At 41.9% G+C, this 69,813-nt stretch overlaps 1 protein-coding gene and 1 pseudogene across 8 annotated transcripts; one reads left to right on the top strand and one right to left on the bottom strand.

The window, feature by feature from the left end:
- Nucleotides 1-12,202: 12,202 nt before the first annotated feature.
- Nucleotides 12,203-54,512, bottom strand: OPTN (optineurin). 7 transcript variants are annotated; one of them, XM_082854784.1, is made up of 15 exons: nt 54,292-54,362; nt 49,592-49,720; nt 47,312-47,488; nt 46,505-46,707; nt 41,885-42,046; nt 39,544-39,617; nt 37,255-37,389; nt 28,707-28,809; nt 27,066-27,181; nt 25,549-25,698; nt 25,080-25,173; nt 23,570-23,728; nt 18,647-18,777; nt 17,076-17,158; nt 12,203-12,758 (listed from the first exon to the last, which is right to left on the bottom strand). In XM_082854784.1, the coding sequence occupies exons 3-15, from the start codon at nt 47,475-47,477 to the stop codon at nt 12,631-12,633; spliced, it is 1,704 nt and encodes a 567-aa protein (XP_082710910.1). In that variant the 5' UTR covers nt 47,478-47,488; nt 49,592-49,720; nt 54,292-54,362; the 3' UTR covers nt 12,203-12,630. The 7 variants fall into 7 exon arrangements, with proteins under 7 accessions (XP_082710910.1, XP_082710911.1, XP_082710916.1 ...); XM_082854785.1 differs by lacking the exon at nt 54,292-54,362 and adding an exon at nt 53,794-53,955; XM_082854790.1 differs by lacking the exon at nt 49,592-49,720 and having other exon boundaries at nt 54,292-54,512.
- Nucleotides 54,513-61,033: 6,521 nt separating this feature from the next.
- Nucleotides 61,034-62,415, top strand: LOC309962289 (ras GTPase-activating protein-binding protein 1-like; annotated as a pseudogene). Its single transcript has one exon. The product of its transcript is annotated as a ras GTPase-activating protein-binding protein 1-like (transcript).
- Nucleotides 62,416-69,813: the final 7,398 nt, after the last annotated feature.

Below are 69,813 nucleotides of genomic sequence, written 5' to 3'. Positions count from 1 at the left end.
TTAGCAAATCATCAATTTGAACAAATGAATGAATGAATAAGACACAGTACAGACGGCACCCGTTTAGCAAGCGTCTTAAAAGGTTACCTTTAAAAAGAAGAAACTGGACCCTTAAATAGCCTGGACGGCCGAACACCTGGCACCTCTCGGTGCATTTCGGAACTGCCCGCTATCCCCCAGCCCCGGAACCTCCGCCGCTCAGCACTCAGCGCCCACCCCCGCGCCCGGCCCCGCGCTCGGCCCAGGTCGCCCCCGCGCTCGCCCAATTCCAGTCTCGCCCACCTGAACGCCCCCGGACTCCGCGCCTCCCGCCCTCGGAGCTCGCTAAACTCTCCCACAGACGCGCGCGGGCAGTCCCTCACCCTGCCCCTCAACAGTCGCAGACCCGCACCTTAACCGGCTCCGAACTCCTTCCCTTTCTACAGCCAGACCGCCAAAATTCCAACTCGACTCCGCCCCCACGCCTCTGACGTCAGACGCACGCCGGCTCGGGGCTGCACTGATTGGCTACTTCAGAGGTCTTGGCGGAAACGACCGTGGGGGGGGCGGGAAGAAGGTGACCCTTGCGTAGAGCAATCTGATTGGCTCACGTGACCGGCGCCCTCTTTGTTGGGGGCAAGGGAATTTCCGGTCGGTGCAGCCCTGGCTTCCTCCGGTAGGTGTTCTAGCGTCCCCACAGGCGCCGGGAAGTAGAACTGTCCCTGTACGGTATGTTCATAGGAGGTCAGAAGTTAGTTCCTGACACTTTCCGGCACTGACCGTGTCATCCAGTTCTGAGCCTCGTTTTCTCTTACGCTTGACGCAGAGAAGCCTGCACACTGAGGGTCAAACCGCGGAACCCACTGCAGACCTTCCCCCTGCCCTCACAGATTGCCTCTGGCTGGGTTGACTGTATAGAGGTCTGAACAGGCTTGTTGATAATTTCGCTCGGTTGGTTATTTTACAACCTCGTTTTCAGTTGAGATAATGGGACTGAAAAACAAACCAAAAATCTGGTCCACTTTTACCTCTCTCTGACCGTCGTCACCGTCTGTAAAATGAGAAGGAAAGACTAGATGAGATTCTTAGACCCAGTAGAAACCACTGTTTGCGGAGGAGTTCGTGGTCCGTGGACTTTAATTGCGTCAGAGTTGGGAATAACTGTTTTCTGCTTCTTCCCACCAAAATGTCAGCATCGGGAGACCAGGGGACCGTGTCTTTTTCATCTTCCTAGCTCTTCCTCTGTCTTTTCTCTTGCTGTTGGTGCCTGGCACACAATAAATGTTTACAGAGAGAAAAAGTAGAATAGAGTATTTGCTCCTGAACAAGGCACTTAGCTTTGGCGGGGGCGGGGCGGGGGGTCAATTTCTTCATCCGTAAAGTGCTGATAATAGCGATAACTAGAGGGTTTCAGGAAGGATCAAATGAGAATTTCCAGTACCTTTTCACACACTGGTTATCAGCCATAATCTTAGTGCCTCAGGTGTACATGTTTGGACAAAGACAAGGTCCATATTGTAGGCATTTCGTCTAGTTTGGGAGATGTGATCTATGCATAAAAGACAAATAACATAAGGTGACTACCAGGGAGCACCAGTCTTGCTGATGAGGAGGTAAAAGATAGGGGGAAAGATGAGGTGGAAACATTTTAAAATGTAGGTAAAACAAATAGGGTGGCACATGATGAATATTCTGTAAGCGGTAAAGAGACCCCGTTTGAGCAGGTGGGGGAGGAAGGTAGATGGATAGAGAAAGGTGTGGCTAAGTGCCCAGACTATGCAGTTGAGACTGCATGATTTTTAATTGCCACATGCTAACTGTGCAACCTCGGCTAAGTTACTTAACCTCTCTGAGCCTCAACTTACTCATGTGCAAAACAAGGACAGTCATAGTTATTTCATAGGGTATTGTGAGGATTCATGAGAAAAACTTGAAAATATGCAGAGTGTGCCCAGCACATGTAAGCATTAAAAGTGTAATAACTTTTATTCTTACTACTTTATAAGGCAATGCTTAGGACGATTAAGCTAACAAAGATAGGTGCTCGGGAGAATTCCCTGGCGGCCCAGTGGTTAGGACTTGGTGCTTTCTCTGCCGTAGCCCCAGGTTCAATCCTTGGTCAGGGAACTAAGATCCTGCAAGCTGCACAGTGCGGCCAAAAAGAAAAAAAAATTCAAAAGATAGGTGCTCAGGAACTGGATACACCAGAAATTGAAGACAGAGAAGCTTGATAGATCGTGATAGTCCCAGACTGTGAGAGCTGAAGGGAAGGGACGAATTGGAAGCACTTTACGAGGGAAACTTATCTGCTTTGGTAACTGACCAGAGGAAAGTTACCTTTGGCAGGAAAAGGAGAGGACGATGGCCAGGTTGGCAACAGCTGAGAGACGGCTGACTTACAGAGGAGGAGCTTGCTTTGGACAGGGTAGAGATGTGAGTTCAGCCTGAGGCGATGGTGGGGAGATTTCAGCGCTACCTTTAGATATGTGACCCAAGCCAAGGGGACATATCAGGGCTGCAGGTGTAGGCTTAGTGAGTGCAGTTGAGTTCTCTAAAGTAGAGATTGTAGAAGCAGAATATCTTTGAGTATGTTTCCAGGGTTAATGCACCAGACGATTAAATCGATGCTTCCACCTTTCGGCCCAGCAGGAAACAATGCTATTCAAAATCAGAAAATCAGGGCTTCCCTGGTGGCGCAGTGGTTGAGAGTCCGCCTGCCGATGCAGGGGATACGGGTTCGTGCCCCGGTCCGGGAAGATCCCACATGCCGCGGAGCGGCTGGGCCCGTGAGCCATGGCCGCTGAGCCTGCGCGTCCGGAGCCTGTGCTCCGCAACGGGAGAGGCCACAACAGTGAGAGGCCCGCGTACCGCCAAAAAAAAAAAAAAAAAAAATCAGAAAATCAGATCTTCTGTTGGAATTAACAGCCAGTTTCCAAAGCACCCACACCACCTCCCTGTAGACATCTGTTTACATCTGCCTTCACATCTCATGCTTTATGGCACAGAATTCTCTAGAGTCTTATCCCAAACTTGAATTTGCCCAACTAACTGAACAAAAACGCTTTACTGAGAAAACTGTCATCCTTCCTCAGAGGCAGTTCTCTACTTGAAGATGAATGGCCCTCCTGAGAAAGGAAAACCCAGCCTCCTTAATTTTCCTAACAGAATATTGTCTTTGTTGCCCAAATAAATGTCTATTGCGTTTCAAACAATCTAGAGGTTACTTCAAGCAACAGGGTATGTTCCTCCATCTCAACTGATGCTTTGCAAAGAGAAGCCAATAAAAAAAACTCTAGCCTTGCTGGTTTTAATTAATTCATGAGAATGCTCAACACATTTCTTCCTTGGTTTTGCTGAGTTAATAACTACAATACATACTCTATGCATGCAGAATAAATTCTAAAGGACAAAATTGCTACATAAACCTATCAGCTTACTGAGAGTTCCTAAGCCAATATTTTTTTGTATTATATTTCATATCTTTGCAATTACTTACCTAGAAAAAAGAACACTTGGGATACTCAGTGATGACCAGTATCTTCACAAAGAGAACATAATGTTATTTCAATTTTATTGTTATTGTTATTTCAATATTCAATTTTTATTGTTATTGTTATTTCAATATTCAATTTTTAAAATGACGAACTCTGTAAGTCAAAGGATACCAAAGAAGATGGTAAAATTACTTCTACTTTTTGCTTTCATAGCAAAGCAGTTTTGGTACCTTTCCATTCACTAAAACATTTGAATATTGGTCCATATACTTGATTCCTATTACACTTCAAAGCTGCAACTAGCTGTTCTATCAGCCTTCTTCCATTGAATTAATGATTGCATAATAAATCTGATATTTCATTAAAAGCAATTCCAACTTAGCCCTTTCATTATGGGTCAAATGAAATTGTTGGTCAATTTTCACCATAATCTTGATTTTATGATTTAATGTGAACAATTTTATATGTGTTCATATTAAATAATCTTATATACAGTTAAAAGATTTTTTTTTCATTTTTAAAGAAAATAATAGACTTTATTTTTTTAGAGCAATTTTAGGATTACAGAAAAATTGTGTGGAAAGAACAGAGTTCCCATATAGCCCCTTCCACACACACAATTTTTTTTAGTAGATCTTTATTGGAGTATAATTGCTTCACAGTACTGTGTTAGTTTCTGTTGTACAACAAAGTGAATCAGCCATATGCATACATATATCCCCATATCTCCTCCCTCCCTCCCTATCCCACCCCTCTAGGTGGACACAAAGCACCGAGCTGATCTCCCTGTGCTATGCAGCTGCTTCCCACTAGCTATCTGTTTTACATTCTGTAGTGTATATATGTCCATGCCACTCTCTCACTTCGTCCCAGCTTCCCCCTCCCCGTGTCCTCAAGTTCATTCTCTACATCTGCGTCTTTATTCCTGTCCTGCCCCTAGGTTCATCAGTACCTTTTTTTTTTTTGAGATTCCATATATATGTGTTAGCATATGATATTTGTTTTTCTCTTTCTGACTTACTTCACTCTGTATGACAGACTCTAGGTCCATCCACCTCACTACAGATAACTCAGTTTCGTTTCTTTTTATGGCTGAGTAATATTCCATTGTATATATACACCACATCTTCTTTATCCATTCACCTGTCGATGGACATTTAGGTTGGTTCCATGTCCTGGCTATTGTAAATAGTGCTGCAGTGGACATTGTGGTACGTCCTCTTTTTTAAATTTTATTTATTTTTTGGCTCCGTTGGGTCTTCGTTGCTGTGTGCTGGCTTTCTCTAGTTTCAGCAAGCGGGGGCTTCTCTTGTTGCAGAGCACAGGCTCTAGGAGCACGGGCTTCAGTAGTTGTGGCTTGCAGGCTCTAGAGCACAGGCTCAGTAGTTGCGATGCATGGGCTTAGTTGCTCGGCGGCATGTGGGATCTTCCCAGACCAGGGCTCAATCCCATGTCCCCTGCATTGGCAGGCAGATTCTTAACCACTGTGCCACCAGGGAAGTTGCACATGTCTCTTTATGAATTATGGTTTTCTCAGGGTATATGCCCAGTAGTGGGATTGCTGGGTCATATGGTAGTTCTGTTTTTAGTTTTTTAAGGAACCTTCATACTGTTCTCCATAGTGGCTGTACCAATTTACATTCCCACCAACAGTGTAGGAGGGTTCCCTTTTTCACCACACATTTTCCAGCATTTTTGTTTCTAGATTTTTTGGTAATGGCCATTCTGACTGGTGTGGGGTGATACCTCATTGTAGTTTTGATTTGCATTTCTCTAATAATTAGTGATGTTGAGCATCTTTTCATGTGCCCCTTGGCCATCTGTATGTTTTCTTTGGCACACACACAATTTTATTATTAACATCTTGCATTAGTATGGGACTTTCTGTTACAATTGATGAGCCAATATTGATACATTATTAACTAAAGCCTATAGTTTACATTAGGGTTCACTCTTTGTTACACATTCAATAGGTTTTGACAGAGGTATCCACCATTACAGTATTATGCAGAATAGTTTCACTGCCCTAAAAATCTTCTGTGCTCTTAACCCCTCATCCCTACACCAAACCTCTGGCAACCACTGACCTTCTTTACTGTCTCCGTAGTTTTGCTTTTTCCAGAGCATTATACAGTTCAAGTCATACAGTGTGTAGTCTTTTCGGATTGGTTTCTTTCACTTAGCAATATGCATTTAAGGTCTCTGCATGTGTTTTTTTTGTGTGGTTTGATAGCTTATTTCTTTTTAGCACTGAATAATATTCCATCACATGGATGTACACCACAGTTTGATTATCCATTTATCTGTTGAAGGACATCTTGGTTGCTTCCCAGTTTTGGCAGTTATGAGTAAAGCTATTATGAACATTCATGTGCAGGTTTTGTATGGATGTAAGTTTTCAATACATTTGGGTAAATTCCAAGGATTGTGTGCTTAGTTTTGCAACAAATTGCCAATCTGTCTTCCAAAGTACCATTCTGCATTTCCATCAGCAGTGAATGAGAATTCCTGTTGTTCCACATCCTCCGGAGCACTTGGTGGTGTTATTGTTTTGAATTGCAGCCATTCTAATAAGTGTGAGATGGTATCGTTGAAATTTGCAATCCCCTAAAGACATACGCGGTTTAGCATCTTTTCATATGTTTATTTGCCAACTCTACATCTTTGGTGAGGTATCCATTATCTTTTGACCTTTAAAAAATTGGGTTGTTTTCTTATTGTTGCATTTTAAGAGTTCTTTGGATATTTTGATACCAGTTCTTTCTCAGATCTGTGTTTTGTAAAGATTTATTCCCAGTCTGTGGCTTGAGTTAGTTTTTGTGAAAGGTGTAATAAGGTCTGCAACTAGATTATTATTATTATTTTTCTTTTTGAATGTGGATGTTCAGTTGTGCCGGCACCATTTGTTGAAAATACTATCCTTTCTCCACTGAATTGCTTTTGCCCCTTTGTCAAAGACTCTCTGGGTCTATTTCTGGGCTCTCTGTTCTGTTCCATTCATGTGTTTGTCTATTCTTTCACCAGTACCACACTGTCTTGATTACTGTAGTTTTATAGTAAGTCATGAAGTTGGGTAGTGTCCACCTTCCAACTTTGTTCTTTTCATTCAATAGCGTGTTGGCTATTCTAGGTCTTTTGCTTCTCCATATAAACTTTAGAATCAGTTTGTTGATAGCCACAAAATAACTTGGGATTTTGATTGTAATTGCATTGAATCTGTAGATCAGGTTAGGAAGAACTGATATCTTAACAATATGGAGTCTCCCTATACATAAACATGGAATATCTCTCCATTTATTTCTTTTATTTCTTTCATCAGATCTTATACATATTTTATTGGATTTATAACTAAGCATTTCATTTTGGGGTGTTAATATAGATGTTATCGTGTTTTTTTAATTTCAAGTTCCAATTATTCATGGCACACTGATATTGGTAATCTGTGTCTTCTCTTTTCTTAGTTAACATGGGTAGAGGTTTATCAATTTTATCAATTGTTTCAAAGAACCAGCTTTCGGTTTCATTGATTTTCTCTATTGAGTTCCTGGTTTAAATTTCATCGATTTCTGGCCTCAGTTGTATTATTTTCTTCTGTTTATTTTGCGTTTAACTTGCCATTCTTTTTCTAGTTTTTTTTTTTTAAAGAAGCGTTAACTATTGATTTTAGATCTTCTTTTCTATATATGCAGTCAATGCTACACATTTCCTGCTAAGTCCTGCTTTCATTTCATCCCCAAATTTTGATGTTATATTTTATTTCATTTAGTTTAAAATATATTTAAATTTCTCTTGAGACTCATTTAATCCATGTATAATTTACAAAGTGTATTTAATCTCCAAGTGTTTTGAGGGTTTCCACGTATCTTTGTGTTATTGATTTCTAGTTTAGTTCCACTGTGGTATGAGAACATACTGTGTATGATTTCTGTTGTTTTAAATTTCTTAAATTAAATTTAAATTTCTGTGTTTAATGGCTCAGAATGTGGTCTGTCATGGTAATGTCCACTAAGAGCCTGAGAAGAATGTGTATCCTGTCATATGTACACTATGAAGTATTCTATAAATGTCAGATCTAGTTGATTGATGCCGTTCAGTTCAACTATGTTCTTAATGATTTTTTTGCCTATTGGGTCTGTTAATCACTGATAGAGGGATTTTCAAGTCTCCAGCTATACTAGTGGATTGGTATATTTTTCCCTGTAGTTTTTGCCTTATGTATTTTGATGCTGTGTTTTTAGGTACATATACAGTAGGGATTTTTATGTCTTCTTGGAGAATTGATCCCTATATCACTTTGTAATGCCCCTTTATCCCTGATCATTTTCCTTGCTTTGAAATCTTGTCTGAAATTAACATAGCTACTCTTTCTTTTGATTAGTGTTGGCATGCTGTATCTTTCTCCATCTCTTTACATTTTATCTATATGTGTCTTTAAAGTGGGTAGAGAGCATATAGATGAGTCTTGCTTTTTTATCCATTCTCAAAGTTTCTGTCTTTTAATTGGTATATTGAGACCAATGATGTTTAAAGTGATTACTGATATAACTGGATTAACATCTACCATATTTGTTACTGTTTTCTGTTCACTGCCCTTGTTCTTTGTTTCTTCTATTGTCTTTCATTCTATTTCTGACTTTTCTGGTTTTAATGGAACATTTTATGTTATTCCATTTTCTCACTTCTCTTAGCGTATCAATTATACTTTCTAAAACTTTTTTTGGGGGCGTGGGGTGGTGTTGCCCTAGAGTTTGCAATATACATCGACTACTAATCCAAGTTCACTTTCAAAGAATACTATATCACTTCATGAGTAGGGATAATACCTTGTAACAGAGTATCCCCAATTCTTCCCTCCCATCCCTTATAACATTGTTGTCATTTATTTCATTTATCCATTAGCTATAATCACCAAATACATGTGGCTATTGTTACTTTGAACAAACTGTATTCTATTTGGGAATTCCCTGGCAGTCCAGTGGTTAGGACTCCATGCTTTCACTGCCAGGGCCTGGGTTCGATCCCTGGTCGGGGAACTAAGATCCCACAAGCCATGCAGCACAGCCAAAAAAAACACCAAAAAACAAAAAACGAGAAAACCTATTATCTGTTCATGAAGCATAAGAAAAATAAAAGACTTTATCTTCATGTATCCTTTCTCTAACGCTTTTCTTTTCTTTTTATAGATCTGAGTTTTTGACCTTCTCTGAGGAGCTTACATTTCTGGCAAGGCAGGTCTACTGGCAACAAGTTCCATCAACTTTTGTTTGTCTAAGATAGTCTACTGCTCCTTCACTTTTGAAGAATAATTTCCATGGACACAGAATTATAGGCTGGTGGTTCCTCTCTCTCAACTGTCTTCTTGCTTGCATGGTTTCTGAAGAGAGGTCTGATATATTTCTTATCCTTCCTCTTCTACAGGTAAGTTATTTTTCCCTTTTGGCTTCTTTCAAAAATTTTTTTTTGTTTTTGATTTTCTGCTTTTTGCCCATGATACACTTAGGTGAAGACTTTTTTGGCATTTATCCTGTGTGGTGTTCTCTGAGTTTCCCAGATCTGTGGTTTGTACCTGTCATTAATTTTTGAAAATTCTCAGCCATTATTACTTCAAACATTCCTCTGTCCCCTTCTCTCCTTCTGGTATTCTCATTGTACACTTTCTGTAACTGCCTCACAGTTCTTGAATATTCTGTTCTTCTTCATTCTTTTTTTAAAATTGCTTTTCAGTTTTGGAAGTTTCTCATGCCATTTCTTCAAGCTCACTGATTCTTTTTTTACTTCTTTTTTTTTTTTTTTTGTGGTACGCGGGCCCCTCACTGTTGTGGCCTCTCCCGTTGCGGAGCACAGGCTCCGGACGCGCAGGCTCAGCGGCCATGGCTCACGGGCCCAGCCGCTCTGCAGCATGTGGGATCTTCCCGGACCGGGGCATGAACCCGTGTCCCCTGCATCGGCAGGCGGACTCTCAACCACTGCGCCACCAGGGAAGCCCTCACTGATTCTTTTCTCAGCCATGGTCAGTCTACTCATGATCTCATCATAGGCATTCTTTATTTCTGTTACAGGCTTTTTGATTTGTAGTATTCCCTTTTGAGTTTTTCTTAGAGTTTCCATCTCTCTGCTTACATTACCCCTCTGTTCCTGCATATTGTCACTTTTTCCATTAGAGCTCTTAGGATGTTAATCACAGTTGTTTCAAATTCCATTTTATATCTATCCATTATGTCTGAGTCTGGTTATGATGCTTTCTTTATCTTTAAAAACTGTTTTTTGGTCTTTTAGTATGCCTTATAATTTTTTGTTGAAAACTGAACATGATGTACTAGGTAAAAGGAACTGTGGTAAATAGGCCTTTGGTGTGGGGTTTTTGTTTATCTGGTTAGGAGTTGGACTATTAGTGTTTGCTGCAGCTGTGTCATATGCTGAAATTTCCTCTGGTGTCCTTGTTTTTGTCTCCACTGTTGTCTTTGGGTTTCCCTATAGACTTCTTCTTAGAGAAAGTCTAAGATGTGCAGTTGTTTCCATTGTAATCCCTTGTTATTATACAGAAGCCCTGTTGATGTGGTGGTGAGGGGTAGCGGGGGAGGGGAAGCATTCTATAGGTCTATGGTTAGTCTTTTCGTGAGCTTGTGCCTCTGGGCTGTGACCTTTACAGGTTTTTTCCCTCCTCCTTAGCTGCTAAGAATAAGGGGGCATAAGTTGGGTGTATCTGTTCCCCCAGGTTGGTCAGGCTCTGATAATATCCCAGCAAGTAAGGCTCTGGTAAAAAAGTTTCCCTGAGGGCAGCCTTCTTAAGAAGAACAGAATGCTCTGGTGTATTTCAGAATGTCTACTCCCACCTGCCCCCCAGCCCTGCTGGAATTATGGGGGAGTTTTTTCTAATCTTTACTGTGGGAATCTGGTAGGATCTGTGGAGGTAAAACTCATGAAAGTGCAGGGTTCCCCCTAAGACTGGGCTCCCCCTGGAGTTTTTAACTCTCAAGCTCATCCACACTGAGACTTTAGCAATTCTTCAATTACAGTTTACGTTTTCCTACTCAGGTACTGGCTCCTACTGTGGTTTCTGCTCCTGAGACTGTGGTCTGGTCATCAGCGACTCTCTGTATCTCCCTGTTTGTCTCTCCAGTTTGGGGGCAGAGGTTTACCCTGTGACCTCAGTTCTCTGAAAGATTTAAAAGAGTTGACGATTTTAAGTTTGTTCGGCGTTTTTCTTATTATAAGGATAGGAGTGATGACGTCCAAGCTCCTTACATGCCAGACCAAAATTATTTTTAACATAATATTTAAAGACTTAATTGTGTAAAATTATTAGCTGTCAAAGTTTCTTTTGCTCCCTCATATTTCTTCACATTTGCCATCTTTCTGTTGTTCCCATTAGCCACACAAGAATACAGCATGGCTGGCCCTAGAACAGGGGCCTAAATTCTGATGAGGTGTAGTTAACTGGTAACATGGAACAAGGCCTTGAAGACTAAATTAACTGGATAAGACATGCACAGACTTTACAAGTTGTTTACCAAACTGTTTGATTCCCCCAAAACAATAGCCTCAATTTAAATTGACCATATGAACTTGCCTTCATTTACAATCCATCTAATTAGCAAGGAAACAATTTGATAACAGGGTTAATCAGCACATTCACACTGTTATTTCACATTGGGATCAGGTTAATATTTTTACTTGAACAAAGTAAAAGGATATTCCCAATATCTTAAGTGTAGAACCATTTGGTTTGCTTTTTTATTTAGGATACTGTAGAAATCTATCTTCTCCAATATAAGACAGTAAGGGAAAAGAATTTAAACTAGAAACTATAAACAAGAAATTAAAAGTAAAAATTTCATAGTTATTTTAGAAATGTCTTTAACAAACCCCCTGGGGTGAGGGGGGGATCTAAATTACTGTTGAATTTGTGCAGCGTGTTCTCCTGGCATGAAGCTGTAATTAACTGTTTTGATTCCTGTTTTAAAATATATATATACCTACACACATAGGCACACACAAGTCAAGTTTGTGTAGGAGAGATTCCTATGACAAAGTCAAACAGAGGAGATTTTAAATTTTTCTCTTAAATATTTTAGGATATAGATACATAAGGACATTGGTAACTTTTATGGCTGGTAAACTGTAGGTTTACAAAATATGGCAAATCCCTATCTTTTCACCTCCTTAGAAAGAACAGTTTCTAATTCAAACACCACTTACTGGTATCTAGTAAAGGGATTTGCTCATATTCACGGAATTAACAAAATGGTTCTGAATAAGTATTGAGCTTATATGAAGCTGAATACAGAAAACACATCCTATGAAATGAGCTAGTCATATATGAACAATGTGAAAGATTCATAAGCAAAATTTTATTTTGCAGTAACTATTTTTTTTTGCAATAACTATTTTTGTGATTATGAATATAGAGCCTGATCCAGGAAGAAAATTAATAGATAGCTATTCTTTTTAGAAATTAATACACTATTTACTGTATAGTTGGTAAACATATACCTGCAGCACAACAAAAGAAAAAGAAAACTTTACACTGTGGATGATTACGTGACATCCAGTGAACCTAATATATCCGCTTCACGTAGGTCAGTATTTTTTCACTTGTCCTGAGGATCAAGTAAAAGGTCACAGGGCTCATCTGAAAAGAGCCACATCATAATTTTGGGGCTGTGGCTGAAGTAAAACTGTAAGATATACACACATACACAACCCCAGATAGATCTATCTTAAATGAATAAAGAAAAATAACAACGTAATTTATTTAAAAATACTTCAAAGACACTTTTCTTGATTAAATCTGTGACCACTTCATTTTTCCTGCCTCCTTAGAAAGTTCTTAATCAGTGAGGCTTCTTCCATCTTATTACCACATTTACTCTATCCACGATGTCACACACTCATAACCCGCATGGACAGTTCAGTGCTCACATCAACAATATTAAAAAAAAACAAACCTCTTATCAGAAGAGTGGTACGTTAAGGATTCTATTTTGCGAGTTTGTGGGAATGCACCAAAACATGTCCTTTTTAGAACATAATGGTTTTCTTTCTCCTAAAATAATGAGCCAAAATAGTTGAGTGAAACAAATGACACAAAAGTACAACTCCTGGAGGAAAAAATCTGACATTTACCAACAGTTTGGGGGAGGTGAAAGGTCAACACTTAAATGATGCAGTCTGTAACATGAATCAGTAGTGTATCTATGTCGGGCAGAACTTCTCCACATTTGGGGCAAGAATGAATTGGAATATTCTGTTGTTCCTGCTGCATCCAGTTTCTATCCTCAGCTCCTGGGAATAAGCATTAAATGAAATGTTAATCCATTCCTTCCATGTTGCAAGCAGTTTTTAAAAACAGATGGTGAATTTTAACATCAGTTAAACTTGGTAATCAATACCTCGTGGGAAATGAATACAGGTTTTATTTTGGTCTTTAACTGAAGTAATCGACACACATGGAAAAAAATCTCCAAAAGTAATACCTGCTTCCCTATCATGTTAGGATTTAGGCTCTGTTCCAGGTTCTAGGTATGTGAAAATATGTGGTTTTGGTTTTAGGTACAGGATGATACATGTTCTAGTAAAAACTAGAATATTTGAGAGAAGAAAAGGATAGATGAGGATGTAAGCTAAGGAGAAGGAGAGAATTTGGACAGTGCGCAGAGCATGGAGAGGGACCCTGGAACAGCAGGGACCTTCTCAGAAGCAGAGACAACAATTATGGCCATTCAGTAGATGCTTTTGAGCACTTGGGAGATGGGAGAGAGGGATACAGACGTGGTGGGGACGTCAGGCAAGATAAAGAGACAGTGGCACGACGTGAGGGAAGCACTGAGGCTGTGTCAGACACAAGGTGGTTTTGTTGGGGAGGGCAGGAAAGGGCGCCTGGCTCAGACTGCTCGGTGCAGACAGGCCCCCTGATGAGACCAGCTCCACTTGAGAGGAGTCTTAAGAATGAACAAGAGTTATCCAGATAAAGGAAGTGAGGAGAAGGAATTGAACAATCAGTCCTATTGTTTCCCCCAATTCTGGAGTTGGACTGAGGTTCAAGTCTTAAATCAAAGAATGCTCTGAAGAAGTCATGGCTCTCAGCAGGTCCCCTGTGTGCAGACCGTGCTCAGTACAGGAAATGGTTTCTAGTTCCCAGAGCACCTCATTGATCTGATCTTTCTGCACCAATGCAAAGCAGTTTAGTTTTTCAGCATCTCCACCCAGGTCTCTAGATTTTTATTCAGCCCCCAAAATGTTTGTTTTTGCAGATGATAGTGGAGGTAACTTTTTTTTTTTGATTAATTAATTTATTTTTGGCTATGCTGGGTCTTCGTAGCTGCGCGTGGGCTTTCTCTAGTTGCGGCGAGCGGGGGCTGCTCTTTGTTGCGGTGCGCTGGCTTCTCATTGCGGTGGCTTCTCTTGTTGCGGAGCACGAGCTCTAGGCGCGCGGGCTTCAGTAGTTGTGGCACGTGGGCTCAGGAGTTGTGACTCACGGGCCCTAGAGTTCAGGCTCAGTAGTTGTGGTGCACGGGCTTAGTTGCTCCGCGGCATGTGGGATCTTCCCGGACCAGGGCTTGAACCCATGTCCCCTGCATTGGCAGGCGGACTCTTAACCACTGCGCCACCAGGGAAGCCCGAAGTAACTTTTAGTACGGTTTTTTGCTTCTGAGCATATTATTTGAATTCACTAACATGGGAGACTGTTACGGATAGTTTGTGTTAAGCAAACTTTAGAAGCACCCTTGAATAGAAATACTGATCGCAAAGCATGATTTCTGAAGCAGGGAGCTTTCTAACAGTCTCATTGTTTTAGATCAGGGGTCAGTAACTTTCTGTAAAGGGCCAGACAGTAAATATTTTAGGCTTTACAGGTCATAAATTTTGGTCATAACTACTCAAGTCTGCCACTGTAGCATGAAAGTAGCCAGACAATATGTCAATAAGAGGGCATGACTATGCTGCAATAAAACTTTACTTATGCAAACATGTGACAGGCCAGATTTGGCCCGTGGGCTGCAGTTTACCAAACCCTGCTCTAGATGACAATCTGCCACTTATCAGGGACTGTTAATTCATCCCTTTAAACTTTATTGCATCTGTCTGTGCCTTTATTTTTGTCCTGGTCTAGGTTTCAAGATGCAGACTGGGGCTGTTTGATATCAGTCAGCTAATGGGTTCCCTCTGCCTCCTGGCTCTTCACTATAAAATAAGCTTAGTCAGTTTTCATTATTAACACATCACACTCATTTCTGCCTTTGCCCTTTTATTCTCATACAGAAGTTATCTAAATCCTGGCTTCCAGGTCAAGCTTAAAGTCACATCTTTCCAAGGCCTTTCTCAACCCCCCTGGCCCTTAGGGGTTATCCTTTCCTCTTATCTCCAGCACTGTTATTTCTATTCCTTACTTGTTATCTTGTATTATGAATTCATCTGTTTATGTGCACATCCTGTCTCTCCAACTAAACCATAGGCCTTCACGGATCTGACCATGCCTTATGCCCCTTTGTTCCCTCGTGTTCAGTCAAGCGCCCAGACCAGAGTAGACACTTAGACGGCTGCAGACGGCAGAGGACAACCATGATGAAATATACTGAGGGGAGCTATTGTTTAAGGCAGCTTTGTTAGGAAACAAACAAAAAATCTTAAGACAATCTGTTTGGAATATTGTTTTTTATAAGACAAAAAAGCTTATTAGGATAATTAAGAATACATTTGCACTCTGTGGCAATTTTGTTTGTTTGTTTTTTTTGTGGTACGCGGGCCTCTCACTGCTGTTGCCTCTCCCGTTGCGGAGCACAGGCCCCGCGGCCATGGCTCACGGGCCCAGCCACTCCGCGGCATGTGGGATCTTCCCAGACTGGGGCACGAACCCGTGTCCCCTGCATCGGCAGGCGGACTCTCAACCACTGCACCACCAGGGAAGCCCCTCTGTGGCAATTTTTAGATTATAAGTCAAAGAGTGTTTGACCATTTTTTTTTTTTAAGTGTAAATAGATACTTGCCTTATATCTTCCCCTAAGAAATCCAGGTGCAAGAGATTGTCCTTTTTTTGAACCAAAACAATCTTGGAGGCACTTCTAGGTATGGGGTATATGGATGTTGCTATAGGATATTTAAATTCACGTTAGAGAAAAGGCCTGGTGGTGCTCACGTGGGTAGATGCAGCCTTCAGAGAACACAGCTTTACCTGCTGATGCTAAAAAATGCCTGAGGCTAATATTTATGTCAGTCCCTGTGCTGCTTCTGCATATGCCCCATGAATACCATGTGTATTATTTTTTTTGGAATTTTTTTTCTATGTGTATTTTTAACCTGAATTACTACCTCTAATATCTACTTTAACCTAATTTTTCCTGTAAAAGAACTCTGGCAGGGGCATTGGTGGAGTTAGGAGGTAAAAGGGATACTCAGAAATTTCCCTAGGATTTAATAGTTAACTATACATACTAATATTGCTTCCTTGCTGTTGATAACACTGTGATAGTTCCATTTCAATAGTCTGTTGGTATGTGGAAGGGACTTAGACTCAGCCAGCATTTAAAAAAAGTTAAAGAACCAGTTATGTGAAATGTGGATAACATCTCTCTCTCGCTCTCTCTTTTTTTTTTTGGATAACATCTAACACCCTGATTCTTCTTAGTGGCATTGCTATTAACTTTTCATCTAGCTATGTCAGTCTTTGATCCTGTGAATTTTATGTTTTTTCATATCTAGACTCAAGGAAAATACTTCCCTTTCAGTGATGTAATTTACTGTAAATGACGGAACATTATTACTCGAGTATTAAAAGCACGTAATAAACAAAGCACCGTACTTTGAATGAGTGTCATGATCAATTTCACTCAGGGAATTAAAATCTGGATGTAGTACATAATTAGTGCCAGTCTCTTACATGCAGTACCATGTAGTGGTGAACAGTCAGATAACCTTGGGTCCCATGTCCAGTTCTGTCCCTAAAAGTCCTCGTGATCCTGGGTTATTTAACCTTGTCTTCTGGAAGATGGTGATACTATATACCTCGTGGAATTTTTGAGGATCACATGAAATAATATGTATGAAGGGATCAGCACAGCATCCATGCATAGTCAACTCTCAATAAATGGTAACATTACTATGTGCAAAACAGGAAGCAGGTGAGCATATAAGCTCCAAGGGAGCTTATTTATTAGAGTACTTAAATGCATATTTAGAACACATAAATAATGGGGTAAGAGTTCACTGGAAAGAGACTGTAGGAAGAGAGATATGAATGAGGGAAGGGCATCTATGTGAAGATACCGCATAAGCAAGTATATGTAGCTATATAAGCTTAGGATAAGTTCAAGGAACAGGAAGTGATTCCATTGGCTAATATCTATAGGGGAACAGAGTAAGAGAAGGCTCAAAAGTTTGGCTATGCCAGGCCTTAACTGCTAGTGTGAAGAGTCTGGTCTGGATTCAGTAGAGAGTAGATGGAGTTTGAGGTACTGTGGAAATAAGACAGATAGGTGCTACATTTTTGGTAGCTTGATTTGGAATCCATTGTATAGATGTATAGTGGAATTTTTCTTCAAGCATCTTCTTCATAGGATAGCTAACCCCGGGAGCCCTGACAACCTAGAATCACACGTGACTCACCTCTTTGAACGAGATAAGCCTGCTGGTCAGCGTCACTTGCTCTCGCCCCATGACGGCTCTGCATTTCCATCAGGGACTGCCTGCTGGGATGAAAAGCAGCACTATATGTGAAACCCTGAAATACGACAACGTTGAGCAGGCATTCAACAGAAGTACGAGAAAAAAAGACCTAAACTACAAAGCCAAGGTTCATAGAAACCAGAACTTAAGAGTAATTTGAGCTTTAAATATTACTGGCACTAGGACACAATGTAGTAAAAGTAAATAAGATTTTTAAAAATCAGGAAACAAACAAAATGTCAATTGACAGGGGAAAAGATTAGAAAAAAGGGGCATATTTCTAAAACAAGACACAACAGAGCAATTAAAGAGTGAAGTAAATCTACATATATACACACACACACAGAGTTCAAAATTAGTTATGTAAAGAAAGTTGCAGAATAATACCTATAGTGACCGTTTTATAACCTAGGCACCTTGTTTTAAGAAATTAATATTACCTTGGTTTAAGATATTATATAGATGTGTATATATGCAAAAGTACAAAACAGCTGGGGATGCTGTTGCAGGCAGTGTGGGGAAGGGAGAGAGGACTATAATGGCAGGGGGTGTGGGGAGAAGACTGCAACTTCATCTACAACTCCTTTTTCTTTTAATAAAAATATACTTGGGGCTTCCCTGGTGGCACAGTGGTTGAGAGTCCGCCTGCCGATGCAGGGGACATGGGTTCGTGCCCCAGTCCAGGAAGATCCCACGTGCCGCGGAGCGGCTGGGCCCGTGAGCCATGGCCACTGAGCCTGTGCGTCCGGAGCCTGTGCTCCGCAACAGGAGAGGTCATGGCAGTGAGAGGCCCGCGTACGGCAAAGGGAAAAAAAAATATATATATATATACTTGAAGAAAATAAAACAAATATTAGTAACTGTCGATTCTGGATGGATACATATTGGTGTGTATTATTTTATTCTCTGTATTTTTCTATTTTCTATTCCTCAATATTTCAGTTTTTTATAAAAATGAAAATTTTAAAGATAGAAGTAATTTTAGCAGTATTTTCTTTGAAAACGTTACAGAATTATTTAAAGTGTTAGGAATAATTTCATCCATGACAATGGCAGGATATGACTTCGGAACACATAATGTCACGTTTTTACAATTTATCTAAAAGAACTCGATCAGGTTCCCACGAGATGCTGCCAGGCCTTGCAGGGCAAACTAAGTGTTAGGGACACCGTCAGGCAAAGTGTGCTCAGAGCGATTCTTTTTTTTTTTTTTTGCGGTACGCGGGCCTCTCTCTCACTGTTGTGGCATCTCCCATTGTGGAGCACAGGCTCCTGACGCGCAGGCCCAGCCGCTCCGCGGCCATGGCTCACGGGGCCAGCTGCTCCGCGGCATGTGGGATCTTCCCAGACCGGGGCACGAACGCGTGTCCCCTGCGTCAGCAGGTGGACTCTCAACCACTGCGCCACCTGGGAAGCCCCAGAGCGATTCTTATAGCTCAAATTAGGAAACACTGTGGGTCACCTCTCCCACAGACCGGGTGATATGTGCTCTAAGTCTTCCCCTCATTCACCTGCCTTCATCTTCAAAAGCATTATTCTCTTTCAGCAGAATTGCCAGCTGCAATGCCATTTGCTCCTTTTCTTCATGAATCTTCTCTCTTGCTGCTCTTTCTGCGTGAAAGTCAGAACAATAAACCTCCATCTGTTAGAGGAAAAAAAGAGACAGAAGTTACCACCCAGACAAATGTGGATTCTCTACAGCTCACCTGCTGATAAGGTGAAGAGGTAGAGCTGCATCCTGTGACATTGTCTTGCAAATAACAGGTACTTGTCCCTGCTAGAAACCAGTGTAATCACCATGACTTTCCAACTACCTTCAAATAGAAGACACAAGTTACGTGTGTGTGTGTGTGTGTGTGTGTGTGTGTGCTTTAAACTATCAGAGCCCAGCAATTACATAGATATAGGTAGTTTAAATACTGTGTGTACCATTAGTTCAGTAAAATTCTCTGGTCTCTTTTTTAAAAATAATATTCAGCACTAGCTTAATATGGTAAATGGTTTATTTACCCTGTCAGGTATATTTATGAAGGCTGGCCTTAAGCTAAATTTAAAATAACAACAATAAATAGATGCTATTTATTGAATTCCAAACATCTGCAGGGTCCTATGTTTGGTGCCCTTATTGACCATTTTATTTCCTCCTTATCCAAAGTCCTGGGAAGGCAGAATTGCTATGCTCATCTTACATTTATAAATTTAATAGCTCTTAATCTTGGGGAAATTAGTTAAGTGCTCAAACCAGCATTTGAACCCAGATTGAAGCCCATGTACCATGGACGCTTCCATTTACCATACTGCTTTCCACAGTGGTAGCCAGCCTCCAAGATGGCGCCAGTGATCCTTACCTCTTGGTGATCATACCCTCATGTGGTCCCCTCCCACAATGAATGGGCCAACCTGTGTAACCACTAGGATATTACAGAAGTAATGGTGTGTGGCTTCTGAAACTAGGTCATAAAGGACACCATGGCTTCTGCCTTGTTCTCTCATGGATCACTTGCTCTGGGGGAAGCTAGTTGCCGTGTCATGAGGGTATTCAAGCAGCCCTATGGAGAGGCACACATGGTCAGGAACTGAGGCCTCCCGCCCATAGCCATGAGAATGAGCCATCTTGGAAATAGATCTTTCAGTCCATCCTGAGTGTGGCCTCATGAGAGACCCTGAGTCAGAATCACCCTGCTAAGCTGCTCTTGGATTCCTGATCCATAGCAACTGTGTGAGATAACAAATGCTTGTTGTTTTAGCTGCTACGTTTGGAGACTAATTTGTTACCTATAAAAAAGTAAATATGCCATAATATGTAGTTTCTTCACTGTTACAAAAATTATAAAGTGAAAATGAATGCCTTAATAGTGAATTGAGCATTATTTCAATACCAGTTTTTAACTTCCTATATTTAAAATTGGGTTTTTCATTTCAAATTTAGTGGTTCTCGGATACAAATTTATTTATTTATTTACTTTTTCGGATACAAATTTTTATCCATTACTTTAAAAAGTAAAATTAATAAAAATTTAAATATTCTAATCACACTGTAGTTACCAAAAAAGTATGAAATAGATCATTTTAAGGGACTTCTGCCATTTGTGAGTAATCCAACATTTTATGGTTATCATTGATAGATTATGGGCTTTTTTTTGAGTCAGACCTAAATCTGAGTTAGAGTCTCACCTCCATCAGTTATGAGCTTTGAGCCAGTAAGAACTGGGCCTTTGTTTTGTCCATTCCTATATCCCCGGCAGTGAGAACAGTGTCTGACATAAAGTGCTCAAAAAAGAGTTGTTGAATGAATGAACAAGAGTATCCATCAAAACAAATGTCTCTGTACAGAACATGGCAAAAGTACATGACTACAGTATCATGCACAAACAAAGGAAATGCCTTAAAGAGCTCAGGTTGAAATTCTATTCCTGTCGAAATAAAACTAAAACCATAAGTTCAGTCAACCACTTCCATATTTCACTGGGCCAGCCACTCTGGGCAGCTGGTACTGAGTATGTATATAGGGAATAATAAACTTCTGGCATTGTTACACTACAAATAATCTGTTTATCTTCTTCAGATTGGCAAACATTTAAAAGAGTGATGCAAGGATGTGGGGAAATAGGAGCTCTCATCTACTTCTGGTAAGAGAATAATTTTCATTATGCATTTTTGGAAGACAACTTGGTAATACTTATTTAACTTAAAAACAGGCATATCCAATGACCCAACCATTCCATTTCTGTATCTTACTAGAGATTCCACAAGTGCACAAAGACACAGATACAAGAATGTTCAGTTCAGCATTGTTGATAATAGCAAAAATATTGGTACAACCTACAGGTCCATTAATAGAGGACTGGTTAAACCTGTCATGGCAATGTACACTTTGGACACCATACAACTGTTAAAAAATACTACATATGGCTGTGAGTAATAACATGGAGAGATATCCAAGATATATCATGAATGAAAAAGTAGTGCAAAATGTATGGCATGATCCCACTTTTAATTAAGCAAACAAAATAGAAACAAACAAAAAAAGGTTTCCTCCCACTTTTTTGGTGATTTTACATCTCAGGCAGGATGTATGTTCACTAATAAAACTCTTCTCTAAGGACTCCACCCACCAGTATGAAAAGTGGGCCAAAACAGTCACAACCAGCCAATTGTACACAAATTCTTCCAGAGAACAGTGAGAGAAGAAATGTGCCCCAACTTGTTTTATGAGGCCAGTAAAACCCTGAAATCCAAACCCAACAAGGACATGAGCAGAAAGAAAATTCTAGGCCAATCTTACTCAAGAATATAGATACAAAAATCCTAAGCAAAATATAAGCAAACCAAATCCAACAATATATACAGAGGATAATTCAAGAAAGGCAAAGTTTAATATTTTAAAAATCAGTGTGATTTACCACATCAACAAATTAAAGGAAAAAGGCATATAATTATTTAATTATATCATTATACGAAGAAAAACATTTCCTAAATAAAATTCAACATCCACTCAAAATAAACATTTTTGGCAAACAAGGAAGAGAAGGGAATTTTCTTAATCTAGTAAGTGATACCCATGAAAAGCCTATACCAAACACCACACACTCAACAGTGAAATGTTGGAAACACTGCCACTGAGACTGAGAGCAAGGCAAGGCTGCCTGCTCTCTCCACTGTTACACAGCATTGCACTGGGGTCCCAGCCAGTGCAATAAGGCAAGAAAAAGAAAGAAAAAAAATATAATGAACTGGAAAGGAAAAAAAAAAAACTGTCATTATTTAACTGATCTTAGTGTACCAAGTCCAAAGGAATATTTAGAAATATTATTAGAATTAAAATGTGAGTTGAGTAAGTTTACTGCATGGAAAGTCAATATTAGGAATCAACTGTATTTCTATATAGCAGCAACCATTAGAAAATGAAGTTTTAAAAAATGCTATTTATAAAACTATCATAAAAATAGAAAATATCAAAAAAATAGAAAATAGGAATAATCTAATAAAAGATGAGCAAAATCTTTAGTAAGAAGATTAAAAATATGACTGAAAATAATTAAAGAAGATATGTCATGTTTGTGGACTGGAAGAGTCAATGATGTAAAGTTGCCAATCATCTCCAAATTGATTTATATATATTTAATAAAATTCTAGTCAAAATCCCAGGGGTTTTTTTCTGTGTAGAAAATATCAAGCGAATTCTGAAATTTATAAGAAAAGGAAAACCTAAGGTCCTCTTGAAGAATCTCAATGAGGTAGGAAGACTTTCTACCAGATATCAAAGCATTTGATTCTTTATAATAAGACAGTATGGTACCAGAGTAAGGATGTACAAATAGCCCAATGGAACAGTACAGAATCCAGAAATAGACCCGTGGGTACCTGGACACAATATGTGACAAAGAGGGCATCAGAATCCTTAAGATGACCTTTTAAATAAATGGTGCCAAATGAACAGGATATTCATGCAGAAAAAAATATGAATCTTTACCCTTACCTCACTCCATATAGAAAAGCTAATTCCAGATGGTTTTTAGATCTTAATGTAAAAGGCAAAACCATAAAACTTTTAGAAGACAACATAGGAGAATATGTTCATGGCCCTGAGATAGTGAAAGTTTTTAAAACAGGACACAAAAAGTACTATAATCATAAATAAAAAGACTCATAAACTGGATTGCATTAAAATTAAGAATTTTCGTTCAACAGACACCTTCATGAGAGTGGAAAGGCAAATCATAGAGTGAAGAAATCTGCAAAAAGTATAACTGGCAAGGGCTTGTATGTGGAATATATAAAGAACTCCTATAAATTGAAGAAAAAGCCAGAAAACCAGAAGAAAACTGGGCAAAGACCTGATCAGGCTCTTCACAAAAGGGGATGCTTAGAAGGCCGTAAACATCTGAAAAAGTACTCACTCTCATACCATCAGGGAAATGCAGATTTAATGAGACACCATCATAAACCCACTAGAATCGTTAAAAATTCTAATACAAGTATGGATAAGGATATAGAGCAACAGGAACTCTCTGTTGGTGGGAGTGAAAACTGGTCCACTTTGGAAACCTCTTTGGCATTATCTATTAAAGCTGGGTAACATGCATACTCTATGAATAAGCAATTCCACTCCTAGGTGTGTACCCAACAGAAACGAATGCACAGGTGAACAAAGAGACACGCGTAAGAATGACAGAGCAACATTAAACACAAAGCCCCAAACTGGAAACAATCCAGCTGTCTATAAACTGTAGAATGGGTAAATTCAGTGAGTAATACACTTAAAAGTGTGGTGCACTTTCCACCTGTGATATACTTCGGTAAAAAGGTTTTTAAAAATATACTGGTGGAAATAGTATAAAATCAAAACAGATATTTTAAGCACTATCACTTTCCTGTTAGAGAATATAATCGGGGTTGGCCTGCCTCGGCTCACATTTGGGAACGAAGCCTACCTGAGCCCTGAGAACAGCCATGGTTTCCAGGTCCTTCTCCTGCTTGGCGATGGTCTGCTTCATCTCATCCATTTGGAGCTGCTTGGAAGCCAGGGCCTTCTCTGCCAGTTCCAGCTTTCCACTCAGTTCCTGCAGCACCACCTTATCCACTTTTTCCGACTGAAAAAGACAAACTTATTCTAGACATGGTTTTGAAATGATTCAACCTATTTTAGTAAAATATTAGATGAAGGTTTATTTTTTAAAAAATGACTGGCTCTAAACTATTCTGGTAATCAGCAGTGATAACTCATTCAGCAACTTTCATGCACTTAATTTACACCTTGAAGATAATAATTTCCTAATTTAAAATAATGATTTATAAAAAGAAAACACTAAAATAAGGGAGATAATAGTAAACCCTATCTCAGGGCGGGTGTAAGCTGCTCATACTCCTATTCTTTCACCGACATTACTCTTAACTTTATGAAGTCAGTGGAATGTTTGAATTAAAAATTTACTAGGTCCTAGAGAGGAACAATATTCTAGTAAAAGTAAATGAAAAACAGAAAATATATTTCTAAGAATATAAACTCAAAGACCCCTTCTAATTCAAAGCTCCTGCGGTCTTTATTTATTCCAGCTTTATTGAGGTAAAACTGCCAAATAAAATTGTAAAATATTTAAAGTGTACAACGTGATGATTTGATATACATATACATCGTGAAAGGATTCCCACCATCGGGTTAATTAATACATCTATCACCTGACATCTCTATCCATGGTGTTTAAATTATCACACCATTCTGGGGGCATTATTACTATTACTATTACAATAATTTAAGATGCAGCCGGATAAGTCCAGGGCCTCAAGTTCACTGACAGCAGGCAAGCTAGCCCTGTGATAGCTCCAGGCAGCAGTCTCACTATACAGTCATTACTCATATAGGAGCCCAGGCTCAGCTCTCCTACAAACCCATCCACTGTTAGAAATGCTAAAAGCTTAGCCACGGAGCAAGTAAGCCCATGCGCCACAACTACTGAGCCTGTACTCTAGAGCTCATGCTCTAGAGCCCGTGAGCCACAACTACTGAGCCTGTGTGCCACAATTACTGAAGCCTGCGTGCTTAGAGCCCGCGCTCTGCAACAAGAGAAGCCACCGCAATGAGAAGCTCGCGCACAGCAACGAAGAGTAGCCCCCACTCACTGCAACTAGAGAAAGCCCGTGCACAGCAACAAAGACCCAATGCACCCAAAAATAAATAATAAATAAGTAAATAAATTTATTAAAAAAATGCTAAAACTGTACTCCGACCATAGGACATGCACATCACCTCTGTACACAAGACACATTATACATGTGTGGAATATCAGGAGTTATAAAATGTTATAAACACTTAGACACAAGAAATCAATTATAAATGGAAAAACAACCCTTGAAACCAGACCTAGTTAAGGATTAACACAACTACTTTAGATATTTACATAAAATGTTAAATGGCTATGAAAGTAATTTTTTTTCTATGAGTACCTCTCTTCTTTTTAGTTCCTCAGTTGTTTTCAGTGCATTATTGTATTCTTGAAGAAGCCTGTTGTGTGTCAACTGTAGAGTGGCTAATTTGGACCTATTTAGAAAGAAATTTTAAAATGGAATCTTGGGAAAAATATCATAGAAGCTTAGTCTTACCTCGCAACCCTCTTCTGAACACTCAGGTGACAAAATCTTCCCTTCCACCCTTATCATCCCACCACCTACTAGCATGTTCTTACTTGCAAAGAAAACAATTCCCCCCTCCCCAATCAAGATAGATTACAAATAATTTTCATAACTGTTATTATAAAACTTAACATTTATCTCCTCAGAAAAGTCTACTAGTACGCCTTCAAATAAATAAAAGAGAAAAAATTTTAAATTTATTCTTAAATCCTGATTCCAATCTGCATAAAAGAGCTATTCTATCTTCTTTTAGCAAGTAGCCATTCAGTCACAGCATACTCACTTTTCATCTTCTGTTTTTGCTTGCTCCATTTTGATTTCTGATCGCATGCTTTCTACTTGGAGCTCTAACTTTCTGTTATTATAAACAAGCTCTTGCTTTTCATTCAGCTCTGATGGGGTTGGAGAATTTTTCCTTTCAAGGGCCTGACATCTAAGAAAGAGCAAAATTTCATGAGGACAAAACAATACTTCATTTCTCAGTGGCTTTTAAACGAATCCCCAGATTATGTAGCAAATGCAAAGAATTTTAGGATTACATTTTTCAAAAATTTAACAGTACAAAATTAAATATTTTATCCTCCCTGCTTCTTTACTAGAAGTAAGTAATATTTCTGAACCGTTATGCCTGAATATAAAAAAATACAGATTTTTGTAAAAGGAATTTACATATTTCTGAACCCTTATGCCTAGCATAAACAAGTACAGATCTAAGATCACACAAGCTACTGTCTACCTGGAGTAATTGTTTCAACTAGTCATGCAAATATATTTCTGTGATTTAGATACAGACCAAACTAGTAATTGGCTAGAGGTGCTTCTCATATAGTGATCCATGGATATCTTTAGTATTTTTAAAACTATGGGCTCTGTTAAGCATAAAAAGCATGACTTCTGACAAAGATTCAATAGGCGAGAAGGAAATGCTTTCAGTCCTCTTAAAGATCAGAGAGAAAATTTCAATATAACAGCAAATACAAACCATTGATAGCTACATGCAAGGCATTAACGCAAAGCATGTTAAACATTAGCTTACTTAATACAAAGTCAGAATTATGACACACAGTTTACAAATGATAAAACTGAGACTCAGAGAGGTTAAATAAATAACTTGTCCAGGGTAATACCACAAATGAGGCGTAGATCCATATTTCACCCTTAGGTCTGTTTCTCCAAAGTCCTTCGCATCAGCTGCTATGCTGTACTAGATAACCATTAATACTGTACAACCTTGGTCAGTGTAACTCCGTGGAAACATACACTTGTATATTGGGCTGGAAATATGTTTGCTAACTAATCCAAAAGAACAACATCAACTTAGCTTTCCTGAATTTGGGATAACTTCTTACATCAAGAGAAACAAGCAAATGCAAGATTCTCCCGATTTATAAATTAGACTTCATAACTGATTGAAAATCAATTTGTTTTCCTAAGTAAATCTCACTCAAGTTCTTCTTGCCCTTTGTAGCTTTTATGTTTGTTCACATCAATGTTGTCAGCTCACGTAAGTCACAGGAAGTCTGGCTCACTGCTTTTTCCAGGTCTTCATATACGCTTAACAAATGTCCCCAAACAGCAGAATCAGAGTCCCTTGGGCCCATTCCCCCATATTACTACAAGGACTTCTTAATATGTTTCTATATTAACCTGAACATTAGGGTTTTCTGAATTCATATTTTAATTAGGTCTGTTTTTCTTTTACTCAGTAAAACAGTAATAAAACTATATTTTTGTATATTAACATATTTTGTAAAACTGTACACTTTTCGAAGGAGGATAAAATTCATCTCTCATCCTTACTTTTCCTGAAGTCTCTTCTTCATCAGGTCAGCCTCACTGAGTTTCGTGTGAGCCTCCTGAAGCTCCTTAAACAGGGTTGTCACCTGAAGGTTCAACGTTTCCACTTCACTTCCAACCTGTCATCCAGGCAATCACAAACACGCATTTGTCAGAGGCTAAATGAACCTCTTTGTGAGAAAACAGTGTGAACCACTGGTGTCTAAATAAGACTGCTGAATTGATTAAACTTTTGGCAATTAACGCCCCAAATATCTTGTATGGAAAAAAAAAGCTTTGGGTACAACTCTGTTTCATTATAGATCATTAACTGATCAGTTTGGATGCACTTGTGATAATGTCTTTATCTTAATTAAAATGAATCCTGGACTTCCCTGGTGGTGCAGTGGTTAAGAATCTGCCTGCCAACACAGGGGACACAGGTTAGAGCCCTGGTCCAGGAAGATCCCACATGCCATGGAGCAATTAAGCCCGTGCACCACAACTACTGAGCCTGTGCTCTAGAGCCGTGAGCCACAACTACTGAAGCCCACGTGCCTAGAGCCCATGCTCCACAACAAAGAGAAGCCACCACAATGAGAAGCCCGTGCACTGCAATGAAGAGTAGCCCCTGCTCGACGCAACTGGAGAAAGCCCGCACGCAGTAACAAAGACCCAAAGCAGCCAAAAATAAATAAATTAAAACAAAAAAAAGAATCCTGATCATAGTTCAAGGGATCCTAGATCACAGTGATGTCAAAGCACAATCTAATTTATCCAGCTAGCAACTCATGCCCATATTCTCTGGCTGATTTATTTTTCTAGTTTACTCAACTATTTTCACTGTACTGCCTTTTCCCTGGCAGCTCTAGAATTTTTGTCAGTGAGTTTTATGGTGCCATGGAAGTCTCAGTACTTCTCTATTATTAGTTATCGATTAGTTGTAGTCAATAGGGTACTACTACTCACAGGTGTTCTCTTCATCTCAGTTTTTAAAATATTCTCCATTCTCTTGAAAGTAGGAGACTCAGCCCAGAGCATGGCATACAGTAGGCATTTGATATATATTTGCTGAATAAATAAATTAGCTAAAGTATTTTATGTAAATGCCTTTCTCATGGGCTACTATGGGTCTTACAACTTCCTGCCTTCATCACCTTTCCCCAAGCTTCGGACTGTTTGCAGGCTACGAGGCACGTCTCTGAGTTGCCACAGAACAGAAAGGTATATGAGCATGTATATAAAAATGAGCCTTTTTTGTTCATACTCTTTTGTTCAAACCAGTAGTGGGATAGAACCAAGATCTTTCAATGCTCCCTTACGTTTCTGGGTCACATCCTCAAATGATCTTATTATAAATTGGACAAAATTCCTTTCTCAATTAGTGGGCCTGTCCACTTAGGAATTCTGGAGAGAAAATCAGCCAAGAAGAGAGAGAGACGTGATTTCCTAGAATCACTAGGACAGGAATACATCTCAGTACAATTTACAATGAATGAAATTCAGATCAGGACAAGGAAATATGAGAGAAATAGAAAATACTCAACATGGAAATTATTTCTCTACTGCTAAAGCCAATAACACATCACAAGACGCGGCTCCAGCGCCTGCACTACTCTCTGTCCACCGGGGGTGTGGTAACAGTCTTAGACTCTTAGTACCCACAGTTTCCGTGCCTTTCTCCTCTTCTTTCTCTTGTTCTGTGTGCCCCTCTGTCTGGGTCTCAATCTCACAATGATCCTTCGCTTTCTTTTCAAGATCAGAAATTCTGAAAAATTAAAGAATATAGAAAAGTTACTTTCTCTTTGGCTTCCAGAGGAAAAACAATTGTGGAAGCACTGAAAAGAACACTGTTCAAAATCTGGATAAAAGATCAATGTTTTCACAATCTCTTCGCATTCTCTATATTAGCTCTGGTTTTGCTTTCAATCTGATATTGGCTAGAATTGATTTAAGGGATGAATGCACATGGAGGTATAAGATATGTATAATTTATCTTGAACACTGAAAAATACTGCCTCTTTTCACATCATTGTCATGCACAGAAATATTTTTTAAATTTGTGTTTTTATGTTTGTACACATGTGCATGCACACGTGCTACATGAGAGTGGGTGTCCCTTTATAAGGATTCGGCAGAGAGGGAAAGACTTGTTTTTTGGGACCCATATAAGTTTATGAGGTCCTGAAAACAAACAAATATAGCAACATTCTTACACTGAATCATAATCATATGAAAGCCATCCCGATACAAATGAAATAAAGAGACTTGTGGTTAAAGACGGTAGATTTAAATATACGCATGTAATTTTTCTCCCACCTTGAATGCCACTAAAATGACTTTTTAAAACCACATACCTACAAGAACAAAGAGAAAGGGAGAGGAAATAATAGCAAGAAGATTTAGGAAGCATTAGGTATGAGTGGGAACTGACTAGATAGCCCAAGAGGACTGGATCTGAGCCAACAGTAGGGAGAGCCAAGATGGAACCCACTTCATACTGTGGGACCCCCAAAGGCTCAGGAATCAGTGACACTAGGTACCTCTGGACGTGGGGATAAAGTTGGGACCTGTTTAAGAATGACTAGAAGGTCATAAAATAAAGGGTCTCTTGACTCAGAGTCATTAATCAGAGTTGAGGGGTTGGGTTCCCTACTGAAAAGAGGGGAACTTACAGAATACTAAGACCCTCAGCCTTCTGTTCCTACTCATCTCCAGAATGCTGGCATCTAGAAAAGTACCCTTCAGACAGGAGACTGGAAAAGTCTCCTCTGGAGAATTTGATCAGGAAAAGGAAACGATTTAAAGTTTCTGACGTAAGACTTCCCCAAGAAAACCTCCCGGCCAGATCTCCCTACACATGCACACAGCACTTTGTTTGTTTTTAAATAAATTTATTTATTTTAGGCTGTGTTGGGTCTTCGTTGCTGCGTGCGGGCTTTTCTCTAGTTGCGGCGAGCGGGGGCTACTCTTTGTTGGGTGTGCGGGCTTCTCATGGCTGTGGCTTCTCTTGTTGCAGAGCATCGGCTCTAGGTGTGTGGGCTTCAGCAGTCGTGGCTCACAGGTTCTAGAGCACAGACTCAGTAGTTGTGGCCCATGGGCTTAGTTGCTCTGCAGCATGTGGGATCTTCCTGGACCAGGGCTCAAACCCGTGTCCCCTGCATTGGCAGGCGGATTCTCAACCACTGCACCACCAGGGAAGCCCCACACAGCACTTTGATCAGCATCTAACCCCCCAGTCTTAAATCCGATCAAACAGTAAAGATTACCAGACATTTCAGGAAAACCTTAAAATGAAACAGACAAAGTAAACCAGAAAATAAAACAACTTACTGAAATTAGAATATGCTAAGGGGAAAAACTTCAAATAAAACACAAAAAAACCTATCATCAATATCCTTAGGGACAGAAGGAAACGTATTACCACCATAATAAAATGGAAGAGGAACATTCAAAGGAACTGTCCCCCGCCCCACAAAGAAGATGAAAGTTGATCAAATATATCAGAAAGCAGAAAAAGAGAAAGAGCAAGAGTGAAGGGGGGATGGAGAGAAAGAGAGAGATAAGGAGAGAGAGAAAAATGGAAAAGAGGAACACCCAGTTGAGAAAGTCAGAGGACTGGTCCAGGAGGTCCAATTAAAAATAACAGTAGTGCTAGAATGAGAGAACAGAGAAAACTGAGGATAAGAGATTATCCCTGAATTATTTCAAGATCATTTTTTGAGAACCGAAGGACATGAGTTTGCAGAATGAAAGAGGCCAAGAATCTCCAGAACAAATGGATGAAAACAAGGTCACACCAAAGCACATGTGAAATGTCAGAAAACTTGGGACAGAGCAAAGAATCTTTGGGGGAGAGGAAAAACAAAAGAAGTTTTAAACCAAAAGATTAAGAATCAGAATGGCAATGAGTTTTTCAACATTAACACCAAAAGCTAGAATACGATGAAGTAATGCTTTCAAAATTTGGAGGGAAAATTATATCCAATACAGATTTCTATATCTAGCCAAATTATCCATTAAGTATAAAAAGGTAGAAACAGACATTTTCAGATATGCAGTTCTCAGAAAATATCCTTCCCATATATTCTTTCTTAGTAAGTTAGTGGAGATATTTAAAGATATTTAGGGAATGAGAAAGGCATTGGATTCAGGAAACAGGTGATCCAACATAGTAGAGATGAAGGAATTCCACAGGACAATGACAAAGGGAGATTCCAAGATGACTGCAATACAGCAGGACCTAGATAACAACCAGGCTGACTCCAGGAGAAAAGTCTTCAAGAGAAAACTATTAGACTACTAACATGTTTGAATGTAATTGAGATTTCCTCACTGGAGAAAAGTATGGTGAAACTAAACAACTTTTTATAAAGGTAATTCTGCATAGAGATTTTTTTTAAGTATAAAAAAGGAAAAGTGGTCAAAGCATAGAGCACAGCTCAACAGAGAACTGTATGTGTGCGTGGGTATGTACACATAATAATAATAAACACTGAGTAGTGACCTAACAATGTCAATATAATCAGTTTTGGAGTGGGGTGGGAAGAAGGGTCCAGAAGTGTGTGGAGTGAAAATGGTGAGGGTGAAAGGCAGTTAAATCCTCATCCTTCATAGCGGGAGGTCAATAGATTATGTCTAAAATAGGAAACAAAATTTAAGTAGCAATTTAATCTTGATATATGGGAGTATGTATCAAAAGAACCAGCTAAATATGTTGCAAGTGGTTGTCTGAGAAGCAGGAAAAGGAGGTGGGGGGTGGAGGGGGGTTGGTCAAAGAATTACTGTTTTTCCATAAAAAGCTTGTAGAACCAATTCTTTAAACTATGTTAATTCAAACCTGATTTTTAAAAAACTTAGTGATAGGGGCTTCCCTGGTGGTGCAATGGCTGAGAGTCCGCCTGCCGATGCAGGGGACACGGGTTCGTGCCCCGGTCTGGGAGGATCCCACATGCCGTGGAACGGCTGGGCCCGTGAGCCATGGCTGCTAAGCCTGCGCGTCCGTAGCCTCTGCTCCACAGCAGGAGAGGCCACAACAGTGAGAGGCCCGCGTACCGAAAAAAAACAATTAAAAAATTTAAAAAAAATTAAAAACTTAGTGATAATAACAAATAAACAAACAGCATTAGTATCGGTTGCAAACTGCCCAACCTAACTGGTGCACAGGCACTGTTTCTAGCTAAGCAAATCAATGGGCCAAGAGCTGGTTGGTGCAGGGTTGAAGGATGGGCCGTTATCACGCCACTCACATATGACACAGGCTTCTGACCTACATTTGAATTTCAACTTAATTTTGTAGGGCAAATTTTCATCTCGGCTGACTTTTCCCTACTACCTCTTGATTATCCCGGGTCACACTTCATGTATACTTTCCCTCTCCTTCCTGGCTATCAGTTTAAGTTTGTTTAGAAGACACAAATTGCACGAAATATGAATCCTGGCAAACAATAGAAGAAAGGCAAGTCTGTTGTCCGCTGTCCCCACAAATCCCTAAAACTTTTCAGAGTAAATTTTAAACTGTCTGTTACCCCTATTTCTCATGAAAATGGTTGAAGACTGACTTATGTATTTGAGAAGAAGACATGTTAGGTCTTGGAACATCTTTCCATCATATCCCACATAGTAAATCAAGCCAGGTTGTCCAGGAATCAGTGATTTTATTTCTTGGTTTCAGTCCGACCTTAGCCAGGAGGTCATCCTAATACCCACACGGGGAACATTACTCTTGGCAACCAATCACTGACTTGCCAGGTGTTAAATACTGCGAGAAGGCTGATAATTTGGAAATGATAATTTCCATTAAAATGGAAATTTAATGCTATTGAGAAAGGGATCCTTTACAGGGAGCTCAGGGTGAGAGAGGGAAACACCCATCTCAAAGGCAGGCCTGACTTCCTAGCTGCAATCTGAAAAGCTATACCTCCAGACAGAGAGCTAATCATTATTTTGAAAGCAGGAAATATATACTAGATTATATGAAAGATCCGGATGTATAATCAGAAAATTCCTAAGTTTATACTTTTATTATTAAAGCTAATCGTGTTATCTGAGGAAGGATGAATTACTGGCTAAACTTGACTTCTTAGAATGGTGTGCAGAACTCAGGAGGGTAAACGTGCAATGAAACAGAAACACACTGATTACTTATGACTATTAAGGGTCTTTTTCAAAGCAAAACATCTTCCCTTTAAAAATTGGCTGGAATAATTAAGGTGTAAAAAGAATGCTTTTACTTAATTATTTTTCTGTGCATTATTACTAGATTTTGGGACTTGTCAAAAAGGCAGGATGAATATTTTACTCCATTAGAATACATGGTACTAGTTTCCTGGAAGTTAACCTCTGAACTTTTCTAAGGGACAGCGGTAGGATATGGGGTAAAAACCTACGATTCATAGCTATCATACCTTTTTCACCTCTGAAAAGAGCTGACAATCAAATAAGTCATTGGACAAACACTGAATATTCTAGGTTACCCTCATCCTGAATAAATAACTTACGCTTCATATTTTAAAAACAGATCTTATAGTTAAAAATTTCAACTGCTTCAGTTAGAAAGTGCTTCTTATAGTGCTATAATTTTAAGATTAATGAGCCATTTATAATGTCTGAGAGAATTAATTATGTCTCAGACATAATATATTTATGTATATTATAGTATATCCTATTTACAGTATATTTATTATTAAATGTTGCAATCAATGGAACCCTAAAACTGTTGCATTATCTCCCCCGTCTTATGTGATTTCGCACTTTGCCTTCATAAAAAGTTCAGTCACACGTAGAAATTCATTGACTTCACAACTCTGTGAGGTAAATAAATTTTATCCTAAAGTGCGTGTGTATATCACATTCTATGAGGCCAGTATTTCCCTTATACCAAAGCCAGACAAAGACAACATAAGAAAAGAAAACTACAGACCAGTACCCCTTAGGTATACAGATGCAAAGATCCTTAACAAAAGACTAGCAATCCAAACTAGCAACATATAAAAAAGATCATACGTCATGACCAAGTGGGATTTATCCAGGGGTGAAAAGTTAGTTTGACATTGGAAAATCAATCGATGTAATACATTATATTAATAGAGGTTAAAAAAAACCCATACAGGGACTTCCCTGGTGGGCCAGTGGTTAAGACTCTGTGATCCAATGCAGGGGGCTCGGGTTCGATCCATGGTCAGGGAACTAGAGCCCATATGCATGCCACAGCTAAGAGTCTGCATGCCACAACTAAGAGCCCTCATGCCGCAACTAAAAAGATCCCCCATGCTGCAGTGAAGACCTGGCACAGCCAAATAAATAAAGGTAAATATTAAAAAAAAAACCCATACAATCATCTTCATAGACTCAGAAAAAGCATTTAACAAAATCCAAAACCCTTTCATGATAAAAATTGCAACTAGAAACAGAAGGGAGCTTCCAACTTGATAAAAGCATCTATGAAAAACAAAGGTAATACCAGCTTAATGGTGAAAGACTGAAAGTGTTCTCTTCTAAGATCAGGAACAAGACAAGGATGTCTACTTTCTCCTCTTTTATTTAACACTGTACGGGAAGTCTAGCCAGGGCAATTATGCAAAAAAAAGAAATAAAAGGAATCCTGGTTGGTAAGGAAGAAGTAGCACTATTTCTTTGCAAATGACATGATCTTGTTTACAGAAAATCCTAAGGAATCCACTAAAAAAATGATTAGCACTAATAAATGAATTCAGCAAGGTTGCAGGCTACAAGATCAATATACAAAAATCAGTTGTAGGGGCTTCCCTGGTGGTGCAGTGGTTGAGAGTCCGCCTGCCAATGCAGGGGACACGGGTTCGTGCCCCAGTCCGGGAAGATCCCACATGCCGCTGAGTGGCTAGGCCTGTGAGCCATGGCTGCTGAGCCTGCACGTCCGGAGCCTGTGCTCCGCAACGGGAGAGGCCACAACAGTGAGAGGCCCGCATACCGCAAAAAAAAAAAAAAAATCAGTTGTATTTCTCTACACTAGCAATGAATAATCCAAAAATGAAATTAAGAAAACAATTTCATGTATAATAGCACCAAAAAGACTAGAATACAAAGGAATAAATTTTGAAAAAGAAGTGCAAGACCTGTATGCTGAAAACTACAACACATCATTGAAAGAAATTAAGGATGACCTAAGTAAATGGAAAGACACCCATGTTTATGGATCAGAAGGCTTAATATTGTTAAGATGGCAATGCTTCCCAAATCGATCTCCAGATTCAATGCAATCCCTAACAAAATCCCAGCTGGCTTTTCCCCCCAAATTAACAAACTTATCCTAAGAATTACATAAAAAAAAAACAAGGGACCCAGAATAGTCAAAACAATCTTTTAAAAGAAGAACAAAATTGGAGGACTTGCATTTCCCAATTTCAAAATTTACTACAGAACTAAAGTAATCAAGACTGTGTAGTACTGACATAAGGATAGACATATAGATCAACTGAATAAAACTGAGTCTTTAGGAATTAATCTTTACATTTATGGTCAACTGATCTATACCAGGGGTGTCAAGACAATTCAGTGAGGAAAAGAATTATCTTTTCAACAAATGGTGTGGGACAGCAATATATCTACTTATGCAAGAATGTAGTTGGACCCTTGCCTCACACCATGCACAAAAATGTACTCAATATGGATCACAGACTTAAATGTAAGAGCTAAAAGTATAAAACTCTTAGGAAAAAACACAGGGGGTGAATCTTTGTAACCTTGGGTTAGGCAATGGTTTCTTAGATACAACACCAAGAGCAGAAGGGACAAAAAACCAAACAGATAAACAGGACTAGATCAAAATAAAAAAATTTTATATTTTTGGCAAATGATGGCAACAAGGAAGTGAAAAGATAAGTCACAGACTGGGAGAAAATATTTGCAAACCATATACCTCATAAAGGACTTGTATCCAGAATATTAATGAACCCTTACCATTCAATAATTAAAAGACAATCCAATTTTTTTAAATGGGCAAAGAAGAAGATATACAAATGGCCAACATGAAAAGATGCCCAACATTATTAGCCATTGGGGAAACAGAATCAAAATCACAATGAGATACCACTTCACATCCACGAGGATGGTCATAATCAAAAAGATACACAACAGTGGTGTTCATGTGGATGTGGAATAAGTGGAACCCTCATACATTGCTGGTGAGAATGCAAAATGGTGCAGCCACTGTGGAAAACAGTTTGGTAGTTCCTCAAAATATTCAACAGTATACCATTGTAAAGCAATTATACTCCAATAAAGATGTTAAAAAAAAAAAAAAAAAAAAATTCAACAGTAACCATGTGACCCAGCAATTCAACTCCTAGGTATATACCCAGAGAATTAAAAAGATATGTCCACACAAAATATTGTGCATGAATGTTGAAAGCAAATATTATTCATAATGGGAAAAAAGTGGGAACAACCCCAATGTTCACCAAATGATGAAGAGATAAACAAAACGTTGTCTAGTTACGTCACAGAATATTATTTGGCAACAAAGAGGAGAAAAGAACTGACACATGCTACATCATGGATAAACTTTGAAAACATTATGCTAAATAAAATAAGCCAATCACAAAAGACTACATGTTGTATGATTCCATTTGTATGAAGTGTCCAGAAAAGGTAAGTCTATGGAGACAGAAAGTAGAATTACTAGGAGGAATGGGGAGTGAGTGCTAACAGGTATTGAGTTGCTTATTTGGAAGGAAAAATGTTCTAAAACTATAATGTGGTAAAGGCTACATAACTCTGCGAATATTCTAAAAAAAAAAATTGAAACGTACACTTCAAATGGATGAATTGTATGGTATCTTAATTATATCTCAATAAAACTGTTAAAAAAGCAATGTATGGGGCTTCCCTGGTGGCGCAGTGGTTGAGAATCTGCCTGCTAATGCAGGGGACACGGGTTCGAGCCCTGGTTTGGGAGGATCCCACATGCCACGGAGCAACTAGGCCCGTGAGCCACAACTACTGAGGCTGCGTGTCTGGAGCCTGTGCTCCGCAACAAGAGAGGCCGCCATAGTGAGAGGCCTGAGCACCGCGATGAAGAGTGGCCCCTGCTCGCCACAACTAGAGAAAGCCCTTGCACAGAAACGAAGACACAACACGGCAAAAATAAATAAATTAATTAATAAACTCCTACCCCCAACATCTTCTTAAAAAAAAAAAAGCAATGTATGCATATTTCGCATTGCCTATTTCATACCTTTCTTTGGCTTCCTTGAGGGCAAGTTCAAGTCTCTCCACCTTCTGGTTTCCTTCCCTTAGACAAAGCAGGAGCTGGCTCACAGTTAATTCCTCAAATTCCAAATAATTCCTGGCACCTTCTGCAGATTTGCTCCTACATCAGGACAGCATAAAGGTTAAAAGGTTTTCATGAGAAAACAAAAATGTCAGAGTCTACGAATATTACTGGAACTGGTTTAAAGGAACTGCTTTCCAGAATATTCTCTAGTTAATTCTCATTTACAGACCAAGCACAGCTGGCCCAGTGACCACCAGTGCCTCACTCCTCCATGCTTTCCAGGGAAGGAGTGGGGACTGATGGGTAGGCTCGATTTACACTGCACGTGCTTGCTTCCTCCAAATGGTCACCATGTCCACGGCACCAGACCACAGGACCCACCGAAACAGTGGAGCAGAGGTAGCCCTGGTTTTTGGTGTCCGGCTTTCCTAGAGGACTAATCTCCAGGAAGACCACAGTCATACAAAGGGCACAAGCATGTGTGCTGCCCATGGTGACATGCAGACCACCGGCCTTTCTCCAACTCGACTGAAACCACCACGTTCTCTAGTCAGGAGAAGAAAATCATTTTTGTTTCTGGTTTCAAACAATTAGAGAAGAGAAATATAGGCACTGTTGGCATGTCAAATATTTTTCTTGATTTCCAACTCAGATTAAATCAAGAGGCAGTTCAATGATGAAGAAAACCACAACGAGCACTGCAGCAACTAAACATTCTGGACGGCTATGCTGATGCCAACGGCAGCTGCTCTTTCAGTAACCTACTCAAGGTCACACATCTAACAAAAAGCCAGGATTCAATCCCAGTTCCCGTCGCCAAAGCTCAAACTCTGAACCTGGAAATCCATCTCTGACTCCTTAAAATACTTTCAAACAGGGTAAGGAAGCTGTTATTAAAAAATAGCTGTGTGGGGACTTCCCTGGTGGTCCAGTGGTAAAGAATCAGCCTTACAATGCAGGGGACGCGGGTTCCATCCCTGGTCGGGGAACTAAGATCCCACATGGCGCGGGGCAACTAAGCCTGTGCACCACAACTGCTGAGCTGGCGCACCTCAACCAGAGCCCGCCTGCCGCAAACTACAGAGCCCAAGTGCTCTGGACCTGCGCCACAACTACAGAACTCACACGCCCTAGAGCCTGCACGCCACAGCTAGAGAAGAGAAAACCCACACGCCACAACTAGAGAGAAGCCCTTGCACCACAACAAAGAGTAGCCCCCGCTCGCTGCAACTAGAGAAAGCCTGCGCGCAGCAACAAAGACCCAATGCAGACAAAGATAAATAAATATAAATAAATAAATTTTTTTAAAAAAGCAATAGGGGAAAGGGGGAAGCTGAGGAATTTCTAACTAAAAAAGGGAGTAACTTTCATTTCTGCCAACTGCCCTGTTTGATGAAAAAATATTATCTAATCCTGATTTTCTCCCTTATACAAAGGCTTGGGAGCATAACTGAAAAAAATATAACCCACTTATATGTTTTATAAGTACATTCATCAAGTTATAGAAAAAAGATACTAAAAGCCTATGAGGGAAGAGATCCTTAGGGAAATTTTCAGATAACTCTTCTTAAGCAGAGTCATGCAGTAGGAACCTGCTTACAGAGGATGAGCTGACAGCGCATTCTGGGTCAGAGCTGCTTGCAAGAGACTCAGGTGCCCAGTTCCCCTGCCATCTCCTCCTCAAGGTCCCCCTACCTCTTAAGATGTCGGCTTCCTAATATCTACTTGTCACAAGTCTACTTGCAATTCCCCAGGTAAGATATCTGGGCACTTTCAAAAAACAGCCACCGTCACTCAGAGCAACAACAGTCATTGCTATGGAAGATTATCCTGAATTCGTCACCTTGGCTTGTACTCGGGAACGAACAGGGAAGACAAAATGGAAACTTCCCCCTAATCAGCTGGGCAGCCTGGTCCGGATCAGACTGCACCGGTAAACAAACCAGGAAACATGGGTCTCTTAATTGAGAAGAAGCTTGTTTTCACTGCCCATCTGATGGAGATGAAACACCTCTACACAGAGTGGTGAGGGGTCAGTTCACCGACAAAGGCACCAAACATAGTTTTTCTTCTCCACCAGTTTGGGCTGCAACATTAAATAGCAATTCAAATGGAACACTCTTGAAAGGTCCCGGTATAAATTAATAAGTGGCTTTTTCAGCCCACCATGTTTGGCCTCCCAGGGGAGAGCTGAAAGTGACAAGACTGCCCAGCATGTCTGTCTGAAAGCCCTAGTCTGTCTTCACATACGTGTGAATGGAATCAGTTCTTGTGGGCCCAGGACTTGGCTTGATTTCTTTCGTTGCCACATCTGCTTCTCCCTCCTGTAAAAGCAGAAATGAAAGGGATTTAACATAGTATGTCTGCAAGACAAATTCCTTATCAAAAGAGAAAAAGGCAAAAGAGCAGGAATTTGGATGACACACAACCCAAGGAACCTATCAAACGTGGAAATGTGAAATGTTTAAATTCGGTCACTCAAATGTAATGGAAATTTACCCTTCCCTCAACCTGCACTCCCCGTCAGGACTATAAACATCCAGGCGAAGACGAGAAGGTCGAGAAGGTCGGGCTCCTCTCATTCAGCAGTCAACCTGACCGCCAGCACAGGAAAGCTTATCTTCTTCTCTTTCTCCTTGGCAGTTCCCTTCTCCCTGACCAGATTAAGGTCACACAGAGCTAGTGACAGTTCCACATACCTTTCCCACACAGTCCTTTAACATGCAAAATGTTAGAACTTGCTGAAGCCACGTTGAAAAGAAGGCTGTTTTCTGTGGGCAAGGCTCACAAGCATAGGTTAGCTCCTATTAGAAATCTGTATGCATGTCGGGCCACTTAGGGAACAGGAAGACTAAGACACTTAAATGATTTGAAAGACGTTTCTTTTTCTTTTTCTTTTTTTTAATATTTATTTGGCTGCGTCGGGTCTTAGTTGAGGCATGCGGGATCTTTCGTTGCAGCGTACGGGCTTCTCTCTAGTTGTGGCACGTGGGCTTCATTGCCCTGCAGCATGTGGGATCTTAGGTCCCTGACCAGGAAACAAACCGGCATCCCCGGCATCAGAAGGCAGATTCTTAACCACTGGACCACCAGGGAAGTCCCTTGAAAGACATTTCTATTCCAGTGAGCTAGCAGAAAGATCTTCCAAAAATACAGAGATGGTTCTAGACAATTCTGTGTGTGCACACCATTCCTAAATCTTGGGCAGTGTTTTTCTGTTCACAGAAGCAAGGCAAGAAAAACATGTCGACACTAGAAATAACTGTCACTCATCAGTGAGGGAGAATATTATGCTAACCATTCATCCCAAAGAAAGAAGCCTCATTTGGAAACTTCTGATACGCTCCTTGGGCTTCCTGAATTTTATCAGCTATCTGCAGAAGGTTAATGCTCTTTGATCAACGCTGTGTTTTCATAATCTTTGCTCACTTGCAGAAAGAGTCCTCTGACATTAGTGTACTTCCTGATTAGTATTTTACTTCGCTTGACTTCAGCCCCTATTCATCGAAAATTTATGAGGGGCGTGGGTGGTAGGGCTATTAAGAGCCATTCTGCAACTCTGTTCACCTTGTGCACAGCAAATAAATGAGAAGGTAAAGTCGCACTCGACCATTTCAGACACATCCGTTAGTTATTAAGCTTTCGTAAGGTGCCCCTCACCCCGCCCCACTCCCACTTACCTACAAAGTCGAGTTTTCTCTTTCAGAGACCCAGGTAACCTCTCTGCCTGTATCAGACGTGTACTCCGACAAAGCCGGAGTGACTGTGTGTGTGAGGGAGGATTTTCTCCTCCTGGGCTTGTCTCCCTCACCCTGTATGCAGTTTTTTTCTAGTAGCAGAGGAGAGGTCCCTCTGGGCTTCACTTACCTTCTGTGCTCTTTAGCAGGACTGCCTGCACGCCAGCTACCCCGACACATGCTTCCCACCAGGGATGGGCCGGCACATGCTGCCTCGCCCAGCTCGCGTCATTTGGGGTTGCACGTAAATGCCAGTTAGACCACCCTGCCTTCAAACCCTGTTCTCGGGGGTTCCCTAGCAGCTGCCGTTAGAGGGAAGGGACAAGCCAGGGTATTCCCTGAGGGTACAACCAGAACCGCTCTGCTCTTTCTTTTCTCCACTTCTTAGTTTTAATATACCAACGTTCCTCATAAGACTTTGCTTGAAAAGAGGGTTCTGTTATTAGTAAGTGTTTTAAAGCCTTTTGACTTTACCACATCTGATCACAACTCCGCTTACCTAAGTGAAATGCTGAACACAGCTTTGAGTCCTGGGCTGAAAAATTTTATGCCTTTTTTTTCTTTTTAGGTCAGTCACATAAATTTGTCAGGACATACTGGAAGAAAAAGGACTATCTCTTGTCAGGACATACTGGAAGAAAAAGGACTATCTCTTTGGTCATAAAAGGTAATCAGTATTTTCCATTTCAGCTATGATAGCCACAAGCATCATGTTATACATTTACGTTGACTACGCTGAAGTTTCCCCACTATCTGGCTACCTCATGTTGAAAGGAAATGGTGGTATTTGTAGCAGCTGTCCAGGTGAGGTTTCTGTAACTTGCTTAAAACAAAACCAAAACCAACACACTTACAGCCATCCTGATTTCAACAAAGGAGTCTTCGGAGGGGCCACCTGAGTTCAGCTTCAGTTGTAATTCAGACACGATGCCCAGCAGATCGACCTTTTCAGCTTGAAGGCGTGCCACCTGGGTCTTCAGCTGTTCCACTTCCTGTTCTGCTTCTGCCTTGGGGACCTTGGGGACGAGGAGCAAAGTGAATTAATGAATCACGCTAGGGACTTGGCCATCAAACTCGAGTGTCTCCAAACCCACTGGCAAGACAGCTATGCTTTACAGTAGGATATTCTAGCTTATCCTTAGCCATTTGTTTTGACATGCCAATTAAAATGGAAAAGCTTACATTATTTTATCATATGCAAATAAGTGGAAGTTAAAATAACCTCATGACAAGAAAGGCTTCCTCAGCATGCTGAAATAATCTGATGCCACGAAAATAACCAGCCAGACTTTGGCAATGGTAGACTTGGAAATTCTAGTCCCAGATTCCACAAAGAACTGCCACAACTCAACCTCTTGCCTTTTTTCCCCCCCACAAATGCATACCCACCCCTACTCTCCCCATTCTTGTCATGTCTATTCAGAAGCCAGAGCACCAAGGGCATAATGTTATAGTAATGACAAAACACAACGCAATTCTCCCAGGTATGTAGTCTGGTCAGTACTCTATGCTCATGTTTTAAGGTTGCTAAAAATAACTCTGGTGAGAAATAAGAAAACTGAAAATTCAGAGGCTGGTACCAAGGGTGGAAAAATTAAATTTCTGCCTCTATAAAAATTAATAATAAACATTAATATTTCCCTGAGTACCTGCTGTGTTCATCCTGTTGCAGTTACTACATATGACAAAGTCATAAGAGAAAGAGCCTGTTGACATGTGGTGTTTTTACTTGGGAGAAGGGAGAGCAGATTCTAGTCCACACTCTGCTAATCAGAGCACGTGTCACCTTGAGGGGATTCACTCAATGTCTTGGCTTCAGTTTTCTCGGCTCAGAAAGAAAGACGTGGTACCACGTGGTCTCTGTGGTCTCTTCCAGTCGTGACCTTCTTAGCCTCTCTGATTTCTTCCCTCACTGCTCTTATGGACATGGTGCCACCAGAAACACATACATTTGAGATTATCAGAGGATTGCAACACACAGAAAATTCACACACACACACACACACACACACACACACACACACACACACACACACACCTATGACAGATCTCCTAAGGAATGGTAAACAGGCCCAAAGGCTTATAGTAAAACCAAAAAATTATCAGAAAGGCTTGTGCACGGACCATAAACCAGCTAGTCCATGAAGTATTAAGAAGAGAAGGCTTGGTAGTAATTGGCAGCATGGAAATGCCCCTCACACCAGTGGAATCATGCTCTGCCTTCATTTGGACCATCGTCTTGCTAGGAAACTCCCACAAGCGTTACAAAAAGCAACGCGTTGTAAAACTGAAGGGTTAGGTCTGTAAGGAAAGGTTAGAAGCCTGTGCAGTCTCTCCTGGTAATGACTCAGACCAAAGAAATGTATATTTAAAGGCACGAAAACATAAAAGAAAATGTACTGCCTAGCCTGGTACTAGGAAGCAGGCAGGGAAGGGCAAGACTATGCTCTGTGAGGGATTTTCACATCCACCCTCTTGCCCTCCCTGAGTACACTGTGAAGAATGGACTTTTAAGGAAGGAAATAAGAGTTTTAAACAAGGGTCTGACGACCAGGGATATAAGGCCATGACTCTAGAATCTCAGATGTCAGGTTAGTTTTCTTTTTTGCAACTGTGCGGATCTCTTAACTATCCTGGGGAAATTACGGATCCGCTGATTTGGCTGTAAAGCACCTTGTGAGGTGACACTTGAAATTTCTCTTCATTTCACTTGTTAAGGCTCCGTCCATTGTCTTCCCGGACTAAACTTCCAGGGCTTATTCTCTGGCTCTCAAGCCCAACTCCATTATTTGTTATGCGTTTCATCAGTTTTGAGCACTTAGCACTGATTAGCCTTCGTGACACAACAATTTCTGTCTTTTTCTGTGCTTATATTGTCCTGGAAACGTGCCCAGGATGATATGCCATTTTATAATCCAAAAACAAGAGTCTATCTAATGACCTTTGCCTGGCCATTTGTAGTTAAAAGTTAAAAAGTACTCTTTAGAGATCATTACGATGTATAATTCAGTGAAACTGGACAGAACCAGTAATGCCTCGGCCTCACCCTAAAGATCAGAGGCAGATTTCCAAAGGAAATTCCCTGCTCCCTTCCGTTGTGTGACACAGACCACAGGAGAGGCCCTGATGGCTTGTGGGGGTGGGTGAGTGGGGAGGAGGGGCGCATCCTGCAGAAGCAGCAGCAAAGATGGGCCAGCATGAGTGAGGAAAATCTGAGGCCTTGAGCGCTTTAGTAAATCAGGAAGATGAGGGCCTAAATTAAAAACAACTGGGCTTCCCTGGTGGCGCAGTGGTTAAGGATCCGCCTGCCAATGCAGGGAACATGAGTTTGAGCCCTAGTCCGGGAAGATCCCACATGCCGCGGAGCAACTAAGCCTGTGCGTCACAACTACTGAGCCCGTGTGCCACAATTACTGAGCCTGCGCTCTAGAGCCTGCGAGCCACAACTACTGAGCCCGCGTGCCTAGAGCCCGCGAGCCACAACTACTGAGCCCGCGTGCCTAGAGCCCGTGCTCTGCAACAAGAGAAGCCACTGCAATGAGAAGCCCATTGCACTTCCCCCGCTCGCCGCAATTAGAGAAAGCCCGCACGCAGCAACGAAGACCCAGTGCAGCCAAAAATAAATAAATTAAAAAATTTTTTTTTTAAACCAAAAAACAACAACACAAGTGGTCCAGGGGACAAACATTACAGAAGAGGCAGGGGGGGCAAGGGGTGGGCCTGGGAGGTACAGTTTGGGGGGATACAGCTGATGACCAAGGGTTTTTAAGAGTCCTAAACGTCACTTTGTCCCAAGGACTCATTTCTGAGTCCTGCTTGTAGTTTGCTTCAGCTGATCGTCTGCACTGAAAGAAGCTGTCCAGAGCTCCAGCTTCTGATCTCAACTTCTTCCAATACTGGGACCTTTTTGGAAAACCTACAGGCAGACTATCTCAGGCAGACAAACTGCTTCTGGAAGCTTCCTTTTTGGCTTCAAAGTGCTGGGCCCCCGCAGGCTGAAGCCAACTGTCAGCCCACATCCCAAAAGCCAAGGGAGGAAAACAAAGTGAGATATTTTCTTCCAGCAAGTAGAAAATTACCCATATATCCCAGTGATCATTTCTTCAGAGTATTCTACCTCAAAAATATTTAGACAATGAGAGGTTTCGCCCAAAGAAGTGACTTAATGCCCTTTGAACTGTAAGACAAACTGAAGCATCAGACATGATAACTCTTATCAACAATGAAACATTTGCAATGCAAATACAAATTTATTAAAGCTGAATGTTTTCATTGTCCCGTGAGCAGGAGTTGATGAGTAAGATCATTGATATAAACTATGATATTTTTCTAAACAACTTTTCATTCTTTAGATTATTCCATATTTCTCTTTTCCTTATTTTATTTCTTTGTTTGTATTCTTTACCTATTTAAGAAATTAGACATCAACAAAGTTCAAGGTAAAGTCTCAAGAAAAATCACTGATGAGGGGAGGGATAAATGAGGAGTATGGAATTGACAGATACAAACTACTTCCTGTAATAAACCATGATGGAAAAGAAAAAAAATAAGGGAACAGATACAAACTACTGTACATAAAATAGATAAGCAACAAGGATTTACTGTTTAGCACATGGAACTATACTATGTATCTTGTAATAACCTATAATGGAAAATAAACTGAAAAAAATTTATATAACTGAATCACTTTGCTGCATACCTGAACTAACACAATATTGTAAATGAACTGAAAAAAAAAAAAAAAGGAAAGAAAATCACTGATATCCAAGAATTAACCCAGTGTTCCATCCTCCCTAAAGCTGTTAAGTTCTAGGTTTGGAAGAAAATGAACTGCAGATGTCCATCTAAACAAATAATACCCAGTGAGCCTTAGAATATGGGCAGAGGCTTCAAATGTGCTCTGATTTTCTTTTTCACTCACATCTTTGATACTCGTTCTCAGGTGTGAGCACACTTCTTGGGTTCTTTGGGTCAGTGGAAATGTGGCAACCCTACAGCCTCATATCACATGACATTTGTCAAACCAGTTTTCAGAAGTAAATGTAAAACATAAAGCGAGGAATCTATTTTAGACGGAGAGAAAGGACAAGGTCAATGAGTGAAAATTCTGCATGACAGATTTCTAAAGTGTAATTCTACATCAAAGACATAAACTGACGACTAACACTTGGATGGTTCTAGGCAGAGGTCCTTCCGTACCATCTATAATGAATACAAAATACTGACTTATAACCGTAACACTCTTTTGACTATAATCAATGTGGTCAAAGCTTTACCCATTTCTTTCCTTCACCAGAGATTATCCATGACCCTTAAAATTGTAACCAATGTTCTCATCAAGCACGCTTCTTTCAAGATAATGCAAAGCACCCATCTAGCCTGCACCGTGAAAGGTTTTGATCTAGAAGTCTGGTCAAGTAAGACTGCACTACAGATATGAACGGAATAAAATCACAAGTGGTCAGTCTGCTCACCTCGAATGACCTTTCAGTTTTCCCTTTCAATTTTCCGAGGTCCTGCTTCAGTTTTTCATTTTCAAGACTCAGTGCCGTTAGGCGCTCTTTGGCTTCTTTGCTCTGGGTCTCAAAAAAAAGGCGTTCCTCCTTCTGCTTTTCTGTCCAGGCTGAAAGCTCCTCAAATCGCCCTTTCATAGCTTGATTGTTCAGCTTCATGGCTTCTGCATGGGGTGCAGAGGGAGAGTGTCACACCAGGGGACTGGACTTGGGGACATGAATGGAACCCGCCTGGGCCCCAGGGTCAGCCGGAAAGACTGCGAAGCAAGATGAGTGAGTGGTTTCCGCTTCCAGACAGGACTAGCAGAGTCTAATGTCGTCTCTAGTCCTGAAGAGTCTCAAGAAAATAAAATTGATTTTATTGACTTATAACAAAATGTCTATTAATAACTACATAGACTGAGGTCCATCACTCCTGGATTCAAACACTGGTTCTCCCAAAAACCATGGCTGGAGATATTAGAATGCTTTCTTTTAAGGTAATATTTAGGACTAACTCTGTAATAATAGCAGCCTTGTTTTCTTTTTCCTTTTAAATGGGCTAAATGTCATTATACCATTTCCCAGAGACGCATACTCTTTATTTTTACCTGTATCCAAAAGTAAACAATGGAAACAGCGTTAGCCTTACTCAGAGCTAATTCTGTGCTCTTTCTTCCCCCAAGGAACCAGGCGCAGAGACAGGGATTCACCTATAAGCTATTACCAAAGGATGGCATTCCCGAAGGCCCAGCGTGAATGAAGAAACATGGGGCCAGTGTTGCTCACCTTTCAGCTGATGGTTCTCAATTAGAAGCTCTCTCATCTGCTGCAGCAGCTCATGCGGGGTGAACGTGTCCAGGTTCGGGTGAGCCAGACTGGGGGGTCCATTTCCTGTGGTTTCGTTGGGGCTGTCCCCCTTTTCAGTCAGGCAGCTAACTGGTTGGTGGGACATGGCAGCAGTTCCTATGGAAAAGTCACAAACCAAAAATATAACTGTTCCCCTCTGCATGGCGTCCTCACGAGTCCCACAAGCCCATGTGCAAGTGCTAATAAGTATTCTACAAGGTGCTTTCTCTCCCATTATATATATATATATATATATATATATATATATATATTTTTTTTTTTGTGGTACGCGGGCCTCTCACTGTTGTGGCCTCTCCCGTTGCGAAGCACAGGCTCCGGACGCGCAGGCTCAGCAGCCATGGCTCACGGGCCCAGCCGCTCCACGGCATGTGGGATTCTCCCGGACCGGGGCACGAACCCGCGTCCCCTGCATTGGCAGGCGGACTCTCAACCACTGCGCCACCAGGGCAGCCCTCTCCCATTATATTTTGAACAACCTTGATTCTTCCTTTTTAAACAAAAAAGGTACATCCTAGCTTTAGTTTGTATGTGTATGTCTGTGTATAAGTGTGTATAAAGGGGTACAGTGAGGAGATGGGGGATAGAGGAGGGAGAGACGGACATGATACCACGATGATCAGGAATCCTAACGTGAGGAGTTCAAGAGGCTTTCCATGTATACATTTGTAGATGTTGGCAAAGTATTATTAAATGGATTTTTCTCCAGAAAAATCTTTAAGCTCAAATCTTCCTATTTTGGGTGAAATTGTATGGTATGTGAATTATATCTCAATAATTAATTGTTACAAAATCTCTTTATTTCTTGTATATTTGGCTGAGAGGAAAGGGAGAACTAACGTATTTCGAATGCTTACTATGCTCTTGATCACTGCACCAGACTGTCAGTTTCTAATCCTCACTAAAACTCAACTGGACAGCCATTTTCCTGGCGACAGAGCTGAGTTCACAGAGGTTTTATAGCTCATCCAAGGTCACTCAATGAAGGGCACAACCGAGCATTAAGGATGATTCCAAAACCCAGCCCTGTCATACAGTGAAGGCAGCACTGAATACTTAGGCTTCCATAGTCGATACTTTTGCAAAGCGTTCTAAAAGACTAAGAAAATCTTGCTTAGTTGTTGCATATTCTGAGAATATTTTAAGCATACCACTTTATTTGTCGAGGGGTCAGTGTGACCATAAATAAGATAGATGGGTGTACCCAACTGTACTTCTCTATGGCCTACCACCTGGACAAACACAGAAATCAAATGCTGTGGGCAAACATTTTCTTTTACACATTTCACAGAGATGATGATATACCTTTTCATGAGGAATTGCAGAGTTACGGCATCAGTCACTGGAAGCTGAGGAGAGAGAAGTGCTCTCTGATCTATTGCTGTATAACCTCTGGGTGTGCTCTATAGATAAACATGGAAGGCGGGCCCATTCACCTCACCCAGAGTTCAGATTCCACTTCACCCATCCATCGCACACTGCCAGAAATCTTAAAGAAATAACCAAGGCTGCCGGAAGGATTTTTTCTTCTTACTTCTTAGCAATAACAGTCAATGAACTGCTTACAAACAAGTTACTAACAAATTTTCACTGCGTCCAAAGAACCTCGTCCCTGTAAGAAGTTCCCACGTGTGCCGATAGAACCTGCCACTGCCGACAGGAAGGCAGAGTACAAATGACTCTCTCTCTAAGAGGCTGCAAGGGAAGCTGCAGTTATGGTTTTTGTTGTTAAGTCCCTGCGCATGTTAGGGCAGAAGCTGGGGAAACCACCATGTATTAATGCCCGTATATTAATGCACCAAACCCTTGGGGTGCAGAGCGGTGCTTCTTTCCCACTGGCAGGAGGCAATCCCTAGGCTCTCTGGAGGTCTCCTGGAACTGAGAGCCTGGTGACCTGCTTTTGGTCTAAAGGACCTGTAAGGTGAGCTGGGACGAAGTGAGAGAGCGGCATGGACTTACAAATACTAGCAAATGTAAAATAGCTAGTGGGAAGCAGCCGCACAGCACAGGGAGATCAGCTCAGTGCTTTGTGACCACCTAGAAGGGTGGGATTGGGAGGGTGGGAGATGCAAGAGGGAGGAGATATGGGGATATATGTATATGTATAGGTGATTCACTTTGTTATACAGCAGAAACTAACACACCACTGTAAAGCAATTATACTCCAATAAAGATGTTAAAAAAATAAATAAAATAAAGGACCTGTAGGAAATCAGAGACAGTGCCGCTGAGGGGACAGCCAGCCCCCAGCACTGTGGCCTGTGTGATTCCTCTAGAGCAGCTGGCACAGGAAAGGCATCCTCATGGAATTCTTTAATGAGGATGGCAATTCTATGAAGTGAAAAACACGGATAAAGCATTTTGAGCCTTTTGAAAGCATATCCTGATTCATTTAGAAAGAGGTACACTGCTAAAGTGTGCTATCTCTTAGCATTAGGTGACCAGAATAGACTGCTCTTGTTTTCCCCAATAAAATAATTTGGATTATTTTGCATAAAATAATTTGGATAAAGCCAGTTTCTGACTTTCCATAAAACTCATTTTTGCATAGTGCTATGTTGGCGCTAAAATTTCATAAAAATGGGTTTTTACTAAATAACAGTGCTCCTATCTATTTTGCAAAGAATACTAAAATTCTAAGTAATTGACAAAGATAAAATCCTTGTAACGTGTGTCATTCACTTGTCAATATTAAATTTCCTCAGGTATTCAAGGATTAGACTATACTTTGGAGACCTTTAACAGATTTGTTTTTAAAGTATCTAAAGCAGGGGGAGGGAAGAGTAGGGGAAGGGGGAGGGGAGAGAAGAGACTGTTCCTTCTGATATTTTTCCTCCTTGACTTTCCGTTATATCTCCACCAAGACTTGAGGCACAACTGTAACAGTTAAAACCGGTTCTACTTAGCAACTTTTTCTGGTTGCCCAGATTTTATAAGGACATGAGAGAAAAAAAAAAAAACAGGGTTATGCTGAGGGAGACAGTAGAAAAATAAACCGGGTGCCACTAACCAGACACGTGACCTTGAGAACTCATCTGACCTCTGTGATGATTTACTGACTTGCCTAGCAAATGATGATCACTATAGCTGCTTTCAGCTCAAAAGCCCTATGAAAAGTATTAAGCTTCTAGCAAGATCACAGTCCAACCCGCACTGTCCAGCACGTACACCCCAGCACCCTCATAGCCATGCTGCCCTCTCTCACTAATACATACGCCCGTCCCGATTATAGTGAGCTCTTTGCTACGCAGCATTGTTAGGAAAACTATTTGGTAATTCAAATGTCATAGTATATAAGAAGTTAACATAAATGCCAAACATAAGCACATAAATACTTATGAACAAAATTTTACTAAAAGCAATTTAATTGATTTTTGGTGACTCAAAGTGCATTTTATGATTTTAGAATATTTGGGGGGCGTCATTACAACCTATCACAGTACAGTGTGTATATGAGATGTCTACTGGTAGAATGCCAGTTAGAGAAAGCTGAATTCTCTAAATGTTTAGCATCACCTTGAAATATTTTCAATTGAGAAAATGCAGGGATGTATTATAAATCCTTGCACACATCCTCAAAGGTTATGAACTGAGGAACTAAGCCATTTACTCCAAGATTCTGTCTAATAACAGAATTTCTCATAAAAATCCAACCAATGATCAGAAATGCATCATTTCTAAACAAAGGTGTTTTATTTTTAACTACAGAAGGGTGAATTAATTTAGCACAGGATTTGTCAAGATTTCACCAATGAGGAAAAATAGGAACCACCTGGAAGGTGGAAGATCAAAAGCAAAATCTCCTAGATTTTATTCCTGGATCTGCTATTCAAATTCCTGATTATAATTATTGTTCTTAATTCCAGAGGTCAAGTAATTACAGCAGTGACTTGACTTCGTAGGCAGGAGCTTAAATCTTGTTTCTGAGTTGGCCTTAAAAATGACCCAGCCGAACTTATTCAATGCAGGAATGTCCTGTCCGGTTTCCATGGCAGATGGTCATATAGACCAGGCTCGAATGACTTCAATGACAGAAAAAATGAGCACATGACCTTAGCAGGCAACTGCCCATTCTATTCCAGGATGGCTCTGACTGCCAGAAAGCTGTTTTGTATCCAACAGAAATCTGCCTTACACTGACTTCTCTCCATTGGTCGTTGGACCATCAAGAATAATACAGAATAAACCCAGGTCCTTACCCTGGTGTGGCTGATTCTCCGAACCTGCTGATTAAGTATTCACAGGTTCAATCCCCACATGGATACATTAGTTTTAAACAGTGAAAACCTATTTCCTGATCAGAGACAATTGCTGGCTATTGGCAAATCCTGGTTTGGGTTTTCAAGGGGATTGAGTAACATTCCAAGATTGCATCAACTAAACTCATCACCATCCTGGAAAAAGAACTCAAAGTACATATCCTATTAAGGGGGTAAAAGAAGACTTAGCTTTTATGCCAGAAATGGTACTCTGACTTTCCTAAGTGCAAACATACAGAAAATGGAAATAGACAGCCTCATCACCCAAGGCAGGAACCTGAGAGTTATGCTTGATTCTTCCTATTTGCTCTTCCCCCAAGTCTAATGGGTCACCGAGTCCTGTCACTCCCACCTCCTCTCAGGCCCCACCAGCTTAGGTCAGGCCCTTCTTGTCTTGTCTGGCCCACAGAGTACGGGACTTTCGTCTGTTTTGTCCACTGCCGTGTCCCTAGCACCTAGAACATTACGTGACATATATGGGGGTTCAACAAATACTTGCTGAATGAATTTGCATAGCTTCCTCCATGGCTGGACTCATCTCCTTCCATTGCAGCCCCACTACCTCCATGGTTTCTTTCCTAATACCAGGGCATCCCCCTGCTTAAACCCCTCCCACACAGACAGAGCTCCAGCTCCCGAGCAAGACAAACATGGCCTTTCAGAGACTGGCCCCCACTTACCCAGCAGTACCATCTCCTGTCACCAATGCCACTCATGCCGGAGGCACATTAAAGAGCTCACAGTTCTTGGCCTTCTTTTGCTTTTCTACCCTTCCCCGAGATGCCTGGATCTGCTTCTACCCTGGCAAACTCCCACTGGACAGTTCAATGCCAGCTCGAACAGATGTCCTGTGTAAAATGACCTGTTCTTTCCTCTGAGCACCCAACAGCGCTTTGTGTGTTCCACCCCCTTGGTCCTTTTATGTAAAGTACTGTGATCACACCATGCCAGTCTATGTTCCCATCAAACCTAAGTCAAGGTCTCTATTTTATTCTTCCTGCAGACTGGCACACTGAGAACAGGCTCTCAGGAAATGTCTGCTGAAATGAAATGAAGCTATAGCGTAAGAGGTAAAGTCATACACTTGTAAAACACAAACCCAACATACTAGTATTATGAGTTTTTCTACAGTTCAGTGGCACTCATTTCCGGATTCTTGAACTCAACTTATTTTGAAAATTAGTACCACTTTTAAAATATCACTACAAAGGTATCTGGATGTCATTTCATAACACATATTCTATTACTCAACCCACATAATAGGTCAAAGTGAAAACAAGAACTTTCAATATAATTTTTTTCTTTCTCAGTGAAACAGATTTTATTTTCAAAACACAGAGTTTAATTTCTTCCTTTTCCTTTGGATTTACTATTCCATAGATTCCAAAGAACATATCACACAGTCCAAGTCTCTATAAAATTCAGAAAAAGTGAGGCTTGGAGAAGAGAATACCCATGTGCCCCTACCTAAGGGTGGGGATTCCATGGGAGGGTAAAACAGTGACCAATTCCTTTCAAGAATGTTTGTTTTTGTTTTTTCGGAGAGTTTAGTTGGAGCCCATAACATTAATATGCAACTTGAGGTCAGTTACCAAAAAAAAAAAAAAAAATACTACTTTTATAATGAAAAACTAAAATTGGCCCAGTAGAAGAACTGGCCAATCACCCGAAAGACTCTAATTACTGTCCTCTCTACAGGCTACATTTCGACTTGTCTTGCCCAGGGCATTACGGGGCAGTCCCTGGACTGGCCTCTGCTACTGGACCTCCCCAGCCCACTCCAAACTGGGCATATCCTGGGCGGGGTGGCCAGGGCCCCCTAGCTCTTCTCTCCTTCCGGCAAAGAGCAAGGGTGAGGGGTTCTTCTGTTAACAGTGCGTTTGCTTAACCAGATCCCAGGCTTTTGATGTTTTAAGTTTTGGTTTTCCGTTTCATCCTTAAGCAGTGCTGTGGCATATAATTTCCATACAGCAGTCTTCCTGGTGGAGGAAGGAGGCTAGACGGAACCTGGGTTACATTTTCTCTTAGCGATGCTCATTGCTTGCAGCTTACACGACAGAAACAATCCCTTTGGGGTTCTCGGCCTCATCACATATTCATATTCTCTATGTATCTATAAACACACACAAACACATACATACATACATGCCCTCCTAGACACAACGGTTTATGAAGATTCTTTTCAGCTGTTCAGTAATACCGCCACCTTAGAGAGCGGTCACCGGTTCTTCAGTGTCCTGGGCCATCTCGTAAAGCTAGAGTAGTTTGCACGTCTTCCAAAGGTGTGTCCTTAACCCCTTCCCTTATAATGAGGAACTGGCTGTACAATCATTCCCAACCTGCGGAAGGATGTCAGCCTCTGACCACCTTCATGACCTACAGGGGAAGGCACCTGCGGCCAGCCTGGAGGGTAAAAAAGGGGGAAGGGGCGTTTTGGGCTGGACGCCCCCGCTGCCCTTCCGCACCAGGTCAGGATCGCCAGGGCCCGGAAACCCTCCCAGCGAGCTCAGCCGTCCCACCCGAGGGGACGCCCCACCCTCTCCACCCACGTCCCTACTGGCTCCGGGTCGCAGGGAAGGCGGCTACGGGAACCGCTTCCAGGGCGGAGAGGGAGCCCCCTACCCGCCCCCTGCCCCGGCTCACCCGCCGCCCGGGTTCTGGCCTCCCTCGGGGTCACTGCCTCCTCGGCATCGTTACCGCTGGGAGAGTGCTCTGGACCCGGATGCAGACGCCGACCAGGGGACCGGCCGGGGGCGGCGGCGGCGGCGGCGGGGACTGGGGAGCCTCTGGCGGACGCGGGGCCTCGCGACCCCACCCAGCGCTGCTCAGCTGACAGTCGCGCCAGCCTCCTCACCTCCTCCCGGGAATTTCCCGGGCCCCGCCCGCCGCAGGCCCCACCCCAACGCCCGCCCCTCGGCAGGCTGCGCCCCTCGGCAGGCCGCTCCCCCCGCAGGCCCCGCCCCAACTCTCTTCCCTGCCTGTCTCGTGGGCCAGCCCACAGCCTCCCTGCTAGCCCCGCAGTTCTCCCAGGGTCCAGACCCGGACGCGGGTTAATGCGGGTTGCGCATTAAGCCAGTGTGACTGCCCTGACGGACGGCGTTAATTAAAACACTGTTAATTAAATGGAGTGTGAGGTGTCGGTCTTCGCCGCAGGGGGTGCGTGTAGAAGTCCAGAGCCACGGGGGCCGCTGCGCCCCACCGAAAGAGGGCGACGGTCTCGGGCATCCTTGGGACGAGACCTCAACCTCTGTTAAAGGCCTTACATTTAGATAGAGTTAATTGAGCACTCACGGCTTTCCACCCGATTTTGCCCTTGAAATAGACCTTTAATTAAAAACACAAAGCCTGCCGGATGCTTCTGGGGCTCTTGTTCCCGGGGAACAGGCCAGCCGTTGACACTCGGAGGTTTCAGGTGCTCCAGGCAGGTGGGATTACTAGATCGACCTGGACTGTACCTGGAAGGCAGAAGTATTGATCTACTGGACCGGAGGAGGGTGGTTGCCTCCAGACTAGACAGCGTGAAAAGTGAGGAAACAAGACGAGGAAGGAGGGAGAGCCGCCCTAGTTTGCATCGTAAGCACCGCGAAGAGGGATAAGCAAGGACGCAGACACAGGACACACAAGGCGTCTGATCGCGAGGTCCAGGTCTCGGCGAAGCCGGTGCGGCCGGTTCTCCGGGTAACAGGCCACTCGTGTAAGATAAAACAAATGTGGGCGGCGTCCCAGGAGGTGCGGGAGAGAGAGTCTGGGAGCAGGTTTGTGCTGAAGAGTAAGAAGGACGCGTCGCACGTGGGAAGAAGCTTGATTTACGAATGAAGAGGCTGACGCTGCTCGAATCAGCGGGATACCAAGCACGTTGCAGCTCACCCAAACTGCTTGCTGGTTAGACGGAAACGAAAAAAAAACCCGAATCGAAATAGGAAAGGGGGGACGCGCCCTCTCCTGGTATCCTGAAGGATTCAACTCCTCTATTTAGACCGCCTGCTCCAGGCCAGCTCTTCCTGCCCGACTCTTAACACCACCCAGAGACTAACCCCCTGCTCAAGGCAAAGAGGGCTAGCAAGTCAGTACCTGCCCCAGACCCAATTCTGGAGGGCCCCTCCTGGGCTTGTTAGGGGTGCCTGGGGCGAGTCAACCCTACGGGCTCACTTCCGGTATTTTAAACCATGTTAAAGGAGAGCTTAAATGAGTATTAGAGAAGCTCGGAGCAGGGATGGGATGGGATGGGGTGGGATAGTTAGGGGTGGGGGGAGGCGTCATACACAAGGCTGCCACCGGCTGTAGAGTGAGAAGGTTGAGGGTGGGTGAGCTTCTGGTAGAGAAAGTGGTCAGGGTCGTTTTCTCCAGACCCACTTGCTCCTGAAACGTTGAGCACTCCCACCACTTCTTAGCTGTGTGACCTTGGACGAGTTACCTAATCTCGATGAGCCTCATTCTCTTATCTGTAAAATGGGGCCTCTAATACAGGTCCAAAATTCCAAAGGTCTGAGAATCCAAAGCCTTTCTCAGTTCATTTGGTGGCAGAACCAGACCCAAACCGATGCAAAGTTATTTACATTCTTTATTTACATCACTTAATATGATTATTTGTTTCACTGAAGTCACCTTAATTAGATTGTATGAGATCTGTTTCAGACCCTCTTGGGGAGTTATATTATGTAAATTACATGCACCTATTACCTTCCTGAAATCCCAAAAATTCTGAGTTCTGAAATAGAGTTCACGCCAAAGGCTTTAAATAAAGGATTTGGAAATACAGAGCTTACTGCCTAAGGTCACTGTGATGATTAAGGGATAATACATGTAAAACACTCAGAACAATGCCTGATGCACAATGTTAGTTGCTCTTCTTACTGCTAGTGTTAGAACCAACTCTGGGGACTTCCCTGGTGGCACAGTGGTTAAGAGTCCTTCCTGCCAATGCAGGGGACACAGGTTCAAGCCCTGGTCCAGGAAAATCCCATAAGCCAGTGCACCACGACTACTGAGCCCGTGCTCTAGAGCCCGCGAGCCACAACTACTGAAGCCCACAGGCCAGCCTGTGCTCCGCAACAAGAGAAGCCACCGCGGGGAGAAGGCTGCGCACCGCAACGAAGACCCAACGCAGCCCAAAATAAATAAAAAAATAAAATAATAATAATAAAAAGAACCAACTCTGTTTCTTAGCCTGAATAGTCCAGCGGGATGCCTCCTTCCTCTCTCACACTTCCATGAGTAGATAGAATCTAAGTGCAGCTAAGGAAACTGAAATTACGACATGCTTTCCGCTGTCCACTGATGTGGTTTTGCGGTAGGTTAATGCAAAGCAGCGTGGTAGGCTATTTAGTGAGATGCTCATTTGTGTCATGCTTTCTGTGCCCCTCCCTACCCACCCGCTTTGTTTGGAGAATACAGCTAATCCCTTTGTGTTTCCTATCACAAGGGTATTTGCAAGATTCTTGGAAGACCAACCTTTCTTCTTGTCTCTTGAGAAAGCCCAATCATCATCTATCCCAGGTGTCCCGGAGGGAGAGAGCTGAGAACCCAGGTGGGGTGGGGGGCTTTCACAGCATTTGGGCGAATGGGAAGGGGGTGGAGGTTGGCGGTCTCCTGAGCATCAAGGACTCAAGCCTCAGCCCCTGCAGCAGCAGGACACATGGCCAGCTCTCGGAGTGACACAGCTATGTGAGACATCTATTGCACCTTGGGGACTTGTTCTCACAGCTTCTGCAGATTCTGGAATGCTGGCTTGTCCCTGGAAATAACAGAGCAACCTGCCCTCTCCCTAGAAGAAGCTTTATGGTAGATGGTGAGGATACCAGCATCAATGGACTGATCAACTTAACGGGCTGAGGAATAAATGGCCCTAACTCCAGTGGATGCCAAAAGCCCTCCTGGATTTTTCCATGACCCCAGGGAAGGAGAGCCTCCACTCAAGGCCTCAGTGATGCTCAAGAGTGGATTTCCCTACACTCCTACAGGGCAAGGGCTGGGTGCACAGAAAGTAAAGATATGTAACATATTTATGCATATCTGAGCTACTGGTAGAAAAAGATACATACTTGGGATACCAGATCCAAAGACTACCTAAACTATGATCTACCTATACTATGACTCCATATATATGAAATGCCTAGAAAAGGAAAGCATAGACGGAAAGCACACCTGTGGTTGCCTGGGGCTGGGAGTGGCTTGGACTGCAAACAAGCTCGCGGGAATTTTGGGGGATTGAGGAAAATATTCTAAAACTGGTTTGTAATGAGGATTGCACAACTCTCTCAGCATAAAGATAATTGAATTGTACACTTACAATGGGTGAATTTTAAGGTATGTAAATCATATCTCAGTACAGCTGCAAAAACAACACCGAGGGAATTCCCTGGCGGTCCAGTGGTTAGGACTCCACGCTTTCACTGCTGAGGGCATGGGTTCGATCCCTGGTCAGGGAACTAAGATCCCACAGGCTGCGTGGCGCTGCCCGCCCACCCACCCCTCCCCCCCAGAAAACCAAAATAACAACAACACAAAAAACCACCAAAAATAATACCAGAAATAAATCATCATGCTATCCAGTGAAGTGTATGCCCCTTCTTCTGTTGGGCCAGCGGTGAGGTGGCTGTGTCAGTCATCTACTCTGTAGCTGAGCTGGGTCTGGGCTTCGTTTGAGCTTTAGTTAGATTCAGTTCACGATTGGCTCCAAATATTCTGAGGATGGCTTCCTCAAAAAAAGTTCAACAGAATTACCATATAACCCAGCAATTCTACTCCTAGGTATACACCCCGAAGAACTGGAAACAGGGACTCAGGCGAGTGCGTGTAAATGCCTCTAATAGGTCGCTTCCCTCTTACTGATACCTGGTGTTGCAGCAACTCCCTGGATGAGGAGTGAGGCTTCCGTCAGAGCCAGGCTCTGGGATTAGGGGCTAATCTGTCGCCCATTTAGCAGCAGCCTCAGACAAGTATCTGGAGTCCCAGGAACAATGCCTCCGCTTTGAGAAAAGCCAGAGCAAGTGTGTGTGTGTTTGTGTGTGCGTGTGTATGCGGTCTCTACTTCCTTCCTCTCCTTTGCCCCCCAGCTCTAGACCTTGAAACAGTAAACTCATTGGGGAGAAGCTGGGTGTTTATCTTTTAGGTGATCTTCAGTCCTTTGTGAACATTGAATAAGAAGACCACAATAATACTGCTACTTCCTGCTTCTTCCCATTGTGTAAACACAGACGCTGTCATACTCCCTGCCACCTTTTCCATCAAGTCAAAGTAGAGCATGGAGGAACACTGAATTCTTGTTTCTTGATGTGGCACGTATATACAATGGACTATTACTCAGCCATAAAAAGAAATGAAATTGAGTTATTTGTAGTGAGGTGGATGGACCTAGACTCTGTCATACAGAGTGAAGTAAGTCAGAAAGAGAAAAACAAATACCATATGCTAACACATATATATGGAATCTAAAAAAAAAATGCTTTTGAAGAACCTAGGGGCAGGACAGGAATAAAGACACAGACATAGAGAATGGACTTGAGGACACGGGGACGGGGAAAGGTGAGCTGGGACGAAGTGAGAGAGTGGCATGGACTTATATATACTAGCAAATGTAAAATAGATAGCTAGTGGGAAGCAGCCGCATAGCACAGGGAGATCAGCTCGGTGCTTTGTGATCACCTAGAGGGGTGGGATAGGGAAGGTGGGAGGGAGATGCAAGAGGGAGGAGATATGGGGATATATGTATATGTATAGCTGACTCACTTTGTTATACAGCAAAAACTAACACACCATTGTAAAGCAATTATACTCCAATAAAGATGTTAAAAAAAATTCTTGTTTCTTTGTTTTACTTTAAAAGTGTTAACAGTTCCTGGAGCAAAATTAATTAGCCGGCGCCCATTGATTTGGGAAAATAATCACAATGAGATACCACAATTCTTCGTCATGGTCTGAAAAGCATTGCCATCCTCTTCTTTGTGTGCCTGAGGAGTGAGAAATTGCCTCAGTGTCTCACTTTCTACACAGTTTCTTGCTTCTGATTAAATAATTCATCTGTCAGTGTTGAAGGACATGATTTCTCCTTTTCTCATCTCCTTTATTCTTCCAAAATGAGATGTCTCACTTCTCAGAAGTGCATGGGGGAATGGGGGGGCACAGGCCTGGGTGTCAGACTATATATTTTATATATCTTATATATTTTTGTATATTATTATATATGTTATATATCATATTATATTTATACTATATAATTATATTATACTTTATATGCTTTGTATATCGATATTATATATTATGCTATATTAATATATAATTATATTATATAATATATTTATATTATAGATTATATTTATATGATATAATTATGTATTATATATAATTTTATTTTGATTTTACAGTTTGAAATACATATATATATATCGAGAGAGAGAGAGAGGAAGAGAGAGAATGATTGATTTATTATGAAAAATTGGCTCATATGATCATGGAGGCTGCCACTGGCCAGCTTGAGAGACAGGATTGGGTGTGATGGAGAGCTGAAGCTGTGGTCCCAGGCCAAAAGCTGGCAGGCTTGAGACCCATGAAGTCAATGTTTCAGTTTGAACCTGAAGGCAGGAAAAATCTGATGTCCCAGCTCAAGGCAGCCAAACAGGAAGAATTTCCTCTTATTTGGGGGAGAGTCAGCCCCCAGTTCTATTCAGGCCTTCAACTGATTGGATGAGGCCCACCCACATTAGGGAGAACAATCTGCTTTATTCAGCCTTATCAAATTAAATTTTAAACTGATCCAAAAACTCCTTTATGGAAATACCCAGAATAATGTTTTTCCAAATGTCTGGGTCCCCCATGGCCCATTCAAGTTGACACATAAAATTAACCATTGTACTTCTATAGACCCTGACTTAAGGCGTGGCTAGTTAAATTATCAGAAGTGATTTTGCAATTTGAAAAGTTACAAGTCCCCTGTTTTCATGAGAAAATGTATTCATATATGGCTTTCAAATAGACTATTATAAAACTGGATACAAAACCTTAGCTGGATTGCCCATGATCTTTTGTCCCACAAAACCTCAGTGTTCCCCTCACCAGACTACGTTACCCCTTTTCTGATTTTGTGGACAGAGTTCCCATTTCTCTTGTCACAGACCAATAGACAGTTATTAGATTTATAGACATAATGCCCTGATGAGCAGTAATACAGGTTTCTCTGGGGCTGGTCCCCTCCGATCTTCACAACTGGATGCCAGGAGCATACCTCTTTCTTTTCTAAGGTCCATGGTTCAATTCTCCAGCTGATATAGCTTTAAGTTTTGCAACTGGTGCTGATGCAGTTGAGTGAGGGGTTTTTTGCTTTTTGCCGTGTGTGGAGCAGAGCTCGTTCCTCTCCCGCTCAGCCATGCAGGTTGAATTGACCAAAGCTATGGTTATGGAGAAGCCTAGTCCCCTGCTGGTCAGGTGAGAATTTGTAAGACAGTATTACACACTGCTGAACCAGGCCGCAGACATGCTACACAAATTTTATGGAAAGAACTCTTCTTATGTCCATGGGGGATTGGATTCAAATGGAAAGCCAGCAGATGTGGTCTATGGACAGAAAGAAATCCGTAGGAAAGTGATGTCACAAAAGTTCACGAATTGCCGCACTAAGATCCGTCATGTCGACACTCATGCCACTCTGAATGACGGTGTGGTGGTCCAGGTGATGGGCTTGCTCTCTAATAGCAACCAGGCTTTGAGGACATTCATGAGACCTTTGTCCCTGCTCCTGAGGGCTCTGCTGCGAATAATTTTTATGTTCACAATGATATCTTCAGATACCAAGATGAGGTCTTTGGTGGCTTGGTCACTGAGCCTCAGGAAGGATCTGAAGAAGAAGCAGAGGAACCTGAAGAAAGACAGAAGACCACTGAGGTGGTACCTGATGATTCTGGAACTTTCTATGATCCAACTGTCAGCAATGACTTAGAAGGACATTTAGAAGAACCTGTTGCTGAACCAGAGCCTGATCCTGAACCAGAACCGGAGCAAGAACCTGCGTCTGTGGTCCAAGAGGAAATGCCTGAGTGCATTGGAAGAAACTACCCCTAAGGCTGTTCAGAAGAGTTCTTCTGCAGCGCCTGCAGACATAGCCCAGACAGTGCGGGAGGACTTGAGAACCTTTTCTTGGGCATCTGTGACCAGCAAGAACCTTCCACCCAGTGGAGCTGTTCCAGTTACTGGGATACCACCTCATGTTGTTAAACTACCAGCTTCACAGCCTCGTCCAGAGTCTAAGCCTGAATCTCAGATTCCACCGCAGAGGCCTCAGAGGGATCAAAGGGTGCGAGAACAGCGAATGAATGTTCCTCCCCAGAGGGAACCTAGAGCAGCCCGTGAGGCTGGTGAGCAGGTGATGTTGAACCCCGTGAGACACCCTGACGGCCACCAGCTCTTTATTGGCAACCTGCCTCATGAGGTGGAGTAGAACTTAAAGATTTTTTCAAAATTATGGGAATGTGGTGGAGCTGCATATTAACAGTGGTGGGAAATTACCCAAATTGGGGTTCGTTTTGTTTGATGATTCTGAGCCTGTTCAGAAGGTGCTTCGCAACAGGCCCATCATGTTCAGAGGTGAGGTCTGCCTGAATGTGGAAGAAAAGAAGACTGGAGCCGCCCGGGAAGGGGACCGCCGAGATAACCGCCTGCAGGGACCTGGAGGCCTTCAAGGCGGGTTGGGTGGTGGGATGAGAGGCGCCCCCCCGCGGAGGCATGGTGCAAAACCCAGGATTTGGAGTGGGAAGGGGCAGTGCTCCGAGGCAGTGAATTGCTCTTCACCGATCTTCAGGCAGCAGTACAAACCCTAGCTCCCACAGAATGGTGAATTTCTTCAGCCAACTTTTGGTATCTTGGAATCTGATCCTAGTCTATCATAAACTGCTTAAGTTTGTACAATTTTACTTTTTGTGTTAATGGTGTGTGCTCCTTCCTCCCCCCTCACCCCATTTTAGTCCTTCACTTCCAATTTTGTGGAATGATATTTTAGGAGAAATGGATTTTTAAAGAAGAAGGAAAAAAAAAAGACTGCATTTCCTTGCTTTATTTGCATATACAGACTGGATTTTTCTTTTTAACAGTTTCCCCAAAGGAATGTGTCTTGCTTATTACTGACATTTGGTATGTTTCATTCATTGGAATATTTCTTTTTTTAAAAATTTTATTTATTTATTTTTGGCTGTGTTGGGTCTTCGTTGCTGCGTGTGGGCTTTCTCTAGTTGTGTTGACGGGCTTCTTATTGCGGTGGCTTCTCTTGTTGTGGAGCATGGGCTGTAGGCGAGCAGGCTTCACTAGTTGTGGTGCATGGGCTCAGTAGCTGTGGCTTGTGGGCCCTAGAGCACAGGCTCAGTAGTTGTAGCCCCCAGGCCTAGCTGCTCTGCAGCATGTGGGATCTTCCCGGACAAGGTCTCGAACCCTTTTCTACATGTTTCAAAAGCCTGTGAGAATTAACAGGATTTGATAAATATTTTGAAGGCAGGAAAACCCCAAATTGTCTCTTCTTTGAGAGTCATGACTACCTTCTGGTGTGGAAAATTTGCTGTTGGAAAAATTGACAGTTTAGATTCTCTCTGGTATGTTTAAAAACTGAATAAAAGGAGTGTTAGTGGAGCTTTTCTTTGGATACGTGATCACAAAACAGTTCCAAAACCTACTGTTTTTACCACTGAAATTTAAATTGTGAGATAGGTTTTAAATGTCTAGAATGCAACTGATAAGCTTTTCCTGAACTGTTAGATTCTTTTTTTTTGTTTTTTTTTGCGGTACGCGGGCCTCTCACTGTTGTGGCCTATCCCGTTGCGGAGCACAGGCTCCAGACGCACAGGCTCAGCGGCCATGGCTCATGGGCCCAGCCGCTCCGTGGCATGTGGAATCCTCCTGGACTGGGGCACGAACCCGTGTCCCCTGCATCAGCAGACGGACTCTCAACCACTGCGCCACCAGGGAAGCCCTGTTAGATTCTTTTTGAAGTAGAGTTTTTTCATGTTTAATTTGTATTTGTAAAAAAGAAAAGAAAAACAAAAAAAAATTTTAAATCTGAATGACACAAACCAGAGCAAAACTGTTGTGCCTTCTCTTTATCTTTGATTCCAGTCTTGGCAATTGTTTAAAGAAAAATAATAAAAAAGAAACCTAGAAAAAACAATTTACAGCCTGTTACCCCATTGTTATTCCTGACCTCATTAATTTCTCTTTCTGGTTCCACTGGGAACTAAGGAAGGAAAATGAGTTAGGAATGGAATATATAGTAGTTATTCCAGTGTGGAATTCACATAAAGAAATTCTCACCTCAGTTAATTTGATCCGACCCCAGGGAGCTGGAAAAAGTCCCAGCCAAAATACATTTCTTGACGACTGGATTTTCATGGAATATTACGGCAAAGGTGGCCAAGTTTCGAAGAGCTGGCTGTGAAAACTCCAAGAGGGAGATCTATTTGTGAACTTAGAAGTGCTTCGGCAGTATTTCCCACTGCAGTAATTTCAGAGATCTCACATAAATTTAGAACTTTCACATTCATTGGGTCTTATTGTAACAAGACCCAATAATGGGAAACTGCTCCATTCTGTTTATTGTAGAAACAGGAGAAGAGTGTCTGTGAATCTTTTTATAAAACAATTTCCTATCTACCTTGGCTCCCATCCTTGTGAGTTTTTAAATTTACCTTTCGGTGCAAAAGTATATTTTAGTTGATTCTGGCTTGGTTGGCTCAAGCGTAGTTTCTTTGTCTGTATGTTCATGAAATGTCACCCCAGTGACTACTCTCTGCCCCCTGCACATTTTCTTCCCTGCTCTTATCCCTCACCCTCCAATTTACACCCTTACTCTCTGTGTGTCGCATCAACTTTCCCACTGGAAGGCTGTATGATACAGCAGTGACACTTTTGTGTGTTTTCAATATAAGATGTCACCTTTCCAGAGCCTTCTGCATTTCAGATGATTTCTAATTCTGTAATAAAAACCTTGTCTGTTAGAGGAATTTCAGGGATCCACCATTTCAGGGAGGAATTTTTTTTAGGGTTGGGCCCTTCCCAGTAATCTTGAAATCAGACATACAGGGAACCTCCATCTCAGCTTCAAAAGAAGCCATATATTGGACTCTGTCAGAAAAAAAAGAGATACATTTGGGAGGTTTTATACAGGTGGAGTGGACAGAATTTCAGGATGACTAGATATGACAGGTGAGAAAAAGAAGTTATTGAAGAGTATTAAGAATTTCTGCCTGGGTGACTGGACAGATGGTAGGACCATTAGCTGAGATGAGAGACACAGGATGGGCAGCAGTGCTGGTGGGAAGATCATTCGTCCTGTCTGAGGAATTTGAAGTACCTGTTGGACAGCTGAATGAAGTACATGTGGGACAGGTGTGTGATGTCCACAACCATTTGGGAAAATGGGTCTGAACCTCAGGAGAGAGATTAGGCTTGGAAATATGGCCTTAGGAGTCATCCTCAGAGATCTCATCTGCAAAGGTTGAATTCTAGAAAGTTCTCCATTTAAGAGGTGCTCCAAGGAAATAGAAAGTTGAAGAGGAGGCAAAGGGAGCTGACAGAGGGGAAAAAGGGAAACTGGGCCATGTCCCAGAAGTCGGGGGAGGAAAAGTGTAGGGAAGAAGGAGCCATTGAAATTTTCAAAGGCCACAGAGCCATCGTAAAGGCAGGAGCAGAAGAGTAGATTTGAGATTTGAAGACTCCAGTCAATCAGTTCCCATCGACTTCAAAAGAACAAAACAATAACACAAAGTTGTTTACTTGTGTTCTTTATGTGACTATGTCCATAACCAAGTGTTAAATAATATACTCATTATGTGAAAAATGACTTTCCAAAGAGTTGGCCATTGTATGTAAGCTGCAAGACAGAGTTTTATATGGTCAGCTATGTATTTCTTGGACCTGAACCAGACCCTGGAGAATTTGAGGGGCAAATTTGTTCTAAACCTAATTCTACAATTTTTACAGTTGCTAAAACATTTCTTCCCTCCTTCCCATCTTGTCTCCCTGATGCTGTTTAATGCATCATTTCCTTCTTTTGCCTAATTTTTTGGAGATGAGGGCAAGCAGGTGACAGGCAGCCTGTCTGAATCATTCACTCGATGGCTTCGATTATTATCATTATTATTTTTAAAAATATTTATTTATTTTGGCTGTGCCTGGTCTTAGTTGCAGCACACGGGATCTTTGTTGCGGCATGTGGGATCTTTAGTTGCAGCATGCGGACTCTTAGTTGCGGCATGCATGTGGGATCTAGTTCCCCGACCAGGGATCGAACCCGGACCCCTGCATTGGGAGCGCAGAGTCTTACCCACTGGACCACCAGAGAAGTCCCCGATTATTGGTAATATGTCATCTCTGGGAGATCTGCAGCTTAGTTTTCATCCCTGATTCCTTTTTGAGATCTTTCAAGATCAACAATCTATTTCTCAATGTTATTCATTCTACCTGGAGGCTTGTGCTAATTATAGTTGATACGGACATTGCTGGCTTTTAGGGGATGTCATCTTATGTTGTCTCTTTCTTGTGTGTAAACACTGGTTTAGTCAATTCATATCTCTCCTCCATTTATCCTAAGATTTGTCTCTCTCCTATGGAATTGGAATCTTTCTGTCTTTGGAGATGCATGTAGATCCTTTCTATCCTCCGCAGCACTATTTCTAAACTGTTGAGTCTTCTTATGATAACTAAGAACCAATAAAAAAAAGCCAATTAAGATGACTAAATGGTGAATAAGACTGCCCAGACTTCCTGTATATATATTTGCTAACATGAATTTACTATGGTTTCCTCTTGCTAGGATTTGATTGAGGCTGCTATGTACGGTTGTGCAGGCTACTCACTGCACAATGGGGATGAATACGGGCTGAGGTGCAGCTGGCAGTACACTCATTAAGCCACATGCTTTGGTGTGGGGCTGGATCTTTCCAGGGACACAACTCCTTATTCTAGTTCACACAAAGGCCCTTTATCGACCAGCAGAGTCCTGAATCTTATCGTTTTACACAGCTCCTCAGCTTACAATGCTATCACGAAAGGGAGGGAGCAGTACAGACCTTGCCCAAACGGTCTTAATGGGAGCACACCTAGAAAGTCTGGAAAACATATAAGTCTTATCTTCAGGTCCCAGCTGTACATCCCAGCCCATCACAGAGTTCATTCATAAGGGACTTGCAGCCACAGATCCTCTGCTCTACAGGTCTAGTTCCCTGCTCCAGATTCTCCACTGGCACCAAACCATACTTCTGTCTCCAACATGGCCGCTATCTTATAAGAAGGAGGAAAGGTTCTCCCCTTTGGACCTCCTGTTTTCCCCTCCCACTGCACATAAACCTTCTGTGCCTTTCTCTCACCCACCCCACTTCCAGGGTCTTGACTCGTCTTGTGCTTGTTCTCAGGCTTTCCATCTGGTCTTCTGTTACTGGGTGCCCTGTTGTTGATTCCTGATGGGTAGAGGAGCAGGGGTGGGCATGGAGAAGGCAGAGGACCAAAGAGGCAGTGTCAGAGACTGTCAGCACAGCCCCTACTCCCTGATGTCACAGAGGCAAGCAGCCTGGGGGCTAGATTTCTGAGGCTCCAGGACAGGGCTGAGAAGGGGCATCTGTGCCATGGCTGCAGCAAGGGCTTCAGCAGATGGATTTGCAGCCCCTCTCGCGTTCCTTGGACCATTCTCAGCCCAGGACTGTGGGCATCTGTGACCATCAGCAGTGGTTTTCTGCATTTTACTGACCTCTGGGTGGAAGCTGCAGCTTCTGATATCTTGGACCACAGCTCTAGAGAGAAACCTGAGAGCTAGTGGTGAACCTCCATGTGCTTGTTGTAGAGCCTTTTGTAGAGATTCAGAGTTTTATCCATAATTCCCCAAATATTAAGAAAAAATGCTGTAAGTTTTGTTTGTTTGCTTTTGTTTTTTGGGGTTTTTTGGGCCGTGCTGTGTGGCTTGTAGAGTCTTAGTTCTCCAACCAAGGATCGAACACAGGTCCCCTGCTGTGGAAGCACGGAGTCCTAACCACTGGACCGCCAGGTAAGTCCCCACCCCCCCTTTTTTGGTAAGTTTTAATATTGACAATAAGAGTGACTTGGAATTGTTATGCCAACTTCTTTGGAAATATCTTAAAAGCATGATTACCCATCTATGCTGTATTTAAAACTTACAAGTTTTGCTTAAAGTCAGACAGAGAAAGATAGATAGTGTATGATATCACTTATATGTGGAATCTAAAAAATACAACAGCCTAGTGAATATAACAAAAAAGAAACAGATTCACAGACATAGAGAACGAACTAGTGGTTACTAGTGGGAGAGGGAAATGGGGGAGGGGCAAGATAGGGGTGGGGATTAAGTCGTACAAACTACTACGTATAAAATAAATAAACTACAAGTATATATTGTACAACACAGGGAGTATGGCCAACATTTATAATAACTATAAATGGGGTGTAACCTTTAAAAACTGAATCACTGTTGTATACCTAGAACATATAATGTTGTACATCAACTATACTTCAAATCAAAAAAGAAAAAGAAAAAAAAAGCTTACAAGGTTTGGGTTTCACGTTCTTTCATTTATCATTGATATAGGATGTATTTACCAAGTAAAAGCTACTTGATTATAAACTCCTTGAGGGATTTGCTCCAAAAATTACTCTCGGCTTCTCCTGTTGGTCACTTTCCCTTTCTTGGGCCACCTTCCTTTGACCTAGAAACATAAGGAAGTCCCTACCATTCTAAAACTAACTCCATCACTAGATACATAAACCTTTCCTTGGTTCTTCTTTTCTCTTTACAATCATCTGTTCTAGTTCATTTCCTTTGCCCCCAGATGTCTTAGGTGATGTTTGACTCCTTGAATTTCCAATATTTTATGGACTATCCATAGATTTTTAGACTGAAAATGGGGGTTGTGGGTCAAAAAGTCTCCATGCAGCAACATTTAGGAGAATCTCTGCTTTCCGAGGCCTTTAGAATCTGCGTGATTCACACGGAGGTCGGCGCTTCCTGAATGCTTTTGGCTGAGAACGCTTTGCTCTGTCCAAGATCACTAAAGACCTCCCGTTGCTAAATTCAGTGGATGTGTCACATGGTGTAGAATTGTTTTTAGCACAAGATGCTGACGAGTCATTTCTAGCCATTTCTCTTTGTAGCATGGGGGCCCCAAGTCATCTTGGAGCAGACCTTCTTTGTTCTGGGAAGAGCCACTTCGGGGCCCCTCACTGTAGTGTTTTGGGGTGGGTGTGCACAAGCACACCTTCATGGATTTTTCCTTGGCGAGGGCTGGGACGCTGGCTCGAGGCAGGCCTCTGCTTTGATCCATGTCTTGTGGTTGTGACATGGTCATGGCACTTTGCCTGGCGGTCAGAGAGCTCTGTGGCGGTGGAGGAAACTGACACTTCAAACTTTCTCTTTGTCGTTCTGTCAGGGTCTTAGAGGGGGCTCAGAAAATAGCCCTCTTCCTTTTCTGCATGGCTTCTGAACAAATTGAGAAAAAAGACAAAAGAGAAAGGCAGATGGAAGATGACCATTTTCCTTTAAGATTGATGAAGGCTTGCCTGGAGGGGTGTGGCTTACCCACTGGGGAGCTAAAGTCCAGCTCGAGTATTTTACAGACTATCCACCCAGGCAGGGCCCCGGCCAAGAGGACCTCATGCTCTTTGGGACAGGTCATTCCCAATAGGAAAGTGAGGGGGGAATACATGTACCCAGTTGATCCTTCCCAAATGTACCAGTCACATAAGTCCCCCCAAATGTAAGTGAAGGGGCAGAGAGAGGTAGGAGGGTAGCCCCAGTGAGCCCTGCCTCCCCTCCCTGGAGGAAACACCCGTGAAGGGGAAGATGAGTCCCCTTGCAATGTATTAGCGCCACTAATGAAGCAGGTAGACCTGGACTAAGGTCAGCTGCTGGGAGGGGATCCTGGGGATCCCCAGGCGGGAGAGCTTTCCACGCAAAGCAGGTAACTGATGCTGTGACTGCTCTCGTTCCAGACGCCTCAGCACTGTGGGGGTCCTTGAGGGAATGGCTGTGTGTGTGTGTGTGTGTGTGTGGTGTGTGTGTGTCTGCCTGTCTGCGTACGTGCATGTCTGTGTGTCTGTATGTGTGTTTGTGTGTATCTGTATGTATATGTCTGTATGTGTCTGTGTGTGTATGTATGTATCTGCATGTGTGTGCATGTCTGTATATAT

This window comes from Leucopleurus acutus, assembly GCF_964270905.1.
Source record: "Leucopleurus acutus genome assembly, chromosome: 1".
NCBI lineage: Eukaryota > Metazoa > Chordata > Mammalia > Artiodactyla > Delphinidae > Leucopleurus > Leucopleurus acutus.
This window is presented reverse-complemented; position numbering and strand designations above follow the sequence as displayed.

What these genes read in the sequence shown, in the direction of transcription:
- OPTN (XM_082854790.1), bottom strand. Translation starts at nt 47,477, where the DNA reads ATGTCCCACCAACCAGTTAGCTGCCTGACTGAAAAGGGGGACAGCCCC. An exon ending in AGGAGAAAGGCACGGAAACT is followed by an intron (nt 27,182 to 28,706) that starts GTGGGTACTAAG and finishes CCTGGATGACAG; the next exon opens with GTTGGAAGTGAAGTGGAAAC. An exon ending in GGCTTATCTCGTTCAAAGAG is followed by an intron (nt 12,759 to 17,075) that starts GTGAGTCACGTG and finishes GCTTATTCCCAG; the next exon opens with GAGCTGAGGATAGAAACTGG.